Below are 72,089 nucleotides of genomic sequence, written 5' to 3'. Positions count from 1 at the left end.
TCATGTTATCAAATTCACTACTGTTAAAATTATTTTTGCTTTAGTTGCTCACTTTTATTGGTAATTGAAACAAATAGATGTTACCAATGCTTTCTTACATGGTGAACTTGATAACAATATTTATATGCATCAACTTGAGGGGTTTGTTGACCCCAAGTTGCCTAATGGTGTTTGTTTGTTAAAAAAAGCATTGTATGGTTTAAAACAATCTCCTAGGTAATGAAATATCAAGTTCGATAAGTGCATGCAATCTTTGATGTTTAAAAGAAGTTCTTCTTATCATTGCCTTTTACTTCAAGAATATAGACTTTGTGCATGTATTTCTTTTATTGTATGTGGATGACATGTTGATTGTTAGCCCATGTCTGAAGTCTGTTATGCATGTGCAAAAATCTCTTTGTGAAAATTTTGACATGAAAGATTTAGGTGATGCTAAGAAGATTTTGGGCATGAATATTATTAGAGATGGAACAAAATTTTCTTTTCTGTTGAATCAAAGTGCATATGTTGCTAAAATTTTTAGTAAATTTTCTATGTCTGATGCTAAATCTGTGAATGTGCCTCTTGCTTCCCACTTTGTATTAAGTAAGGATCAGTCTCCTAAGATTGAAACTGAAATAACTAAAATGAAGAATGTGCCTTATTTTAATGTTATAGGGTTTGTTATGTATCTCATGATTATTACTAGGCTTGATATTGCATATATAGTTAATTGCTTGAATAGATTTATGTTTAACCTTGGTGTGCCTCATTGGAATGCTTGAAATGAATTTTGAGATATCTAAAAACCATTGTTGATGTTGGTTTGACTTTCTCTAAGTGTTCTGTAGGTACTAAGTTGGTTGGTTATGTGAATTCCAATTATGCTAATGATAGGGATAATAGAAAGTCTACTACTTCCTATGTGTTTACTTTGTGTGGCTCTTGCATAAGTTGGAAGTCTCAACTTCAACCCATTGTTGCTTTATCTACTACAAAATCTGAGTATGTAGCTGCCACTAAAGCTTTTAAAGAAGCAATTTGCTTAGGGCTGTTTTGTCTGAAATTGGATTTTTTGACAAAAATGTGGTTGTGTTTTCTGATAGTCAATCTGCTATTCAATTGTGTAAAAATCATGTTTTTCATGATAGAACTAAACACATTGATGTTAGGTTTCATTACATTCGAGATATTGTTGAAAAGGGCATTGTGAAGTTAGAGAAAATTCCTTCAGAATTTAATTCTGCTAATATGGGTACTAAGTGTTTACCTGCTGAAAATTTTATTTCATGTCAACGAATTTTAAACTTTGACTTAGGGAAAACTCTTTGAGGTTCGTCCTTTGTGGACATGGCATGCTTTGTGATTTTGCCTTCAATCATTGTGATTTTCCCATACTTTGTGCTATTGCATTTGATCTTTGTAATTTTCGCATGCTTTATGCTCTTGCATTTGATCTTTGTAATTTTCGCATGCTTTGTGTTCTTGCGTTAGATCTTTGTGATTTTCGCATGCTGGTGCTATTGCGGTTGATCTTTATGATATTCGCATGCTTGTGCTCTTGCGTTTGATCTTTGTGATTTTCGCATGCTTTGTGCTCTTGCGTTTGATCTTTGTGATTTTCTCATGCTTTGTGCTCTTGCCTCTGGTCTTTATGACACGAGTTTACCTTGGGTATTCTTTTTGTTGCCTTGGTGGTAATAAATTGGCGATGATGTGTCTTGTGATTCCGTGATTGTGTTTTGCACTATTTTGGGCCAAAAGTGGAGATTGTTGGGTATTGGTTGGCCCAACATTGTGGCACAATATCTAGTAACCCACTTATTGGACTTGACCTAATAATATAAATAGATACTACTCTCTTGGTGGGAATAAAATGTCAAACTCTTTTGTGGTGTTTGGACACTAGAGAAAGGGTTGCCGCCTTTGGTGAGATAGTGGTGCAACGGAATCGATAAACAAGAGAAACTGAGTCAAACTTCAATCGCATTCACACCCAACACTTTCTTTCTGAGTTTCTTGTTTATCATGATAGTTTAGAAAATTTCATGACTAACATTTTCTGCGGATTTTGAGAACGATTTTGATTTGAGAGCAACGCTGGGGCAACGACTCCACAACGACCCCCACCTGGCATCTACATAGAAAAAATAAGTTGCGGTGAGAAAAAAATAATTATAATGTAAAAAGTTATAGAGATAAAATTATGTTTGGGAGCATTCTGTCCCGAACATAACTCCTCCCCGAACATAATTTTATCTTTTTAACTTTTTACATGATAATTAATTTTGTTTCCACAGTGATTTATTTTTTATATGTGATGATGGGGTCACTGCTCTCAACGTCTTCGCTTTCCCATCTTTATTCCTTGTATCTGTTTACTTGCTAAAAGTTGGTAAATTTATTCATTGTCATGTTATGTTTACTAATAGTTCACATTTCATTCCATTCTCTTTTTTATTTCTCTTTATTATAATTTGGTTTTCTTCTTATATATCTTAAATTTATTTTGGTGTAATAGTTTCTTTTATTGTTCCAAGTAAAAATTAAACATTTCTTCTTACATGGGTAGAAATGTAAATTTGAGATAGTTTGTGCATATAATGACTTATTTTTTTTATTTTTATCAATATAATTAGAAATTTTTTAGGGCAAAACTTGTTCGAATTTGGGATGATATTAAAAAAAAACATTTTCAACTGTTAAAATATTTGAAGCAAAAATATATAGAGAAAATGAGTCATAAAACATTGAGTATCATGCTAAAACTAAGAATCAAAATTTGTATCTGATTATCCTACATCCATATTAGAGTAAAATATGTCATCAACCATAACGGCAATAGTTATCCTTCGATGTTCAAGGGATGAAATCGACATATTCAGTTGAAATTTTAAAGAATCTTTGCACAAATCAATTTTTATTTATTTGTTTGATTTTTTGCAATATTATTATGATTTTATCGTTTTGTTTAAATAATTATTAATTTCATAACTATACTACATGTAATATTTTTTTAAGAGGTGATACTATTTTATTTAGTTACTAAGTTGCAAAAACACAACTTAGTGATGAAACTAAAAAAAAGAGGGAGGTTGTTGAAGATGGAGAAAACAAGCAAATAAAAAGAAAAGAAACGAGCCGACACAAAGACCAAACAAATTTTCTAGATCAACAAAAATTTACAGCCACACAAGTTTTCTCGGACTGTTTCTCTTTCCTTGACCGAAATCAAAGCTGATATGTTAAGCCTTCATTAAAAATGTATTTGTTCCGCTCATTCTAAATGATTATTTAATTTATTATTAATTTTTTTTTTTTTTTTGTAAAATGTTAAATAATATGTCAGTTTCCATTTTATAGAGCGATGTGAGTTTTCTTAAGACACTTGAAAAATAAAAATAAAATAAATATAATATTAGACCTAGCTTCTTCAATATATTTGTGTCTAAATTAAACATTCCATTGAATTTGAATTTTATTTTTGGTTTCGAATAAAGTTTAAATCAATTTGAATTCAAATACGATTTTCGATTTTATTTACGAGTGTTATTTTAACTCAAAAATAAAACCGAAAATCGAATTATTTTTATTATTTATTTTAATTATATATTATATAATTTATTATATATAATTAAATAACTACATATAAATTAATATATAATATATTAAAACAAACCAAAAAATAAATTCGAATTTGTTCGATTTTATTATAATTTATTCAAATTGCTTTAATTTTTAAATTGACTACAGAAATTAAAATTTAAAGAACTCAGAACGAAAAATTTTGAATAACGAAAACCGAACAGGTGAGCCCTGTGTCACGTCCTATTTTAGTCATGGCCCAATCCAAGTGTCAAAGTGTCAATCCTCTTAACCCAGGGGATGTTTACTTGTATAAAGGAGACTCAATCACCCAAGTAAGCCCACTACAATGAATATTTTAAAAGCATTGAAGTCCTAGAGTAATAAAAGTAGTAGTTGGGAGAATATCATTAATGAGAGTAATTGGGTAATATCTTATTAATGGATAGTTGAAAAGTATCTCATTAATATGGTAATTAGATAGTATCATTAATGTAGTTTGTAATTAGCCCTATAAATATCTCAAAGGTATTTCTTTGTAAACACCAAGTATTCAATATATAATTCTTCTTACATTGTGTTCTCTTGCGTTGTCTAAAAAGATTTTATAGTTAGAATTTGAATCGATTTAACTTTGTGGCACACGGATCGAATTTTAATCCGTGACATCTGACTACCCACGTTAACCTCTTAAAGTTCTTCACATTCATTTTCAATATTTCTTTTAGAATATCTTATTGTATTATTATGTATTTTATTTCATTCTTTAATCTATTCAACTCCCACTGAACCAACGGTCAATTTTGACAAATTTTCTATGTAGTTAAATTACAGCCCCATATATTTTGCAGTTTATTTGTTATTTATTTTATATTAGTTTTCTATTCAGCTCAGACCAGACTTTATTATATTTAATGGTCGGTGCTCAAATTCTAATATCTTAATTAAGTCTACTTTAAAACATAAGATTAAGAGTTAAGACTTGATAATATTTTGTATTTATAATTCATTATTTGAAACTTATAAATTACATTATTATAAATTATAAATGGTGATAATATCATTAGTATATTATATTATATCAATATTATATTATTAGTTTTCTTATAAGTTCAATATAATGTCTATATAATAAACTTAATCTATGAAACCGAAATATATTATTATAATACAGTCTCCTTCTCTTTATTCTAACATGATATGAGTCAAACTTTTGTTCTTGAGCTACAAATTTAGTCTTTTGATGAAGGGCTTTAATTATTATTATTATTATTATTATTATTATTATTATATTTTTTTAATAATATATTTTTTTTCTTTCAAAGAATTCTCTTGATGTTCTTATTATCTTCGGAATCATATTCTCTGAGTTTTGTTTTTAGTTGTTGTTTTATCCCAGTATTAATGCTCATATTTTTACTGATTATTTAGTAAACACACTGCTATTCTCTCGTTAGAATGGGTTTTACAGGTGTTGTTTCACCTCAGCATTCTATTCCCATGGGATTCTACATTCATTCTTCGCTGGTTTTATTTAATGCAACACATTGTCATCCCGTCGTTGGATAGATTTCGATACTCGCGAGTAACTTCGGAGTTCATTCTGTTGTTGTTTCACCCCAGCATTCTATTTCTATGGGATTTTATCTTTTCGCTGGTTTATCCGTCAACACACTGCCATCCTTTAACTAGATGGAGCTCACAACTTTTTGAAGCTTGAAAAATACAACATCAATATTTCATCATCTCATCTTCAACCTCAAGTTGTTCAATCGTTTTTCATCTTGAGTTTGAAGAGGGATGTTAGAATATAAAATAATATATATGTAAGATATTATCACAATATTATAAATTGTGATAATATTATTAGTATATTATATTATATCAATATTATATTATATTATATTATTAATTTTCTTATAAACTCAATGTAATGTCTATATAATAGACATAACTTATATAATTCAATATATAACCATTCAATACAATCTTTCTTCTAATTATAACATAATAAAATATATATATTAAATCATACCCAAGAACTTTCATGTTGAAGTTTTTTTTAATATAGGATGTTACCCGACCCAAGGTCATGATCCTCACTTCAATTTAAGCATTTTAAATGAGAATCAAATTGATAATGTTTAATCTTTTAGTAGTCAACTTTTATCACTTGAAGTACTATAATTGATTAGTTTATATGTTGAGTTAATTATTTATTTTAAGTAATAATAATTGTGCATGATCTATTTTTATTAGGGAACAATGTCAATTTTATTTATAAAGTTGGAACGAGGTGTCAAATTTATTTACAAAGTTGTAAAATTCTATTTATGTATATAAACTTGTCAAAATGTGTCAAAATTATTTAACATAACGGAATGTCTCAAACGGCGTTAAGTTTTTATCCACGTGAGTATTTATTTTTCATATTTGTTTAACCTATTTTTTACATTTCAAATAGACTTTCTTTTTCTATTTAATATATAAAATTAAATAAATAAAATTTTCCTTCTTCTACCCACCATCATCTTCATCCCCTTTCTTCACCAGCAGGCAGCCCACCATCATCTTCATCCCCTCTCTTTCACAGCCGCCGCAACCAATCTATTCACATTCAAGAACTCAACAAATCGAATCTCAATCTCCAGAGAATGTCTATTCCTTTTTTTAACTAGATCATTCATAGACTTTGATATTACTGTTAGGCCTGATAATATAGACTTGTTTCGTGATCTGATCATCGGATGAACCAGTTTCGATCAAACAATATAATATCTGTAATAAACCTCGTTTATCTGCGATTGAACTCTATGATTGAGGATTTAACTAATTGAGTTTCAAAACCCTATCTGAAGCGATCTTGGAACTAGTTTTTCCTTCACGAAGAACAATCTCAGAAATAATGACAAACAAGTGACATATCACATTTAACTTATCAACTCCAACTTAAAATCTCAATAACCGTTTCTAGAATCTCAAATTTATTTTTCAAAATTCTAACCATCACAGTTGACCGCTAAAAACTTATTGTTCTAATCCCCTAGAGAAATCGGAAATTGCAGGCAAATTATTCAAATGAAATCCAGAATTTCTAGTTCAATGTTTCGCATTGAATATATAACCTATTACTTTGACATCAATTGAGAAGAACATAGGGTGAAATTCGGAGAGAGAAGATAAAGTGGGTATGAGAAATGATGGATGAAATTTTGGAGATTAAGATTTAAATGAGAAGAATATGAATCGGTGAAGGAGGAGAGAGAATGAAATTATTTTATTTATTTATTAAATGTAAAGAAAAAGTCTGTTTGAAATGAAAAAAATAAGTTAAAACAAAATATAAAATAAATATCCACGTGGATAAAAAATTAACTCCGTTTAAAACATTCCGTTATGTTAAATAATTTTGACACATTTTGACAAGTTTGTATACATAAATAGAATTTTACAACTTTATAAATAAATTTGACACCTCCTTCCAACTTTATAAATAAAATTGACATTCTTCCCATTTTTATTATGTTATTCGAGTAATAGATACAATAACTTGTAATAATGTTTTATCTTAACTTAGACTTTATTTATTGTTTTAATGGTTTGCATTGTATCTTTATAAATATACGGATTAATGAAATCTAGGAAGATTACCTTGGGTAAAAAACGAATAAAAATATAATAAATAAATAAATAATAATATGTATTTAATGTTTAAAGTTCTTAATAAATCACGAATCATATATTAAAATAAAAAATAAAACATTCTCATTCCACATTTTATTAACTTCGGTAAAACAACTTACATTCTCATATATTTTTTCGAATGAACCTCTCACCTCGTAAACTTACACTTTCACTTTCACTTTAGTTAATCAAATATTTAATTCATATTTTTTAACCGCTTTTAATTGATACCGGCATATTATCTAACAACAAACCAAATCTCAATCACACTTGGTTAAAGGGTTGCACTTATTTTGTTAGGTTGCAAGTTTAAAACATATTTGATTCATATTTTTAACCACTTTCAATTAATACCGACTTATTATTCATTGACAAACCACATCCCAATCACACTTTGTTAGAAGGTTGTATTTGTTTTGTTAGGTTGCAAGTTTGAAACATATATATAATATTTTTAATTTTATTTTTAACCGTTTTAAGTTTATGGGTGAGTAAACTCACAATCCGACCCAAATATCCATTTACTCTCACATATATATCCAAATTAACCACAGTTTTCGACCCGACAATCCGGAAACTTTGAAATTAAGCATTATTATATATATATATATATTAATTAGTTACAAAATTGAACTTATATTGTAAAAATGTCTCGCGTTTATCAAATTTGATGTTGAATTTAAAATATAAAGTATTATTATCATAGTTGGTTGAAAGATTGTACTTGTTTTGTTAGGTTGCAAGTTCAAAATATACACATAATATTTTAAATTTTATTTTTAAGCGTTTTAAGTTTATGGGCGGGTCAATCCACAGTCCGACCCAAGTATTCATGTGGGAACAAATCAAAGTCGACAACAAATCAGCAATTGAGTTGGCAAGGAATCTGGTGCACCATGAGAGGAGCAAGCATATCGATGTTCGTTTCCATTTTATACGGGAACATGTGAAGGAAGGTAATGTGCGATTAAGTCATGTTGCGAGTCGTGATCAAGTGGCGGATATTTTTACAAAGGCGCTACCAACTGTGTTGTTCGAAAATTTCAAGAGGATGATCGGAATGAAAGATGGAAAAGATTTGAGTTTAAGGGAGGAATTTGTTACACAATAAACTCAAATAACGGTCAGCCATATTTTAAATAATAAATTGAATGTCTTTTAAGTTTAGTCTTTAATGGTGGAGATCTCAAACGTTTCAAACGTTTTAGCAGTTTTAGTAATCAGGGGTCAGTCTTAAATGTTGCTGTTACAGTTTTTGTCTTTAATATTTGTTTTTATTTCTTGTACGTTTTGTTTTATGTTAAGAGACTATAAATAAAGGTTTGTGTGCTGAATATGAGGTAAGAGAGAAAAGAATAATAAAAAAGTTTGTTTCAGTCAAGAAATCCTCAAGAGTCTTTCTATCTCCTCTTCCTCCAAAAGTTTATTTTTCTCACCCACATGATGATTCAGCACACGATAGTCCATTTTAGCCCAACAAATATCACCTTACACCATCTGATAAAAAATTAAGATAAACCCAGAATAGATGATAGAATTAGCTATCTAATCTATACCAAATATATTCAACCAATTGAAGGAGGTGTCAAACTGCCAATTCCAAGTTTTCATAGAAACATTTTTCAATGAAAATTATTATTTTCTTCTACTCAAAATACATGAATCAATTGCTTCAATCCAACCAGTAATGAGTGTATATATATATATACAATTCCCAAATTTCCAGAAAAAAATAGTGTATGTAAATGATGTACAAAAAAAAAAAAGAGAAAACTTTATGATCAAGGGTACGAAGAGAATAGAGCCAAGGGTAAGCACTTTGTATTCTTCCATGTGATTGCGTGCATCTTAAGGATCTCTCTCGCCCTCTCCTTTGTCCTCGCTCCGCTGTCAACTTGTAAAACCAAACACAACTTCGCCACCACCCCCGCCTCCATCATCTCATGCAAAACCACCGGACTGCCCGAATACTTCGCTAGCGAATGCAAAACCCTACTCGCCCTCTCGCTACCCACCTTTGAAACCCTTAGTATCTTCTTCGAAACGATAGCCATCCCCGCCCCGTGGCACAAAACCTCCGCCCGCCCCTCCGCGCACTGGCAGAGCTGGTCTAAAACCGTCAACGCCATCTCGCATACCCTCTTTTCGGACGAGTCAAGTAACATGTCAATTAAAACATGAACCGACCCGGCTTCCACAGCCTTCAACCGACTCCGCCCCACCGGGCTCACGTTGATCAGCACGTGAAGCCCGGCCCTGGTGGCTTTAGGGGTAACCTCGTCTTTCAATAGTTGAACTATCTCGGTGAATAATTCTGGTTTCAATCCTGTCATCTGAGTTGTGTTGGCTACTTCCGTGATGGATTTTAGTATCATGACCGCGTAAACCCGGGAATCGTAACAACCGTCTCTCATTACCCGAGTTAACGCGGTTATGAACTCGTCCGTGGCTAATGACTTTAGGAAGGGATCCGACAGCTCGAGTAAGTGTAACATGCTAAGTGCCTCGTCGCTAGCTCTAATGTACTCGTCTTCTACAACTAACTCCGACGAATCCTCCAATGTGATCAACGAAGCGGCGAACTCTGCCCCTCCGGCCGTCTCGATGCATCTTTTATTGGCGTCGCTGACGGCGGCGATTGACTTCAATTTCTTGAGACACTTGATTTGTTCGTCTGCGGATTTTGAATTATGATCGTGTATAAGTTTCGAGATCTGGGATTTGCTCGCTAACGGTTTAGGCGTCGGGAACCGTTCGACTCCCCGAGAAACGTTGATGGCGCACCACGATTGGATGAGACGACGCAGCGTGTGGTTAGGGGTGAGATCGACGTTTACGGAGAGTGGGAGTTTGGTTACCGGACATGTTTGGTTCTTTTGGGCGAATACCCATTTCTCTATGAATTCTCGTTCGTAGGTTATTCCAGTGGGGACGGTGACCGGGTCTTTCATCATGTCGAGGGAGATTGGACATACGAAGAAAGGTGGGATTTCTAGTTCTTGATCATCTGTGGCCATTGAATCAAGAAGTGGGTTTTGAATCTTTTTGATCGATCGATGACGAATGTGTTGTTATAGATAGGATAGAAATTAATTAAGGAATGGGGTTTTATTTATTTATTTATAAAGGATTGAGATTGGTGGGGAAAGTCAAATTGTTTGAAGGTCAGACACGGAAAAGATAGTATTCATTAATTAATAATAATGAACATGTAAAGATAATGAATAGAGACGACTTTTTGAAGGCGGTGATGAATCAATCAGTAGGATGGGCCAAGCCAACAATATTGCTTGCTCGGTCGTGATCATAAATAAGGTTGGTAATGGATCAGGATCCTTAAACTGCACACAGTTTTGACTTTCTTTTTCTCTCTCTAAAAGTATAGTAAGGTGCAGGTGCCGCCGACACAGCTCATATGTCCAATATAATGCATGTTTTAATTAATTGGCTGTTTCTACGTACCCTCCTTAAAGTTTGCCAACCAAAATTTACTAAAAGAAAAAATAAAGAAGAAGATTAAAACTCGTGCATGATTACAATTAATATTATTATCCATACGGTTAATATATATATGGTACGTAACACATGCGCTAATTAATTACGTACTATGTCAATTTAAGATCAATAGATATATAGTTAGGTGCATTAGTAGGAGTAATCTATTGATCTTAAACACGATTCTTGTCACATTAGTATATATCTTAACGTATCATGCCACTTCTCTCTATTTAAACCAGTTAGTTCTAGCAACAAGGTTCTTAACGATTCTTCTCTCTATTAACGATTCATCTAATTAATTGAATGAATTCGGAGTCATCAATATTTTGTGAAAAGAGTTTGGAGAGGAAATTCCATTATCAAAATAAATCAAGAGAATCTCGATATGTCTAGTAACCCTAAAGGGTCGTCTCAAGATCGAAAATGTGAAGTTAACTTGAAGCCTAATCATGTTCTTACTATCTTTATTATTTTGCATGGATTAAATTTTGTCCATCATAATTTACTTTACTATTATGCATTCTGTGTATATCTCTCATAGACTTGTTCTCTTTTAATTTGTTGCATAAAGAGATGTCATTCCCAATATATAATAATAAATAGAATCATTCAAATTAAATCTCCGGCCAAATATATACATCTATATATAATTATATATATATAATGAACATTTCTTAATTGTGTACAAAAGTATACTATTTCTAAGCTACGTACGTACTGATTCACCTGCATTATAACCACACAAACAATGGGCTGTATATTTTGATTTATTTAAAAAAGAAAAAGAATAAAATAGTAGCCGTATAATTATTTATAATAGTTAAAAAAACAAATGGGCTTTGATATGCTTGTTTTGAACGGATAGAAGTTGACCTTTTACAAGTTTAACTGTTGTTTTGTTCCATTAACAGTCGTTATCTTTGTTTTGAAGGAGCTAAAAATGACAATATTACCCTAATCATAGTTTGAAAAACTGCTTGGAAGTTGACATTTTACTATTCTAACAGTAGAGTAGTTCAAGGTTTTCGAAATAGTCTTATATATATCCAAAAATAGATAGAATAATATGACTAAATTCATGTAATGCTACTCACAAATAAATACGAATCCTTCAATCTAGCTATTTGACTTTTTTTACAAATTGTATTAAAAGTAACACAAATAGTAAGAGCTTGTTAATGTTTGATTATTTGTAATCATTATCTTATAAGTTATTACTTCTTTTAATTGCACAATTCAAATTATCAACTATTAAAAACTTATATCATTCCCACATAAATCTCAAATTTGACTAACAATTTGCAACATTTATTTATAAACAATATGATCGATTAAAGATTTTCATCATAAACAATTACATGTAGAATGCATTGCTTTAATATATTAGAATTAAAAATATAGTAAGTAAAATAAAATATAATATGAATATTAAATACAAATTTTGAAAAAAAGACGGAGACTCAAATCAATATAGCGGATATGATGTGTATTACCATTGGGTCGGTCTTTAATAATATAGTTGTTGAAGTTGGAAGTCTATGTGTAGATGGACGAACGAGCATAGTGGGAGATTTAGAGACGATGACAAAACAACCTTATTTGATAGTGATTCAGCATTTAGAATACCTCATTATGGAGGACTCTAAAGACGATGCATAATGAAGTAGAGACGATATAAGTGATAGAACATAAAAAAAAATGAGGAAGAAATGCTCACTTGATCTGTAAATAAAAAAAATGAATTTATAGCACAGATAATGGCAATGACAAACTTGATTCGATATTGAAGAACTTTTTCACGATGCGTAATTCAAATGTGTCAACAAAATTCATTGATGAGCTTGTGAAATGCATTAAAACGGAAAAGGTCAACAAATAGGATAACTAAATTGCATGCAGACAAGAAAGTGTACAAACATCATTCGGATATTAACCACGATAAAAAAGAACCGGACAAACAAACCAATAAGGAAGTCGGATTAGAGTCTACAGGCTCAATTTTTTTTGAGCCGTTCATATGGAAATTAGTGTTTACATATTTTTGAGTTGCTACTTTATTGTTTGTATCACATATGTTTGGTGATTTTTAATAAGTTATGACATCAACTTGAATTGTATTAATTTTTGATGAATTTTTCATCATTTAGTTATGACCTTCATGATTAATTGGATTAAATAATTAAAATTTTATACTTAAAAAATTAAAAACTTTTAAAATAAAAGAAATTAATGAAATTATTGGGGGCGAGATCTGCTTTTACAGATTTTGTATTCCACCCTATAACACCCCGTACAAAAATGGATCATTTTAAAGATAGGTCAAAAGAGAGTGATGAAAATGTTATAGGATGTAAACAAAATCACATTAAAGATATAGAAGCTATTAAATATACGGAGGCTATTAAAGATAAGAATGTCTTTTTACATTCTAAGGAGACTATAAAATATAAAGTCTCATTCATTCCCAAGTAAAAACGTCAACACCTACCAAGAGCCTGCCAATTAATAAATGATGTTATTTCCCAACACATTGAATCTTGTATATCATTAGTGTTGTCATTTATTCTTTTAATCTTTCAACGAATATAATTTATATAAAGGAAAAAAGCTCACTTAGACGTATGTACTTGTACAACTAGCTCACTTAAACGTATGTACTAATAAAAGGTCATTTAAACGTACGTATTATCAAAAATTGGCTCATTTAGCATCTTTTAGTAACTATGGTTAACTTTTATTTTTAAATTTATATATTTATTAATTAAATATTAATATATTTTCTCTCTCCCTCTTTTCTTTTCATTTATTATTTTATTTTTTTATTATTTCTATATGAGTATTTATATATATATATATATATATATATAGAGGAGGATTCATCATTAATTATTTTAATATGATGATTCATCCTTAATTATTTTAACTCTATATTTCTTCTTCTTTTTTATATATTTTTTATATTTACATTAATTATTAATTATTTTAAAATTGTTTATCCCAATAATTAAATATAACAATGAAAATTCTTTCAGAAATAAAAATCCTTCGACACAAAAATAAATTAATTAAGAATTAAGAATTGAAAATAATAAAAACACATTCATCAAATACTAAAAGAGTAATAATCAAATATTAGACCAAACAATTCCTTTATTACTAACATAAGTCGTGAATAAAAATTAAATAAAAAATTATTAATTTCATTTTTATTTATATTAAACTAAATAAGAAAAAACCCCTTTTCATTTTTATTATATTAAATTAAATAAGAAAAACCTTTCAAAAAAATATTACAGTAAAACATAAAATTCATAAATAAGTTGTTAATTTTTTTTAAAAAATGAGAATTTAAGAAATATGAAATATAAAAACTAATAAAAAAATGAAATATAAAGAGATTAATATTAAAATAATAAAAAATATTAATGAAAAAATTAATATTAAAATAATAAAAAATTTAAGAATAAAAATAAGTTACCTAGTTTAATTAATGAAAAAGAAGGAAAGAGAAAATATATTAATATTTAATTAATAAATATATAAATTTAAAAATAAAAATTAACCATGGTTATTAAAAAAAAGTTAAATAAGCCAATTTTTAATAGTACATATGTTTAAATGACCTTTTATTAGTACATACGTCTAAATAAGCTAGTTGTATAAGTACATACGTCTAAGTGAACTTTTTTCCTTATATAAATAGTGTTGATATAATATCAAATATATACATATAAAATATAATCTCACTTCTATCATTATTCATATTATCTCTTTCTCTCTCATTCAACTCATCTTTATTTATCATTTATTCTATCTTTGTTATCTTGGTATCAGAGCAATCAACAGGGAAACCCCTCTTACATCGATCCCCTTCTCAAATGGCTCTAAATAATGCATACTCTCTTCAACATACATCTATTATTAAGCTCGACCAAAAGAACTTTGTTCTCTAACGTTCTCAAGTTGTACCTGCTCTCAAAGGGTACGAATTCTTTGGATTTGTCAATGGAGATCTCCCAGCTCCTATTAAAACCGAAGAAGCATCGACTTCCACTAAGCTTCAGGCCTGGGAACAACAAGATCAACGTTTGTTAAGCTGGCTCCTCGGAACACTATCTGAATCAGTGTTTGCACAGGTGGCAGGTAAAAACTGTATTTCATCTCAATACCTCTAGGAAACATTTGAGCGACGTTTCGCTTCTCAATTCAAAGCTAGACTAATGCAGCTCCACCCTCAACTTCAAACTATCAAAAAATGAGAATCATCCATAGAGTCTTATCTCCAAGATATCAAGGTCATAACGGATAACCTTGCGGCTGCCGGGCAGAAAGTTGCAGACGAAGATCTTTTTCTCTACGTTCTTGGCGGCCTTGGACCCGAGTATGAATCCCTTCTAGTCGCAGTTACTACACATCCAAATTCTATTAATGTCGACGATCTTTCTAGATTACTTTTCACACATGAAATCAGACTTGAGTCTCTCTATGCCAATTCGCCAACTGTTAATGTTGTATATAGCCGTTGTGGAACTTCACCGACTACGAATCATACGGATAAAGGTGTATTTTCTCCCACTTTTGGATCTGCTACTCGTCCATCGACACTAGGTGACTCTTTTCACTCACAACAGAGTGCCTCTACTACATCTTCTATTTTAGGCCAGCCATAAAATTTTTTTAATTCAAGGACTAGCTCATCTCGCCCTCATCGTCCCTATCGTGGTCCTCAAAATCAAAATCGGCCTAAATGTCAAACATGTGGTCGTTTTGGACATCTCTCTAATATGTGTCGTTCTGATTTAATTTGTCAACTTTGTAATATTCCAGGACATTTTGTAAGAACTTGTCGACGCAGATTCGACCAGAATTTTTGTTCATCTTCCTCATCGGCAGCTATGATGGCAACTCCATCTATTGTATCTGACTCAGCTTGGTACCCTGATTCTGGAGCAACTGATCATTTGACCGCTAACTTGGATAATCTCTTCATTCATTCTCCTTACAATGGTGAGCAACAAATTATAGTTGAGAATGGAAATGGGCTAAATATTTCTAATATTAGACATTCGTCATTTACTTTTACGCACAGATCTATGCATCTTAAAAATATTTTGCATGTTCCCAAGATTACGAAGAACTTGCTTAGTGTGGCTCGATTTACAGCCGACAATAATGTATTCATTGAATTTTATCCAACCTTTTGTGTTGTGAAGGATTAGGTCACGAAGAAGGAAATTCTTCGAGGAACCTTGCATAATGGATTATATCGACTACTTAGTCCAAAGAGTGCACCCAAACAAGCATTTATTAGTTCTCACTTAAAGACCTTGGACAACTCCATTATTTTCTCGGTGTTGAAGCTTCTCGCTCATCTGATGAGCACTTTCTGAGTCAGTCACAATATATTCAGGACCTTCTTATTAGGGCTGACATGCAATACTCCAAACCACTTAATTCTCCCGTCTCTACTGGTTCTTCACTTTCTAGATATGATGGTGATTCCCTTTCTGATCCCTTCTTATATAGAAGTATTGTGGGAGCTCTACAATATTTAACTCTCATTCGTCCTGAATTAGCCTTTACAGTCAATCGTGATTGTCAATTCATGCACGCTCCAACATCAACCCATTGGGTTGCGGTCAAACGTATATTACGATATCTTCCTCATACTCCCCACCATGGGCTTGTCTTTCGTCCATCGGCATCCCTCACCCTTGAGGCTTATTTTGATGCTGATTGGGCAGGTTGTCCTGATGATCGTCGATCCACTACAGGATATTGTATCTTTCTTGGTAATAACTTCATCTTGTGGAACTAAAAAAAGCAACATGTTGTTGCTCGATCAAGTAATGAATCTGAATTTCGAGCCTTAGCTCATGACACTGCCGAACTTTGTTGGCTTCAATCTCTTTTGAGTGAATTACGAATTTCATAGGTGCGCTTCGCTCGGCCACATGCTGAACATGTTTTAAGCTAAATGTCGAGCGTCGGAGGGTCACTCGTTCCTCGCTTGTCCATCCACCGACTTTGTGGTGTGATAATATCGCCGCAACATTTCTCTATGCAAATTCAGTGTTTCACGCTCGTAGAAAATATATTGAGATTGATTTCCACTTTGTTAGGGAGAAAGTGACTCAAAAATCTTTACTTATTCAGTATGTCCCGACTCATGATCAAATTGCTGACATATTTACAAAAGTATTGTCATCACCTCGGTTTATTTTTCTCCGTGACAAGCTCATGGTGTGTGCCTCCCCGTTTCCCTTGCATGAGGGTATATAAGATACGGAGGATATTAAAGATAATGATGCCCTTTTACATTCCAATGAGACTAGAAAACATAAAGTCTCATTCATTCCCAAGGAAACGTCAACACCTACCAAGGGTCTGTCAATTAATAAATGATGTTGTTTCCCAACACATTGAATCTTGTATATCATTAGTGTTGTCATTTATTCTTTTAATCTTTCAACGAATGTAATTTATATAAATAGTGTTGATGTAATATCAAATATATACATAGAAAATATAATCTCCCTTCTATCATTATTCATATTATCTCTTTCTCTCTCATTCAACTCATCTCTATTTATCATTTATTCTATCTTTGTTATCTATTAATAATTGTTTGAGAGAGAAAACTTTCAATAAAGATCATCCTAAGATTGAATACAAAAAAATCACAAAAAAAAAAAAATCAGTTTAGTGATAAAAACAAGATGAAACATTCTAATTCCACATGAAACTTAGATTAATTACATGTAAATTGAGAATAACTAAATCTCTAAAACTATACAAACTATTGTGCACGGAAATTATAAGCAATTATATAATTTAACATATCTAGAAATTTGTGCTAACTAATTACTTGTTGTGAGTGTAGTAAATAGTTCATAAATAGATGTCATGGGTAAGAAATTGCTTCTTCAAGTTTCATTACCTTATGTGCAACTTTACAAAATGCTCAAAATTAAGGCTTTTAGTAGTAACTCAATTAAGTGAGTTAATTTATAGTAACAATCAAATTATAAATCAACAACTTTTAGTAGTAACTCAATTTATGTTCTTAAAGCTTACCATAATTTAAAATATAAATATAACAGTTAAGAATGATTAATACTTTATAAAAGTATTTAGGGATGTTAGTAAGTTTTTATAGTTGAAAGATTATTTACATCTACATTAGAAAATGTGGTATTAATGTTGAGGTGGACTTCAACCCCAAAACAAAAAGGACAGGGTCACTTAAATACCATATGTTTAGAAAATAGACACTTTGTCCCTGTGTTTAAAAAATTCAAAAAATAGTAATGATGTTTACCTCTGACGTTAGCAGGACAAATTTAAGTTGAGTGACCCGGTGAGTCTATAAATCCTAGTTTAGAGAATTTTAATATTCTTTTGAAATTTCAGTAGTCAGAGAGACGTTACTCATAAGTTCGTGTTATATTTAATTGATAATTTTAATGACTTTTTTAATGTTTTCACTGGTGATGACTAAAATTCTAATTTTTTTTCTTAAATGTCGGTATAATTTATATCATCTAGAAATTATTACAATTGGAATTATATATACGATTAAATATGAAATTATATTAACTTAGACCTTTGATAAATTCTGAATCTAGCTTTTTCTTTTTTATGAATAGTTTTGTTGATTTTTAATAAGTTGGTTTCTTTAATAGACAATAATGAATTTTTCTTGAAATTTGAAAAGTAACTGACGAAATTAGATCACTCATTGTACTTGACAATCTTATTTTTTTCTAGTCACTGAAGAAGGTGAAATTTGCATCGCTTAGCGCTCTTAACAACGTTACTTTTTATGTTCGATCTCATTTCCGGCCAGCCACATTCTTTTCCTTTTTCTCTGAAACTACAATATTTTTTACGACATTGGAGAATTTCTCATTTATGAATTCTCCACAGGAATCAATAGATCAAACTTCATATTATCATGTCATGTCCACGTTAATGTCGGTCAAGATTCTCTTGAGGTAAACACAAGAACATTTTTATGTATTTTTTAAACATAGGGTAAAAAATATATTTTCTAACACACATATACTAAATTGACTTTATCGTAAAAAAAATTGCAATAGGTAAGTGACAATGACCCACTAGTTTCTTATTTTTTATTTAATTCACTATTTGTTTCTTTAATTTAAAAAAAATCAAAATATTTACCCACTCGTTTCATCGATAATTTTTCCTTTATTATATTCAAGCTCATCATAAATATTTTTATGCTAATTCTAAATATTTTTCAAGCCACCCCACTGTAATATTTGGATTTGTCCATGCAATTAGTTGTTATCGCGAGAAATTTTTGGATAAATTTATGTTCGGTCACACTATATCAATTATATTTATTATATTTTATCGAGACATTTCATCCGCCCTTGATATGGTGGATTAGATGTATCCAATAACTGAAATATTAATAAACGAATATTAATCTACTTTTTATTAATCAAATAAAATTAATTACAAATACATTAACATAATAAATTATTATTTTTAAAGAAGAAAGAAATATCAAGTTAGTAAGACAGATCATGTAAATAAAGCATTCATTTCACATGCTTTAACAATTATCTTCTTGTTGGTAAAAATCTAGAAGTTTGTTGTCATGTATTGATTTATATTATTTAAATTAAGGATGATAACGGGTACCCTACCCGACCCCAAAGAATGTCTCTCTTCATATCTTCATCCCCGATTCATCGGGTACCATATCCTCGACGAGTATTCCATTATGTTATTAAATATTTATACGTTTATATAATTTGAAAAATAAGAATCATAATTTTATTAAATAATAAATAATTTTAAAATTAGTATATCGAAATGTTGAAAACAAATAAAAAATTACTTACTTTACCTACATATTTTTGTTGTAAATGTTGATGAAGATAATAACTTTATTATAGAGTAGAAGAAATATGTTAGAAAGAAGTTTGAAAAAAAGTAAAAAAAAAATGAAGAGGAAGAAGATAAAGAGGCATATAAAAAAGTGTGGGTCACAAGATAATGATCAATTAAGGAGTTAGTGGTTGGTTTGATGAGGTATAAGAGGCGTGATGATCAATTAAGGAATTAGTTGTTGATTTGTTGAAGTGAAGGTAAACGAGTTGTCTAAGATTTGTGGGTTCTTTATCGAGAAGCTAAAGAAGCATATGAAAATTTGTGAATCACGAGATAAAGGTCAATTGGGGGGATTAATGGTTGGTTTGACGAGGGACAAGAGGTGTGTGATCGATTGGAATTGGTTGTTGATTTGTTGAAGTGTGGGTAAAAGAGTTTGATTAAAATTGGTAGGTGATTTGTCGAGGGGATAAAGAGGAATATAAAAAAATGTAAGTCACAAGAGGTCAACTAAGATTTGATGGGTGGTTTGCCGAATGGATAAAAAGTCATAAGAAAGAGTGTGAGTTACAAGAGGTCGACTAAGATTGGTGGGTGGTTTGCCGAAGGGATAAGAGGTGTGTGAGATCACGAGATGAAATGTCGATTATGATTTTGTGGTTTGTTTTCCTAAGTGAAGGTAAATATAAGAGGTCTTCTTAAAAAAGTAGATATTAGTGGTTAAAAATATATGAATGAGATGTTGATTGACCGAAGTGGTCGATTGAAGGATTAGTTGTTGATTTGATTAAGTGGGGTGTTAAAGAAGTCTCTATAAGAATAAATATGGTGAGATGCGAGGTGGGGATTTGTGCTTGATTTGTTGGGATAAGATGCCGATAATAAATGAGATATCAATAGATAAAAATATATAAATGAGATGTTGATTGATTGAAGTATAAACGTGTGTGTGAGTCAAAAGATAAGATGTCGATTGGGGATATTGATGTTTAGTTTGACGGGATATAAGAGGTACTATAGACTCTTGATAAAATAATATTCGATAAAATTATAACCTCAATAAAGTAATAAATTCTTACAGTCCCGACTCAGGCCGAATAGCTAAAATAATAATTTTGATAAATTTATTAGGTAATATAATTTTTGGCGCATATAGGTCTCAACCAATATATAAAGTAATAATATACTATTTTTTTTTAATAATTCAGAGTGCCTTAGTGAAATATGAGTCCCCCGTTGTCTGGTTTGTATGAAAATTTATATCCATTTGAATCTCATTCCTCACTTTTTGTAAAGCTTTATGAGGTTGTGTAGAGCTTCTATCATATTGTAGGAAAAAATCATTAAGTTTTATTGTTGCTCTAATTACTTCTTTGCGAGAAACAGGCTCAAAAACACGATTATCATCCTCATTGTCTTCATCTTGATTATTTTCTCTAAGACCTTCAATGATTTATTCATTAGTTAAAATCAGAGTCAGCCCCGAGTTTTGGGTTGCCCTATTCCCCGGTAGAAAAAAGCTCGATATTTTTTATTGCCCTAGATCGAGTTAAAAAAGTTAATAAAAAAATGATTTTTTTGTGAGATTTTAACCCATAACCAAATAAAGGTTATAAGTTCTTATCTTGAACTACTATACTACAATATATTATGTTCAAAATTCCAATATATTTAATTAAATACCTTACTATTTTTAATAAATGAGCTTCCCTGGGAGTGGACTGTCTAAGCCCGAGGGCTTGTCGGGCTTACCCTAAGGCTAACCCTAGTTAAAATCTCGATCGTTTCGTTTTCACCCGGATAATCCAAGAGTTGATCCACATTCATTGCGTTATAATAATGTAACTCCTATATTGTTGACCCTAATTCCCTAATGTCTTCTTCTTCTAAAGGCTGTGAAATCACATTTTCTACCGAACGAAGATTGCAATGTTGAAAGTAATTTACAATTGTGCTATTTTTAACATCGTTCATCCAAGATGAGATAGAAATGTTGATTGCATCTAGAACATTAATCATCTCTGGATTTGTTTCTCTAGTCTCAAAACCTACTAAAATAGAACGACAAAATTTGCAACGATAATGCATCTTAAATGCTCTTATAATTTCTGCATCACATGGCCGAATTTTTGAAGTTGTATTGGGTGGTAAGAAAAACAATTCAACATTTTGTAACCCTTGAATTACCTTTGGATGGGCAGGACAATTATCAATAACCATTAAAATCTTTCGTCCATCCATCTTTTTGTCGAACCATCGAACATAAGCTTCAAACAATACTCCAGTCATCCCTGCTCGTTTATTGGCACGATATTGACAATTTAAACTTTGTAAATTAACATTTTTGAAGCAACGTGATTTCACACACTTACCGATGATCCATAATGGCATTTTCTCTAACCCATCTTCATTGCAACAAATGGCTACTTCATTCTTTCTTTGTCCTTTTTTCTTCCCTCAAGTTGTTTTGTAACAATGAATGATCAGCTTGTAATCTATAAAATAACTCAGTTTCATTCATGTTGAGCACATCTTTCATGGCAAACAACACTAGTTTCTCTCTTATTGTTGACAAGTTGTTATCCACATCTCCCATATTGACAGACCTGCTTTCGCCAAAACGCCTAAAGGACTTGATACCATGTCGTGATATAAACCTCTCCATCCAACCAAGAGAGTAATCAAACTCTAGACCATTATCACCATACAATATTTTCATAATATTTTTTGCCTTCTCTTGAATTAACTCTCCCGATATATTTACCCACTTTTGATGTTGAATAATCCATTTATCCAAAGTCTTTTCTAGATTTGGAAACTTTGCGGATTTGTGTCATTTGGCATCAGGTTTCGTCAAATTAGCTGAGAGATATTCTGATGACCGCTTAATTATATTCGATATTGTCACTTGACTAATTTGGATGTTAAATTTATCAGAAACTCATTTTTGTAGCTTTTTTTTAGACGAATCTGGATTCTTGCTTTTATATTCGCACAATGCTTTACGCATTTCACATGTCATGGTCGTATGCTTCACCCCTTTGATATGGGAAGACATTATAGCTTAATACAACAAGAAAGAAGAGTGTAGTATAAGATTGATTAGAGAAGAAGAGAAGAGAAGAATGAAGATAGAAGAGTAGTAAAAGATTGTGTATTGTATGTATGTTCTTGAAGATGAATATTTTGAGATGAAAATCATCTTACAACATAGGGTATTATACCATTTACAGTACATATTAAATGATTTTGAAAATAGAAAATATTTTACAATTGATTATACTTTAACAACTTATACAATAAATGAACTCCACTATATAGAATTTAAATTTTGAAATTCAACAACATTCAATAAAATTATATTTTATTATTATACATGTAAAATAATAAATTATTACTTTATCAATTAAATAATATTTTGATAATATAATATTTTTTAGATGACCCAACGTTATTACTTTATAGAGAGTAAATTGCATGTGAAAGTGTGTGTAAGGTCATGAGATGAGATGTCGATTGAGAATTGGTGGTTGGTTTGCTAGAAGTGAGAAATAATTTAAGAGGTTGGTAACAAATGAGATATTAGTGGTTAAAATATTATATGAATGAGATGTTGATATACTGAAATGTAAAAGTATGTGAGGTCACGAGGTTAGAGGCTGATTGTGATTGGTGAGTTACTTATCGAGTGAACAAAAAGGCATACGAAAACGTGTGAGTCACAAATTGAGTGGTAAATTGAGGGATTGATGTTTGTTTGACGAGTATAAGAGGTGCGTGAAAGTATGTGAGGTCACGAGATGAGATGTCAATTGAGATTTGGTGGTTAGTTTACCAAAGTGGGGGTAAAAAAAGAGATCGCGGTAATATAAAAGATGATGGGTAATAAATGAGATATTAGAGGTTAAAATTTATGAATGGGATGTTGACTAATAAAATGTATAAGTGTGTGAGGTCACTAGATTAAAAGTTGATTGAGATTTGTGGGTGATTTTCTGAGTGGATAAAGAGGAATATGAAAAAGTATGAGTCACATGATAAGAGGTTGATTGGTGGTAAACGAGGTTGCAATAGGGGTAATATTAATGAGATGAGATGTGAGATTTGTGGGGATAAAATGTCGATAACAAAGGAGATATCGATGGTTAAAAATAATATGAATAAAATTTTAATTGATCAAAATGTTGAAAAAACAAATGAATACATTACTTACCTTACCTAGATATTTTTGTTGTAGATGTTGATGAAAACAATTGAAAAAACATGTTAGAATGAAGTTTGAAAAATTAATTAAAAAATGAAGAGAAAATAAATAACAAACTGTTATTTAAAGAAAAGTTGAAGATGAAGAAATGAAGATTAATAAAAATTTTTTTATAAATATTAAAGAATAAATTTGGAGTGAAGTGTGGATAATAACAAAATAAATGATGTATTTAAGATAATATTTGTAACGTTGTTGAGATATTTGAAAGGTTAAATTAATTCTTAATAAAAAATATTTTATTTTATTAGTAATATAAACGGGTATCGGGTTTAAGTTTCGCACGTTCCTTATACCCGACCTCGAAATCGATCTAATACTTTTTGTTCTTTCTCATGTTCTTTCTCATGCATGACCTCAACCAAGATTTAAAATACTTGAAACCCGAGTATACCCTATAGTCTAAATTTATAAATCAACTGATAAAAAAAATGAAAAACAAAATTCTTATCAACAAAACTGGCTAGGATAAATATCCTATCACATTCTATCGTACTATTGTACTTCTTGTTTTGGCCCCGCCTACCTATGCAAATTTAGATACTATAAACTAAAAATAAATAAATTTACCCTTACTTTTTAATTTACCAACATATATTATATTCCATTAAATTAATATAAAAGTTTATATTATTTTTAATAAAAGTAACCTAATTGGTTAACTACTATATTAACAGTTTAACACATATGGTGACTTAGTCAATTTGTTGGTGCTTTATTTGTTTTAGTGTTCATCAGGGTAGACCCTATTATAAGTTTAGTAAGCTCACCGAATAGGACAACTCCTTTAATAAAAAAATAGTTAAATTTATTAATTTTGACATAAGAAGGTGTATTATAATAAATTAGGATGAAAAAAAAATTATTTAGTTATAGGTTTAAATCTCACCAAAACCAATTGCTTAACTAAAATTATAGCAGCCAATTATTTTTTTCACATTTTTTCTACATGGGACTGGGGTAGTCCAATCCCGAGACTAGCTCGTGTGGGAGAGGGTTTTAGTTGGGTGGCCTTGGTGCTCGTGTGGGAGATAAATCTTTACTTAAATGTTTATTAAAATATTAAAAGTTTGATGACTATTATAAAAGTAAGAAATTTCATTTCCATCAAAGAAAGTCGTTTCAAGGAAAAAAAATGACAAAAAAATACATAATACCACAAACAAGCCATCACCGACCCAACAAGCCCACGTATTAGGGAAGCCCACCTTTATCCTACAGAGTAGCCCATTTAATTAAAAAAAATAAGAGTTTTAGGCTAAATTTACTAATATTTTTGACATAAAAGTGTACATTAATGGTTCAAGATGAAAAATGAGAATTTTATTTGGTTATAGTTACAAATCTCATAAAAACTTTTTTTAACATTTCTTGAAACTAAAATTAGTTGGTCAAATTTTTTTCATGTTTTCTTACATGAGGATGGGCAGACCAATTCTCAGAACCGACACTAAACCGGACAACAAAGAAGAAACTTGAAAAAACATGATAACAACACTAGGCTAAAATTAAGAAGATAAAAAATTCTATATAAATTTTTGGTTAAATAGAGGAAGACTTTCGAGTACTTTGTTTGTCTACATGTTAAGATGGTTTCAGGACCTACCAAACTAGGGCTTGGGTAGACTTAAACCCACTCCTTGATTTTTTTATTTTATTTTTTTTTTATTTGAGATATTTGCTTCTCATTCTTCACAAAATATATATATATATATATATATATATATATATATATATATATATATATATATATATATATATATATAACCTAATTTTATTTGATCATTAATTATCTTTTTATTTTTTATATATTTATTTAGACTTAAATTTTATTTTACTAATTTTATATATTACTAATTTTATATTATCTAATTGTTTTCATTTAAATTTTTTATATTTACTTTTTTTAATTCGAAAATATATAATTTCATTATTATTTTTTTTAATTCTCGTTTCCTTACTATTTATCTTCTTAATTTATATATTGGTTAACTTTATCATGTTTATAATTATTTGATTTTATTACGTTGGATTCATATTACAATTTAACATCATTTAATTTTTTTCAATTATTTTTATAATTTTATTATAACTGTTTAATAAAATATTTATTTAGTTATAACTTACAACTTTTACACTATAAATTAAACATTTTCAACAATAAAAATGATCTTCACAATAAAATAGAGTATAATATTTTTACAAATTCTTTGACACTCTATATTGAATGAGATTTATCTAAGGATATAAATATATATTTTATTATAGATGAATTTAATGTTTTTAAATTCAGTAGTGTTTAACCTATTTAATTATTATAATATAACATCTTCTTTTTCTTTTTGATATATTATTTATTACACAAAATTTAAGTTCACCCCCAATGTGAATTCTTGGATTCGTTCCTGGACGGTTTATACACTTGCTTAAAATTAGTGCATCTATTTATTCTAAAATATTGTCACTTGCTATTGTGTATTTTTTTAAAGATATTAAATGTGCCTTAGACCTCTAATATTGTTAGTTGTCTTCTTCGATTTCGGAATCAAGAGATCGTAGATGGTAGAGTGATTAACCCACTTTTGTAAGTGTTTATTTAGATTACATAAATGAATCAATGTTTTTGTTAATTTTTATATTTTAAACTTTGATAGGCACAAATAATCAAAGAGATAATGGACTTGGAGCACAATGTTATGATTAAAGGTATATATTTCTTTTTAAAATAAGAAATTTTAATTTAAAACTTATTAAAATTTTTAATATTTAGATATAATTTGAAGTATTTTAATAAATTATATTAAAATAATAAGAAGAAAACAAATAAAAATTCAAAATAACTTAATATTAATTTTTTTTGCAATAGACTTTTGCACAATAAGCTGATGGGTCGTGAAAAAAAATGTAAACGTGAATAGTTTGTGCGACACAAATAACCTGTGGTGTCGTGCCTAGACACAAAAGATTTGACATCAGTGGGTCATGTCGAGCTAAATGCTCAACTATAAAATTATCTTAAAAAATTATCACAAAAATGTTTTGTTCATATTTTACGAAGATACATGTATTAAGTGTGAGAATTCATAGTGATGATTGTTATTCTGATGGGTAACTTATTTGCTCTAAAAATAATGTTTACATATATTAGATATATAATAAGGTTGATTGTTGACTTATTGGGTGGTCCGTAGTAGATCAGCTGATTAATTAACACAATTTTAAATATTTTATTAAATGTATTAAATGAATTAAGAAAAATAACTTTGAGTTTTGATAGGTCTCAAATATCTTGAGAATTTAACGTGTAAACACAATGTTTATAGTAAAAAAGTAAATTTCTTTTTAATAAGAAATTTTAATTTAGAATGAATTAAACTTCTTAATACTTAGATATAATTTTAAATATTTTAAGAAATTATATTAAAAGAAAAAGAAAAAAAACAAATAAAAATTTCAGAAAACTAAAATATGAATTTTTTCAGAATCACAATAAACCGATGGATCATGAAAAAATTGTAAACATGAATAGTATGTGCGGCAGAAATAATGTATGTGGTTTCGTGTCTAGAAATGAAAGGTCCGACATGTGTGCGCCATATCGAACGAAATGCAACTATAAAATTATCATTTCTAATTAATGGGTCAACTTTTATGCGGTAAGAAACAGTTTTTACATCATGCATAAATTTATTATCACTTTTTTTAAAAAATATATTATTAAGTATTGTTAAAATAAATTAACATTACAAAAGAGTTCATTAAAAAGTGAAAATGTATTCTTTTATTATCTCAAGATATTCAAACTCTATTAGAGCCAGTTTGATTGTAGCTTTCTGCAGAGTGCAATTGAAACGGTACTATATATTGGTTGTCACAAGCTAAATCATACTAGCCTAAAGTAATCTTAAATAATCCCAAAATAAACTTAGGAACTTAAAGGTGTGTGTTTTTCTTTTGCAGATGCTTTTGGTTATCAATTTTTAGTTAAATAACTTAAAAGTTAGGAGTAATTTAGACACTTAGTGAAAGTTCTAGAAAAATCATAGAAGGAGTTCATTTTTTATTATCTGATTTAAAGGGGAGTCTTAGTTTTATTGTTTTAATTTAAATTAAGCAAAATGTTTAATTGAAAATTAATGTATAAACCATATAAATGGGTTAAGTGATTAGTTACAAATAGACAATATTTAATCATTTCATTTGTCCTTTCTAAAATGATCTGTACATTACAATATTACGATTAAAATATAATCTTTGGTACACCTTAATCATCCCAACACAAAGTAGGACAATGTCCCAAATTTAGTCAAATTTTGAACATTGTTGGCCAAAAAAAAATAACTAAAAGAAAATAGATTTGGAATAAATTCATTAAATTGTCTCAAGTTCTATTTGAAATCAACTTAATTTAAGTGGATCCAATAACTGTCATAATATATATATATATATATGAGAGAAAGGATAAACCCAACGAAACTTCAACAAAGTAAGGCCACGAATCTTACGTGGCCTTCCACGTGGCCACGTGGGTAGAAGAGAGAAAAATATATATATATAAAAATATTAAAAAACGTTTCAGTTCTCAATTCCCCCTCTTTCTTCTTTTTATTTCTCATTTCCGGCTATCATTCTCTCTCTTCTCTGGCGATTTGGCTCTCCGCTCCGGCATCCCAATTTTTTCTCTTTTCTTCATCTACTTCCGATCGAAAATGGTAAGTTTTGAAGCTCTCCTTCGTGTATCTTCACTTCCTTCATTTAGGTTTAGGGTAGGTCTAGGTTCATACTACTCTTCTTTTCAGGCTGGTGTTGGTCGTCCATGTATATCGTCCAACAAGACTCCAAGATCTCCAAGGACTCCAAGGTAAATAATAATTCTTATCTTTTATTAAACGTAGATGATTTTGATATTGGTTAGGGTTTAGCGATTATGGTTTCACGATAGAAAAGTATATAGCGTAAAAACGTTTTTGATATATTATGTCCCGAAAGGTTTATTAGCTGCATATTGTGTCCCGGAAGTATAGTTTCGGGACCTGAAAGTATGGTTTCGGGTCCTAAAATGGTGGTTTCTTATCCCGAAAGTGTGGTTTCGAGACCCAAAAGTGTGGTTTCGAGACCCGAAAGTATGGTTTAGGGTTATATTTATTTGATATCCATAGAGTGTCCCTGAAATTGATTGCATATTGTGTCCTGAAAGGCTTGTTTCGGGTCCCGAAACCACACTTTTAGGACACAATATAATGGTTTCTTGTCCCGAAACCGTAGTTTTAGGACTCGAATTGGTTCATTTATTTGATTATCTATCTGCTTCGTGGTTTTTAAATGCTTATCTTTTATTTTTTTTAGAGCAAATAAACGTAAAAGGAATGCCCAAGAAACCAAAACAGCCCCCAAAGCACCCCCACAACTTATTTTTAACTAGGACCTCATCTTTTGGCCTTTTCAATCTTCTTCAACTACTGTATAATGGACAAAATTAGGTTGTGAAGTCAATAGGCTTTGGCTCTCTCCTATCATTAGCGCTTTCAAAATACCCCGGGGAGATCCCTCGATATCTAGTTAGACAGTTTGACTGTACTAAATTGCATTCAACCTAGAGAGTGGCGAGGAAGTGAAGATCGAAGAAGAGGATGTTCAAATCATATTGGGTCTCCCTAGAGGGGAGCTGGACATTGTAGAATACGAGCATAATGAGACTGATGACAAGTTGAAGGCATTTAGGACTCGATGGGGTAATCCTATTAATGGCTCCCTATAGTGACTGATATGCCAATGAAAATCATAGAGAACAAAGCAACTGACAACAATTTCAAGATAGACTTCGTATTATTTGTTGTCAGTTACTTTCTCTGGTGTGATCACCTGGGTCAACTAACCAAGTATATCTCATTTATGGTTTTTTCACTTGCAGCTGACAACATACATGTATGGTATATGCATTGTTAAATAATCCTTAAATCTGTTTTTTTCACTTGCAAGTTTAGAATTCTGAAATCTATTTCAGATGTTGATAATATCAAAAAGTTCATTTGGTGCAAATTTGTACTTGAATGATTAGTTAAATCATGTGAAAAATGGAAGGAGAATGAAAAACGACATTTCCAAGGACCACATACGTTCCTTATCGTAAGTTATCAATAATTTATTTCCTTGGTTGCAAAAATAAATGGTTTTAACATATATATGTTTTCAGTTGTGCTACGTGTATAGGGTGAGCAACCCTGAACTGTGAGGAGTTGATAATTGTCGATTTCCTATACTATCATGTTGGAATGACACGAAGTTGAAGTTTAGGCTGGATACGGAGTGGGCAAATGGAGGATTCGGATGTGGAAGCAATGTTGGACGCATTCCACTACCACCTCTTCAGAATGAGGAGACAGATGGGGATGAGGGAGAGTACGAAGAGACATATCAGGATAGGGGGCGAACGAGGATGCATATGAGGGGGTGCTTGAGCCTCAAAAGGAAACACCTAAGAAGGCAACATTTATGAATTCACCGCCTATGAATTCACCACATATGAATTCACCACATCTAAGATAACACATCTGAACACAGCAGCACCTCAGTGTGCGAATTTTATAGAGAGTTTGATTTTCATTTCTAAAGTCACCCTAATGATTGACAAAGCCACCAGAAATTTGGAAAATTTAAGTTCCGGCTGGGATACAACGTCATTGTATGACAACGGCATGCACATCTTATACAAAGTCATGGACAATAATAAACGTTTTAAGGATGCCATGCACAAATATTTCAAAAATCGAACATCCACTACAAAAAATGAAGAGGGTTTACATGAAGATGGGGTACACGAAAAGGATGTACACGAAAATGATGTACATGAAGAGAGAGTACCAAAAGAGGGAGTAACCGAAGTGGGGGTACCAAAAGAGGGAGTACCCGAACTGGGGGTACCAAAAGAGGGAGTACCCGAAGTAGGGGTACCAAAAGAGAGAGTACTTGAAGTGGTGGTTAGTCAGAAAAGAACAGAATTGATGGCTAAAAAAAGTCAGAAAAAATCCCCTATAGAATGCGAAAATTCCGGCACGCCTTCAATCTCCATATATGATGAAGAATAGGGAAATAAATCAATCTTACTTTGAGTCTGCCCAAATAGATTACCGAGATGAAATCATTATGGGGTTTATTTTTGCAAAAGAAGATGATAAAAATGCGAGGTAATTAACAATGTTTATATTTCTTAGTTTAATGGTGTTTTTGGGTCCCGAAACCAGCCTTTTAGTTCCGAAACCACCTTTTTGGGTCCTGAAATGGTAGTTTGAGGACCCGAAAGGATTGTTTTGGGATTTGAAAAGTTGGTTTCGAGACCTGAAAATATTGTTTCAATACCCGAAAATGTGGGTTCAGGACCCGAAAATGTGGTTTCGGGACCTGAAATGGGTGTTCATCGTCCCTAAATGGTGGTTCTAATTTGGTTTTCTTCATTATGTGGTTTCAGGAAGGAATTGTTGTATGTAACCGAGCATACCAAGATCAACATAAGGCAATTTCAATAAATAAAAAATGTATGCCATGTTGAAAGTGGTATTATTGATGCGTGGGCACACATTACGTGTAATAATAGTCAAAAATGTTCCGAGGGAAAAATTATTTTTTCGACAATCGTTTCTATAAGTCACTATATCTTTCATTGTTGTTTAAACCAATGGTCTTATTTTGATGTTGATTTCATTTGCAGAACTTTTGGAGAGATTCAGAAGCTTGTTTTGATCAAATAATTGAAGAAATGAGACAATTTCTAATAACACCCGAAGACATGAAAATGGTAATCTTGTAAGTCCAATATTTTTATATCATCTGATTCTTGCTCATATATATCATCTGAATCTTGGTCATATTTTTTCAGATATTTTTCTAATTTTATACGAAAGTCACTATTATATTGTTTGCATCAATATGCAAAAGAGAGTAATCGAAATCATCGACAACCTCCCACTGCCCCAAAAAATGCTATGGGAAGATAAATATGTCACAACTCGGACACTGGTAATGTTGAAGTGTTTGTATGAACGTGTTTGTATGTTAAAGTGTTTATTAACTTCTTTGGTAAAATAGATAGAAAACTTTGTGAAGTTCTTCAAAACTATCGACCTGAACATCGCAACCAAAATTGCTAAATTCTCGTTCAAAGTTTTGAAATTAGCTTGGGATGACAGTTCAAATACAACAGATTGCGCAATATACTGTATGAAACATATTCAAACTTATTTGGGCAATGTAAAATGGGATTGTGGTATAACCAAAACAAATATAAGTTACCTATTTCAAATTTTAATTGTTTTATAAATTTTTAATAACTGCTGAATTATCATTTTTTGTAGAGAAAGAGAATGCTTGAAACTTTACGAGTCAAATTCTGTACATTTATCGTTCGTTCAAATTTAAACAAAAATTTGAACAATATCTTTCAGAAACTTTTAGACATTTTAAAGGAAGATTTTCCTGAAACGTATAATTTGTATTTAAATAAGTAGTATATTGTAGTATTTTCTAGTCTTCAATTATATTCAATTATATTCGATTATATTCAATTATAATTATATTCAATTACAAACAAACATTTCTTGTTCTGAATCACTCTTTCGGGTCGCGAAATCAAGATTTCGGGACAAGAAACCAATCTTTCGGGTCCTGAAACTATGATTTCGAGACTAGAAACCAACATTTATTATCCCAAAACCATGATTTTGGGACAAGAAACCAACATTTCTTGTCCCGGAAACCTTAATTTTGAGACCCGAAACCAATCTTTCAGGTCTCGAAACTACCCTTTCGGGCCCCGAAACCACCCTTTCGGATCCTGAAATAACGGTTTCGGGATGATAAATCAACATTTCTTGTCCCAAAACCACACTTTCAGGATCTGAAACCACCAACATAAATATGACAAAAACATAAAAATATTCAAAGTGAGAACATGATCATATAAATACTATCTTCGTTAAAAATATTACAAAACATAAAAATATTCTAAGTGACAACATGATCATATAAATACTATCTTCGTTAAAAATATGACAAAACGTAAAAATATTCCAAGTTACTATCTTCGTTGAATGTTATCCCCACACGCATTATCTTTGACATATATTTGAGAGGACAAAAGTGATGTGAAGGATAATTGAGTCGAAAGTGGATCATTTCATTGTTGTTGTTGTGTTGAATCCAAAATTATAGATGTTGTGGCCGTATTTCCCTTCTTTTTTAATCTCGGCGTCTTGGGGATTTTCTCAATTAAAGATTGTTTCCTCTTTGTTGGTGGTCGTCCTCGACTTTTAATTTTGTTAGGAGAGTGTATCAAAATGGATGTTGAGGGAGATGGGGATGGAGATGCTTCTGTGCTTTTGTCTTTAGATACTTCTGTGCTTCCATGATTAAGTGACATAAACTGTTCCATCAAGCCTTTTATTCTGTTCATCCAAAAAGAACAATTGACTTCAGATTTTACTTCAACTTGTTGAACCTCTTGCATCAATCGAGTTAGAATATTGTGACGTTTTTTTTCTTCCACAGACATATCTGAATCATAAATGTTGGTGATATTTTGATACCCACGCTTAATATCTTTACGTCACCGATCCATTATATAATACATTGGTACCTCATTCACCCTCATTTTTTTCAACACATCCATGATATGCCTACACAAAATGCTTTTGAACTCAAACAATCGACATTGACATTTCACATTGCAATCAATTTCGGTATAATGCACTTTGTAAGAAACATTTCTTACATGTTCTCCATTAACCCCCAAAATGATTTCCTCAACTCTAAATATACAAGTTGTCCATTCCTCTTCAATGACTGAGATGTCGCACAACATCAACCCTCTAACTTCTTCTTGAACCAATATAAATATATCTGGAGTGTAGAAGGTTTGGTATTGCCTTTCAAAGGCAAAATCCACTACAGTTGGTATCAAAGAATTAAATGATTGGAAATATAATTTCTTTATCATATTGCTCGACGAATTGTTTGAGGGATGTTTTGGACTGCACGTAGTCATCAAAGAAGGCGTTCATACTTTCAATCCGTTGAGATGTTGACATCTCGGCCCAAAATTGTCCTTTCACATAAACAAGTATCCATTTAGATCTTTCCAAAAACAAAGATTTCAACCAAACATTATCTTCCAGATGATAATCTTCCATTAGTCTATTCCAATCCTATTCGCATTGTTGAATATTTATGGAGTTATATACTATGTTTTTCAGCCTTTTCTTTATTAGATGATATTCAGTATGGCTTCCAAGTTTTATAGGAAGTTTCTTCATTATATTCCACAAACAAAATCGATAATGAGTTTTAGGAAATACCTTCTCAATTGCAATCGCCATGGATCGACATTGATCTGTGATTATGGCATTTGGAGGTCTATAATCCATACATTCCAACCAAGTGAAAGAATTTGAATCTTCACTTGACAATAAGTCACATCCAAGTAAAATGGATTGACCATGATGATTAACTCCAACAAACGGAGCGAACGACATGTCAAAGCGATTTGTCAAATAGGTTGTATTGAAAGAGATAACATAATGAAAATCTTCAAAGGCAGCCATGCACCTACCATCTACCCAAAACACGTTTTTAATTCGGAATTCTTCCTCCAAATCAATAAGGTAGAAGAAGTTGGAGTTCCTGGTTTGCATTCTTAAGAAATAATTAGTGAGTGCTTCAGTATCCTCACTCCCTAACCACAACCTTCGTGCTTCTATAACGTAATTTCAACATGTTCTCTCATCGAAAAACATGTTTTCATACCCTTTAGCTTCCACTACAAGGGATTGAAATGTTTTTTCCATAGTTATTTCAGCTTCATCATTTGTATCCAATATTCTCTTTACATTTATGTCTATTACTTTGTAGAATCTAACATGACGTATCCTCTTATGGCTTAATGTATGGTTGTGCTCAAGACAAATACGTGTTATCACATATTCCTCTTCATTCCGAATAACAACATTAATCTTTGCTTTACAATTTGTCTTCGTTATTGGTCTAGGCTGATGAAATTTATTTTTGGCCTTCGATTTTTTCATAAAACTCTTGGCACAACCAATGCTGAAGTATTTCCTTTTACCACCTACATTTTTCCTCCTTAACTTGGTAATGTCGAATCCAGTTAAGTGGAAATATAATGTGTAGAATTCAAAAAGTTGTTCTTTAGAGGAAAATGTCATTCCAACACTAGGAATGTGACCGCAAAATATAAGTGTAACCGTAAGAAATACGTCCAAAAACACCCTTTTGGGTCTTGAAGCCACTCTTGAAACCACTCATGAAACCACCCTTTTGGGTCCCGAAACTACCCTTTTGGGTCCCGAAACAACCCACTAGGGTCTTGAAACCTGCATTTCTTGATCCAGAAACCATACTTTCGAGTCCCGAAACCATATTTTCGGGTTCCGAAACCACCCTTTCAGGTCCTGAAACGACCCATGGGTCCCGAAACCATCATTTTTTGTCTAGAAACCATACTTTTGGGTCCCGAAACCACCCTTTTGGTTCCCGAAATGACCCTCTTGGGTCCCGAAATCTACATTTTTTATACCAACAACCGGGTACCTTTCAGGTTCAACAATAGGGGTGAATTTGTTCAGGTTCAGTGTTTCATCTACTGTGTTATTCAAGTTTGGTGCTTCAGCAGTGCTGGTTTCCTAAAAGTTCAAACAGTTCATCATCATACAAAAACGAAGCACTAATGCAGTTGAATAACAAACTGAAATAAATCCCTAAACCCTAAATAACTAGATCTGTAAAAACAAAAAACTAAATAACTAGATCGGTAAAAACAGTATCATGGGGTTTCGCTGGAGAGGTTTCATGGAGAGAAATAAATAACGCCGGAGAGGTTTCAGGGAAAAAATAAATGACGTCGGAGAAGTTTCAGAGAGAGAAATAAATGAAGTGAGAAATAAATGAAGTCGAATTAGTGATTTTTTTTTTCTCTCTCCTACCTACGTGGCAGACCATGTAGGATTCGTGGTCTTGCTTTCGCTGAAATTTCGTTGGGTTTATCATTTATATATATATATATATATAGATAGGGACGGACCCAGGATTTAAAGTTGGGGTGGGCTAAAATTTAATGTAATAAATTATATATATATATATATATATATATATATATATATATATATATATATATATATATATATATATAAAATGTTTAAATAAGTTGAGCTCTACAAAATTTTACAACATAAAACTTATCAATATCTATATCACATCTTTAGCTAAATCTCGTTCAATATATAGTGTTAAACAGTCGGTAAAAAAATCATCATTCATTTTATTACGAAGTTTCGTTTTCACCTCCTTCATTGTTGAAAATGTTCGCTCAGTAGTAGCGGTAAAAACATATAATGTTAAAACAAAATAAATCAATCAAGTCAACCTAATATAAATTTTTGATCGCCTACTCTGTTAATTGTTGACACAACTCAACAAGTGTAAAAATCTTCAAATTTTACATCACATCAAAATATAATGTGCTGATTCATATTTCAATACAATAATGTCTTGACATGTAAAATATTCAGAGTAAAATTTTGTTGCAAATTTACAAATATTGTCACTATTAAATGAGTCTAATGTTTTTTTTTTCTAAAGATGTACTAAAAGATGGTTTTTGATCGTAGAGACCATAGGTAGGTGGAGAATTTTTATTAGTTTGGTGATCTTTTTAAAAAAAAATTAAGATATAATCATTTTATTTTTTTAGCAGATTGATATTTTATTTTTTATATACATATACATAATTTTCAAAATTAAATATTTTATCGAACAATTGAATTTAAAATTAAGTAAATATTTAATTAAAAAAATTATATTACAATAATAAAAAAGTAGATGAAAAAAATTTAATAATTTAACATGATAAATTTTAAAAATTCTACTTTATCAAATTTATATGTTATAAATATTATATAAAATTAAACTAACGATAATAAATAAAACATGAGAATTAAAAAAAAAAAAAAAAAGTGATTCTATTCTTCGGGAATTAAAAATATAAACACGAGTGTTTTTATGAAATAATTAAAAAATAGAAAATTAGTAAATTAAACAACTTATGAAAAAATCAATAGAAAACTAAAAAAAGAATTAAGGCATATATACCTATATATTCGGAAAAGTTATATATTTTAAATTTAATTAAATTTAATTTTATATATAATATATTATATATTTTTTTCAATGTTAAGATAAAATTATAAATTGAGGAGATTAAAATATAAGGTATACAAGGTTAAGGTTAATTTTTTTTTTTTTCATTTCAGGGGTGGGCACCTCAGCCCTACCCTGAATTCGTCTCTATATATATATTCACATAAACCAAATAAAATTTACAACATGGGCATAGGATGATAAATTTTTGAATCCAAAATGCTCAAAAGTTCCATTATCCATGATTACCAAAAATTGATTAAGTAACCGAGTTTAAAAGTAGGACAGTTTAACCCAAAATATAGAAAAAAAATTGTCAACCTACACCAAAATCAAAATTAACATCATAAATTATGGATGACGGTTTCATCATAGAGAACCATTGTTTAATCAAAGCAAGATGATGCAAGTTCTAAAAAGAATGAGCTCAAATTTGTTTTATAAGACTTTTTTGAGTGCTATGGAAAATGAGAATGTTTGATTTATCTAGTATCTAGAAGACATATTTTAAATTGGATTGAAATTTTAATCTTGGGTTAGTTTTGGAATGTCCATTAAGTGGATTTGTTCAGGAGTTTGTACTTACCCTAGGGCTGGTCATGAGCATGTGTCGACACACGAACATTGGTCAATTTGAATTGATAATTTCTTGATCTTCCATTATAACCATTTCAACCATATTGGAATCCACTAGTTGAAATCTTCAATATAAAACAAAACATATTTTAAATAAGTCATTTTTAAACATATTTTAAATAAGTCAAAAAAATGGTACTTTGTAAATTAAGCTATTTCTGACCTTACTCTCTCAATGGTTTGGAACTCCAATTTATTTGAAAAATGAGTTATGGAGGATCATGATCCCACTTTCTTTTAAAAAGAAAAACATATATTTTATTTTGGGTTAAATCGTGCAAGTTGGATTATTTTGAAAATAATGAAAGAAAAAAAGCTGGCACTTATGAATGAACACTCTGGTCTCATAGATCATAGGTAATAATATGTACCATTTCGCCAGTAGGTCACCTTTGAATTTGATGTAGGTTTATTATGAATTTCATTAAATTGTGTGGATTCTTTTTCTTTTTTTTTCATTAACTAACATAATTTTATAATTATATACATTTATTACTTTTATAAAAAATGTGAAATTTTAATTTTTAGTTTATTATTTGTTAATTTGAATAAGAGAAATGATTTTTGGTGTAATGTTTGATTAAACAAAGAATTGATGGGTTGGTGTAATGTTGGAATATTCATATAATTGATGGTCTGTCGTGAATCGTGATGTTAAATTATTAGAATAATTAATTGATTTAATCTAAATGCACATATATAAACAAACCTTATTAACATGAATAGAAAACATTTTTAATAATATATTCCTTTGTTAAGTTAATGTATTTTAATTAAATTATTCTTTGACTAAGTACAATTGGCAATACTTTAATGTAAAATTAATTTATTAAAAAACAATTATAATGATATAATTAGTACTAAGTGGACAACTTCAGATGTTGACCCATAAGTATAGCCAGGGAATGTGTATTTATATAGCTTAGTTTGATTTCATCTTAAATTCTAATTTGATAAATTCAAATTCTTTTTATACATTCAAATAAAAATATAACTTAAATTTTAGTTTTGTAATCTAGCTATTTGTTTTCTAATTTAGAAATTCAGAACTCAGAGAATTGTGCTCTTACTTTAATTTAAAGTATTCTTAATAGATATCGGAAATTTCTAGTCTCGTAATCATAATATTTTTGTTCTTGTAATCTATATTAAAACTCAATTACATATATACAGTTAACATATTATTTTCTAAAACTTTTGAAATCACCTTAAAATTGGTCATGAAGTGAAACTATATTCAATTTTAAAAGTATTTCATTCATAATTGATATGAATTTTTGTTTAAAAACACCTAGATTTGTAGTAATGGAGTTAAGTAAAAAAAAGGGTTATATATATAAAGAAGATATATTTCATAATATAATTGTTTAAATTAATATTAAAAAAAATCTTAGAATGAAAAAAGAATAAATTTTTTTATAAAAAACAAAATTGTTCATACCCAAATCAAGCTGTGAATACAAATGCTTTTAGTATCTCGATAAAAATAAATAGTTTACAAAACCCACAATCTATTCAATGTCATTCAAACCAAATCCAAAAGATTTATTAAAGTATGAACTAATAATAAATGCCCAATATGGTAACCTCTCTCGCTGATCTACATATAGGTACATCAATATTTTACAAAAACAAACAATAATGAATTGATGATAAATAATAAAAATGTCTTCCTTCCAAGGCAATGCTGGCTTCCACCCTACTGACCGGTCGGAGAAGGGGGAGGTGGTGGCGGAGGAGAAGGGTTTGCAACGGGCGTGTTGTTGCCCCCGCCTCCTCCTCCACCTCCGTTATTCTGCCACGGTTTGACAGTTAATAAGACCACGAGAATAATAATAACAAGAAGAATAATGATTGCGTAGCATGTCCATTTTCGAGAGTTCTTTTGATGTTTACGTGCCACTTGAAGCTCTTCGGTTCCACCTCTAACAAAGGAGCTGGCACGGTTAACTTGGTTCTCGATGTCATCGATTTGTTCTCCTTGGTGGTGCACAAGAACCGCCATGTCTTGAAAAACCTGATGTAGTTCCTTTAGATTCCTCTCTAACTCTTTTGTACCCTCGTGCCTTTCTTGTATCTCCGCGATTGTGTCCAATATTCTTCCTCTACCTTGTTCTTGTATCGCTTTTTGTAGAAAATTCTCGCTTTCTCCTGTCGCTATTAGTTTCTCCACAGTTGCCTCGTCGGCGTTCTCTCCCGTTACAGTGTAGTATCTGAAGTCGAAGGGTTAGAATTAAACTAATTAGATGGTTTAATTCTAAAACGTTAAAAATAAATTTATTTGTGTTTATCACCTGAACAAAATCAAAATAATAAATTTGTAATAAAAAAATAAAATTAATATAAGAAAGTTTGTTTCCAATATGGAAATCAAAATAATGAATTTGTAATATAAAAATAAATAATAAAAGAAAGTGTGTTTTTCTAATAACTAATGAAAAAAATAATTATGGGCTACCAATTCTAACTATATATTCTTGTGCGATTTTTTTTTTTTTTAATATGTTCTTAACAAGATCAATTTGGCAGATAGCTAGTAGCTACTAGTGCAAGTTTTGTTTTAAAGAAATTTTTTTTTTTTTTTTTGTAGATATAAAGTTGTGAGTTGTTATTATATTAGATAAGGAATATGCCATTGTGTATTCACGTCACTTTTGTGTTTGTAGGTAATCTTAGAAGAAAAATATTAGAAGTTTATTATTACAACTATAAAATTAGCTGGTTCTATTGTCAAACTAGAGCTACTCATAGGAATCATTTTGGATTTTGATTTTTTTTATTTAAATTTTAAAATTTAGAACTTTATAGTTAAAGTTATACAAAATAATATTTTGTCTTTTAACCGTTTTAAACAACATTAATTTATTATAAATAAATAAAATATTTATTTCACTTATTTAAGTATTGAATTTCAGCAAATTAAAGATTTCAAACCACATTGACTTATTATTTTGAAAAAATCGGGATTGTTTATGAAAAATTGTAAATTTTCAATTAAACAGATATGCAAAAGAGTCAAGATGCTCTTGAAACGCTTGAAAGTCGCTCGGTCAAAGCTTGATTTTAGTTTGACTTTGACCAAGTTCGAGTCGAGCTCGAGTCAACTCGTTTAATATTCGAGTCGAGCTCATATAATATTTGATCGATGATTTGTCGTACTTTTACAAGCATGTTAATAAATAATATATTTTTATTGATTTTAATATTAAATTTTAAAAAATATTTTTTTATAAATATTTAAAATTTTAATTTAAGGTTTTTCGAATTTAGCCGAGATTGTAGATAATAATCGAGCTCAAATTTATTAGTTCGACCTCAACCCAAGTTCAAGATTACAAACTAGTTTAAGACTTGACTCATTTGTTAAACATATTCTTACTTGATGGGCCGCAGAAAGTTAGAAACTATAAAACTATAAAACTATTTAAAATAAAGTGTGTTTTCTAACAAATATTTATAAAATCAAACTTAGAAAAATATAAAGTAAGAATTTTGATTAAACATACCTTCGTTGAACCGTCTCACGATATTCCTCAGCAATCTGTTGTCGAAGACCATTAAAAGAGTTCATAGAATCCTGCAATTTCTTACGAAGACCATTAACAACAGAGGATCGAGTTCGATCAGAAGAACTCCCCGGCCCACAACCCGGTTGGCTTCGATTAGCAGCATTGGCTCGATCCAAAGCCTCAAGACGTACTTTTATCACCTTTGCTTTCTTCAAAGCGGTGCTAACATCAGCATCCATTCTAGCTCGAAGGTCTTTAATGGCCTTAGCATTATGAAGTGTCTTACTCTGTTCATGTGAGCTCTGAAGACTACCATGTAGAGATTCAAGCTCTTGAAGATCATCTTTAACGGATTCTACATCTTCAAAGAACTTATCTAGATTTACACCGCCGGTGCTTCCACCGGATATTTGTACGTTTCCGGCGGATTCGTTCCGGAAATGGGAGAAAGAGCTGGAGAAAAGATTGTTCATTTTTTTAAATTGATTGGGGAGAGAGAATGAGAGAGATGGGTTATGGGGAAAGAAGAGGTGGGGGAGGATTAAAGAGAGAAATAGAGACGGTTTGTTTGACAGGCTGCCGGACCGGGACCGGGACCGTGTTTGAATCGTCAAATATGGTATTTTTCTCTCTCTTTAGGAAGGGTCGTGGAAAGGAAGACGAAGATACAGTCAATGGTTTAAATATTCAAAATTATTCTTAAAGTTGTTTTATGGTTTTATAAATACCCTTAAACTTAGTGAAAATAATTTAATTGTTATAATTTACTTATATTTATGTCCTCACACGTCTATCATCATGGATTGCTGCGTCAAACTTTGATATTCCGTTTTTTTAATGACAATTGTATATATAGTCAAACTTTTATCATTTTACCTATATGATCACTTTTGTCTACTAAACACTTTTTTGTTTTATTTAAACATATGCAAATGTTATTAATTAAGAAAGACAAAAAGAAGTGAATAGGCATTCGATTCAAAGGAGGAGTGGAGAACAAAAAGATGAGCAGTCTAACAAAATTTATTGAGACAAAAGTTGCTCTGAAATCCGCCTTAATTTGATAAATGTTTTTTTGGGTTTGCTTCAAGGTTGTGAATGATTTAAGGGTGGAGAGCTTGTTTATGTAATTGATGAAGCTTAATGAGTCTAAAATAATGAAGGTGTGCTAGCTTTGGCTTTGGTTGTACTTCATTGAAGAAATTCGAATGGGTTTGTGTGATCATGGGCGGAGCTAGCTAGGATTTGAAATATGCTTGTGTTAAATCTTTTCACAAAATCTATCCGGACTACACTGATAGGCTAAACTATATGCTCGAGCTCTTAAATTTTACCTTGTAATGGATTTAGATATATTTGGTGCTTATTAGGGTTTCAATGGCGCTTTCATATCATGGATTCTTTTGGATCAATTTGTTTTGGTCAAATTTCTCATATGGATCCAAATGCCTATTATGAGATCACATTTGGACACTGAAGCTTATTTGATCCAGATACAGAGAAAGAGATTAATTTGCATTTTCTTAAGTGAGTGCCCATCATTAAGTTTCACTTCTTCCTATTATGAACCATGGGCTCTAACTAAATAATCTAAATGTGAGCCGGTGTAAACTCAAAAGGGCAACAAAACTATTTGCTGTCATACAATATAACTTTATTTGGAAATACTTTTTCTGTCTATTTCTCCTAATTCATATCTATTTGAAAAAAATTTGCACTTGAATATTTCGATACAAATCCAAATATGTTTAGTATGAAAGACAAGAACGACCCAGAAAATATGATTAGGTGAGCTTAAAAAAAATTTATGACAGACTTAAAAAAAATATAAAAATAATTCTGAATAAAACTAATAGATAAAGATAAGTTTTATCATTTTTTAATAATTAGATAAATAAACATTGAAGTATACTTAAATTTGTTAAAAACTCCTGATTATGAAAGGTATGATAGGTTAAACCATCTCCAACCGAATCCAAAACGCATACCCAAAGCTTTTTTTTTCCTCCAGCTGATAGCCAAACCCATATGCAAAATGGATATTTCTTCTTTCTCTATCTGAACACAACGCATATATGTGTTTGTACAGTTGTTATCCCAAAATTTTTATTAAATTTTAAAACAGTCCTTAAAGTTTATAAATAATTTAATTTGAATATTTAACTTTTATATATCATTTATTTCAAATATTTAATTTAGTCTTTTAACCTTTAATTTAAGTAAATATTATATTAATTTAACTTTTTTATATAATTTATTTATATATTTAATTTTTTGGTTTTTATCCTATATATTTTTATTAATATTTTTTAAATATAATAAATTTATAATAATAAATAATATTGATAAAAAAAACTAAAAATTATCGATGTTTGTTTTTAATGATGTTTAATTTATTTTTTTATTAATGTTTGTTTAAATGTAATTTTTTTGTCGTGTAATGAATTTTTTTTATTTGTACGAATAATTTTTTATTTCAATCTCAGATGTATATATTTTAGTTTGTGTATCGTAATTTTTTGAATTTTTAATAAATTTTTTTATTAATTTATAATCAAATTTAAAATACTAGGTTGATATTAAAATATTGTGGTGTAATTTATAACATTATAAAATATATTGGTGATATTAAAAAATTATAAAAATTGATGTAAAGAAGAATATTCTAATAATATATTTTTAGGTTTGAGAATGAATTTTCGGTTGGAGAATAATTATTGTTTAAAATGAGTTTGAAAATGATTTTTTCAGTTGGTGTTAGATAAATTTCAGACAGTTTGTAAATATGTTCGGAAGACCTCTTTTAGATATATAGATGTAATTCAAGTTTCTCTAAAACTTGAAGAATGTATCTAAGTTTTCGATTATATTTTTTTCCTTAAGCAAAACCAGTGAGGATGGTTGGGTCAGTTATGTTGGCTTTGACTATTAGATCTTTTAAGAACAACTATGAAGATATGAAACTCTGGAAAATAGATATTTGCTAAAAAGGAAAAAGTCTTGAAAATCTTAAGTGTTGTATTATCAACCTTTACAAACAACTCTTATAAAAAAGTAATTAGCCTAGAAACCTTAAATTACTTATACATACAGACCAAGCCTATTAATAATTAAATAAGTCCTAATTGTATAAAAGACAATAAAGGCCTACAACTTTCAATTTTCTAACAATCAATGCTTAAACTCACAATCTCCCCCGTAAGCTTGATTTGGTTTGAGATTCTTCACACTGAGCAGCTTTCGCATCTCTGCAAATTTGACTCTTGTTAGTGCCTTAGTGAGAATGTTTGCACACTGCTCTCTAGTTCCTACGAACTCTACAACGATCTGTCGGTTCTCGACGCATTCACGGATGAAGTAGAACTGAGTGTCGATGTGTTTTATACGTCCATGAACCATATGATTCTTCATTAATGTTATTGCGGACTTGTTGTCGACATAAAGGGTTATCGGCCTCGGCTCGCATCCTAGCACCTCTCTCAACAAGTTTCTTAGCCAAAGTCCTTGACATGATGTTGCAGTAGTTGCCATAAACTCCGTCTCACATGAAGATAAAACAATAGTTCGTTGCTTTTGAGATTGTTAGGTGATCAAATTCCCGTTGAGATAAAACACCATCCCTCTAGTGCTTTTTCTATCGGCTGTGTCACCGGTTATGTCGTTGTTAGTAAAACCAACGAATTATTAAACTTCTCGTCCTCTTCTTAACTGAATCACATAGCTCGTTGTTCCCTTCACGTAACGAAGAATGTGTTTTACTGCCTTTTGGTGTAGAGTGGTAGGTTTCTCCATGTATCGACTCACTATGACAATTGCATAATACATATTGGGTCGAGTGTGCGTCAAGTACCTGAGACACCCTATGAAACGTCTATACTCCTTCGGATCCACTAAGCTTCCTTCCACATTCTATCTAAGCTGCAAATTTGTTTCCATAGGATACTTGCTCGAGTTGCAATCCTTCATTGCAAATTGTTTCAACACCTTCTCTACATAAGTTTCCTGTTTCACATCGATGTTATCTTTCTTCTGGTCCACCTCTATACCAAAATAGTACGAGAGTATCCCGAGATCACTCATCTCGAACTCCTTCATCATCTATTTTTTGAACTCATCAACACTCTTGACGCTTGATCTTGTCACGATGCAAGTCATCGGCGTATACACCAACAATAAGTACTTCTTCTCCATGGTTTCTCGTTTACACATCCTTCTCTTAAGAACACTTCATGAAACCGAGACTCATCATTCTATTGTTGAGGCAAGTGCTCCACGCACTTGGTGATTGACGTAGTCCGTAGAGAGCCTTGTATAACTTTTACACCTTGTGCTCTTTATTCTTGGCGATGAAGCCTTCAAGTTGAGTGACATAGACTTCTTCTTCAATGTCACCATTGAAAAATGCTGATATAACATTAAAGTGGTGAATCTCCCATCCACGGTGAGCTGCAATGGAAAAAATTAGCTTGACTGTGTCAAGTTTCGCCACCAGTGCAAAGTTCTAATCAAAATCATCATCTTGCTTCTGCACATAGTCTTTTGCTACCAATCTCTCTTTGTGCATGATGATTTTTCTTTCGCTGTCTCTTTTTAACTTGAAAACCCACTTTAACCCGATGGTCTTGTGATCGGATGGTAAGTCGGTGAGATCTCATGTCTTATTCTTCCTGATAGACTCGAGCTCTTTGTTCATGACCTCATTCCACGACTCTTCGACTATCACCTCGTGATATGTTGGCTCGTCGGTGGTGAGAAACAGCAATTCATCAAGATCCATCTCTATTAGTGGTGCCTCAACATAGACATCTCGTAGGATTCTGAACTCCACAAAATTTTGTACGAGCTTGTTGTTGTCGTTGCACCACTCCCATTTCTTTTCCTTCTCGAAAATGGCATCTTTGTTCACACGGATTTTCCAACAAGCTGAATCAAGAAACATGTGCATCTTGCTTCCGTCTTCAACACTAAGGTACACCATGGCTTCACTTCGATCATCAAGCTTCTTGAGATGTGGTCCCACTGTCTTAACATGTTCGGTACACCCAAATACTCTCAAGTGCTCTAGATGAGGTCGTTTACCGGTCCATGCCTAGTAAGGAGTGAGAGTTCGTAGCACCTTTGTCGGCAAGCGGTTTAAGAGATAAACTACATGTTGTATTGCCTCTCCTTAGAGGTTTATCGATACCTACATGCTCTTGAGTAAGCTTCTCGCAGCACTCATCACGGTACGATTTCTTCTCTCCACCACGTCATTTTGTTGTGGAATGTATGGTGCCGTGAGGTGACATTCGACTCCTTCCTCTTTGTAGAACTCCGCAAATTTCTGTGATGTTAACTCTCCACCTTGATTAGTATGCAAAGTTTTTAGTTTGTGCTTGGACTTGTTCTCAATGAGCCTCTTAAACTTCTTGAATGCTTAAAAAGCTTTTCCTTTTTCTCTAAGCATGTACACCCACATCCAACGATTATAATCATCAACAAGTAGAAGAAAATACTTGTTACCGGCGAGTGATATAGGGGTGATCAGACCACACAAATCCGCGTGCACAAGTTGTAGGGGATGCTCAACACGAAAGTTTGCTTGGGCAGGAAATGGTAGCCTTGTTTACTTTGCAATCATGCAACTCTCACACACTTGGTCGGGGTGTGTGATCTTGGGCAGCCCTATAACCATCTCCTTCTCCCCCATCATCTTAAGCGAAAAAAAAAAGTTTACGTGCCCAAGTCTCGCATGCCATAACCAAGATGGGTCTACTAGCGATGTTAATAGAGAAACAGATTGCCTCATTTCAAGAGAAATCTTGTATAACCGATTTTTCGATTTCTCCACCTTCATCAATAGAACACCATTTTGGTCTAACATCTTTAGGAGCGAGCTAACTAAGATGATCGTGTTGCCCTTTTATGTCATCTGACCGAGACTTATAATATTACTTTTCAATTTTGGAATGTAATATACCTCATTCATTATACGTTGATCTCTATTCTTGCATTCGAACAATATGGATCATCGACCCTTAATCTCGACGAGTGAGCCGTCTCCAAACTTCATAATTCCGGTGATTTTCTCGTCGAGCTCATTGAACTTCTCTCGATGACCCGTCGTATGATTGCTTGATCCATTGTCAATGTACCACACGTCGGTGTGATTATACTCATCGCCACTTGCGAGGAGGTTCTCCATGACTTTCTCTTCATTAAGCACCACCACATCTGGTTCCTCTTTGCACGAATCTTGCTTAAGCTCTTCAAGGTTTGTCTCCTCGTCTTCGGGAAAAGTGTTCGTCACTTCCTTGACAAACATTAATGTTGGCTCCTTGTCATGGGAGCTTGTGAGGTTTGCTTCATCGTTGGGCACTTGGGCCTTTGGTTATGGAAATCAGATGCGTAGTGCCCGTACTTTTAACTAGCTTAACACTTCACTATACTCTTGTCTTTGCGGGGCTTGGTGTCTTCACGTCAAGATGAGCTTTCTCCATGACCTCGACCTCCACCTCGCCCTTTGCCACGACCTCGCTTATCTGCACCGTTGCCGCTACGACTCGACGATCCAAAAGAAAAATATGCTTCTCCGTTTTTCTTCATTAGTGACATCCATTCATCATGCGTGAGCAATATGTGTTCCTCCTCTTGGTCTCTGTAGCCGCGAAGTCTATCCTCGTGGACTTTGAGACGTCCGATGATCTCCTTGACGGTCATATTCTTGAGGTCAGCAAATTCTCGATCACTGTAACGATCTGCATATATGTTTGTGGTAAGGCTCTAAGGAACTTCTTGACGATGGAGATCTCCTCCACCTTCTCTTCCAACGAGCGGATACCAATCATGATGGATGTCAATTTCATGGTGAAATCATCCACCGATTCCCCATTCTGCATGCAAATTGCCTCGAATTGTGTCTTCAAGATTTGCACTTATGCCTCCTTGACACTCTCCACTCCAACATGCATTGTCTTTAGCGTCTCCCACGCTAGCTTGGCAGAATTCTTCTCATCCACCATTAGAAGGACGTCCTCGGGGAGTGCTTGATAGATGGAGGCGAGAGCCATTCTATCCATACGTTCGTCGACATCATCGAGCATCACGACTTCCCACACTCCTTGTTCTTGTAAGTTTACCTGCATCTTCAACGCCCACATTAAGTAGTTACTCTTCGTGAGTAACAGATAGAAGAGCGTCACGTTCTCTTCTCTTCCAATCTTCATTGCCGCCACATCTCTTGATCTTGTCGACGGAATGTTCTTTAACCTAGCTCTGATACCAAATATTGGCTTTGACTATTGGATCTTTTAAGAACATCTATGAAGATATGAAACTCTGAAAAATAGATATTTGCTAAAAAGAAAAAAATCTTGAAATCTTGAGAATCTTAAGTATTGTATTATCAACATTTACCAACAACCTTATAAAGAAGTAATTAGATTAGAAACTCTAAATTACTTATACATATTTAGGATCAAAGTCAGTTAATAAAGGTGGTCCTGCGACAATAGACAAAGAGAAACCGCGATTGTATGGCATGTCGGTTTCGAAAGCAATTTTATAGACAGGAATGCAAATGAATAAGGATCGATTCTACAAGAGGTAAAGAAAAAGTAACATTGAAATATTTGTTTTTTTGTACATACTTTAATATATATAATTATTTTTGTTATATTTAGGGGTATAATAAAACTACTCTTTTTATTGATTATGGTATTTATATTTGATAAAATGTAAAGTTTGTTAGAGATATATTTGGGCAAACTTTTATTTAGGGGTATATTTTAAATTTTTTTTAATTAAAATATATTTTACTATTTTATTTTTCAACCTTTTAATTTATTTTTATTGAATTTTTCTTTTATTTTAAATTTTATTTCAGCATTTTTATTTAATAATATTTTAGATAAATGTTAATTACTTTTTATAAATCAATGGTGAGATCGATAAATTTTGACCGAATCATAGTTATATTAATGGAGGAGATTGGTAACAATTAAATAAGAATAAAAAATATTATTTTTTTTAATAAAATTATTCAACAAATCCTAAAATTCAGTACATGTCTAAAAGATAATAATAGAAATTTTCAGTATATATAAAATTAAGATGTATGATAGACTATTAAAATTATTCTTTATATATTGTATTTAAAAATAAATAAAATTCTTAATATTCAAAAAACTTAGTTCAAATTTATATTCAATTTCAATTTATAAGAATTTCAAATTTTAAAATTAATTAAAATTTTGTATTGTAAATTTATTTTCAATAAGAATATGATTAAATATATTATATTTTCTATTTCTAATCTTGTTCCTACATATTTGGTTTGTTGAGCTCTATATAAATTTATACATCACTCAAATTTAATCATATTCAATTTTTGTTCTCTAAAAAAATCCCCAACTTATTCCAAAATGGCAATGTTACCGCTTGCATCTTTAGATAATTATCACAATGTTCGTATCATCGTCAAACTCGACAACAACACTTTCAAAATCGACCAATTACCCACATTTACCATCGATATTACTATGGTAAACGTGAAGGGAGAATGGAATCTGAACACAAGAGATGACTTCATTATTGATGCTGAGATTGGTCCAAGAATTTCAACCCGATTTAAACACCTTCACAAACATGAGATGATATATCGTGTTCGAGAATGGCTCCGTCGATCTGATGTGCAATTGGATGCAAGAACACAAGTACAAGATTCCATCGAAAGCATGCTAGTGAAAAGTAAAACTGTGTGTCGTTTCTTAATGCATTGTTTTTTAAAATACAACATATACGATATCATGGATGAGAATAAGTCCAAAGCTTCGGAAAAGGAAGAAAAAGAAACTTGCACAATTTGTCTAGAGAATTACAATATAGGAGAGGATCTTAATAAGATGCAACATTGCAATCATCACTTTCACAATTGTTGCATTACCAATTGGATGAAGAAGAGCAATTTATGTCCTTTGTGTCGGGAACCAATAATTTCTTATATGTATTAGACATTTATTTTTGCTATTAAGTTAATGAGATATATGTTTATTATTATTTATAATATAAAATAATAACGTATTTAGATTTTTATTGTCCTTTTTTAGAATGTTTTGAAAATAAATAAAAGTAATTATATTATTTATCTAATTTTTTTTATCTCTTAATAATTTGAAAAAACAGCATAGTAATTAAAAAATATACATGTAACACCTTTATTATATATTTTTAGTTATTAAGTAAATTTGTGATATTTCCAATTAAATATAACTAAATTAATTATTCACTCAGCAGTATATTTATTCAGTTTTCTAATAACATAAAATAAAATAGTTATGTAACAGATAATACTAAGTCTCCAAACGGGCCTATATAATAATATAATAGGCTTCCTCAACTTCAATGTTTTTGAAGTTATTTAGAAAAAACATGTTTCAAAATAATCTAAATTATTCAAGAAATCATTATTCATTTTTTTTTTAATTTAACGTGATTTTGTAAATATAACAAATGAGTAATATTATTTTATAAAAAAATTCAACTTTAATATTTAAATCTTAATCAATACTATTTTCACTTATATCACAATATATATAACAAAATTTAAGAGTGTTTATCGGGATTTTTTTCAACAAAACAAGGTATAATTTCTCTTACTTTCATTATAATTAGCTTTTATTATAAATTAAAAAATATATTTTATAATTATTTATTTAAAATATATTTTGCAATTACAAAATTATAAATTAAAATTACAATTATTTATTTTGAATTATACATATTTAAATCTCATATATAATTTAAACATAATTTATATAATTTAAAATCACTTATTCAAATTAATATATCTTCTTCAATGTCATCATTGAAAAATGCTGATATAACATCAAAGTTGTGAATCTCCCATCCACGGTGAGCTGCGATGGAAAAAATTAGCTTGACTATGTCAAGTTTCGCCACCGGTGCAAAGTTATACTCAAAATCATCCTCTCGCTTTTGCACATAGTCTTTTGTTACCAATCTCTCTTTATGCTTGATGATTTTTCTTTCGCTGTCTCTTTTCAACTTGAAAACACTCTTTAACCCGATAGTCTTGTGAGAGGATGGTAAGTCGGTGAGCTCTCATGTCTTATTCTTCCAGATAGACTCGAGCTCTTTGTTCATGACCTCATTCCACGACTCTTCGACTATCGCCTCGTGATATGTTGACTCGTCGGTGGTGAGAAACATCAATTCATCAAGATCCATCTCTATTAGTGGTGCCTCCGCATAGACATCTCGTAGCATTCCGAACTCTACAGAATTTTGTACGAGTTTGTTGTTGTCGTTGCACCACTCTCATTTCTTCTCCTTCTCGAAAATGGCATCTCTGTTCACACGGATTTTCCTACAAGCTGAATCAAGAAACATGTGCACCTTGCTTCCGTCTTCAACACCAAGGTACACCATGGCTTGACTTCGATCATCAAGCTTCTTGAGATGTGGTCCCATTCTCTTAACATGTTCGGTACACTCAAATACTCTCAAGTGCTCTAGATGAGGTCGCTTACCGGTCCATGCCTAGTAAGGAGTGCAAATTCCTAGCACCTTTGTCGGCAAGCGGTTCAAGAGATAAACTGCATGTCGTACTGCCTCTCCCCAGAGGTTTATCGGTACCTACATGCTCTTGAGTAAGCTCCTCGCAGCACCCATCACGGTACGATTTCTTCTCTCCACCACGTCGTTTTGTTATGGAGTGTATGGTGTCGTGAGGTGACATTCAACTCTTTCCTCTTTGTAAAACTCCGCAAATTTCTGTGATGTTAACTCTCCACCTCAATAAGTATGCAAAGTTTTTAGTTTATGCTTGGACTTATTCTCAACGAGCCTCTTAAACTTCTTGAATGCTTCAAAAGCTTCTCCTTTTTCTCTAAGCATGTACACCCACATCCAACGACTATAATCATCAACAAGTAGAAGAAAATACTTGTTACTGGCGAGTGATGGAGGGGTGATCGGACCACACAAATCCGTGTGCACAAGTTGTAGGGTATGTTCAACACGAAAGTTTGCTTGGGCAGGAAATGGTAGCCTTGTTTACTTTGCAATCATGCAACTCTCACACACTTGGTCGGGGTGTGTGATCTTGGGCAACCCTATAACCATTTCCTTCTCCCCCATCATCTTAAGCGCATAAAAGTTTACGTGCCCAAGTCTCGCATGCCATAACCAAGATGGGTCTACTAACGATGTTAATAGAGAAACGGATTGCCTCATTTTAAGAGAAATATTGTATAATCGATTTTTCGATTTCTCCACCTTCATCAATAGAACACCATTTTGGTATAACATCTTTAGGAGTGAGCTAACTAAGATGATCGTGTTGCCCTTTTCTGTCATCTGACCGAGACTTATAATATTACATTTCAATTTTGGAATGTAATATACCTCAGTCATTATACGTTGATCTCTATTCTTGCATTCGAACAATATGGATCATCGACCCTTGATCTCAACGAGTGAGCCGTCTCTAAACTTCATAATTCTGGTGATTTTCTCATCTAGCTCATTGAACTTCTCTCGATGACTCGTCATATGATTGCTTGATCCATTGTCAATGTACCACACGTCGGTGTGATTATACTCATCGCCACTTACGAGGAGATTCTCCGTGACTTTCTCTTCATTGAGCACCACCACATCTGGTTCCTCGTTGGACGATTCTTGCTCAAGCTCTTCAAGGTTTGTCTCCTCGTCTTCGGGAAAAGTGTTCGTCACTTCCTTGACAAACATTAATGTTGGCTCTTTGTCATGGGAGCTTGTGAGGTTTGCTTCATCGTTGGGCACTTGGGCCTTTGGTTATGGAAATCAGACGCGTAGTGCCCGTACTTTTAACAAGCTTAACACTTCATTATGCTCTTGTCTTTGCGGGGCTTAGTGTCTTCATGTCGAGATGAGCTTTCTCCATGACCTCGACCTCCACCTCGCCCTTTGCCACGACCTCGCTTATCTGCACCGTTGCCGCTACGACTCGACGATCCAGAAGAAAAATATGCTTCTCTGTTTTTCTTCATTCGTGACATCCATTCATCATGCGTGAGCAATATGTGTTCCTCCTCTTGGTCTCTGTAGCCGCGAAGTCTATCCTCGTGGACTTTGAGACGATCGATAATCTCCTCGACGGTCATATTCTTGAGGTCAACAAATTCTCGATCACTGTAACGATATGCATATATGTTTGTGGTAAGGCTCTAAGGAACTTCTTGACGATGGAGATCTCCTCCACCTTCTCTTCCATCGAGCGGATACCAATCATGATGGATGTCAATTTTATGGCGAAATCATCCACCGATTCCCCATTCTTCATGCAAATTGCCTCGAATTGTGTCTTCAATGTTTACACTTATGCCTCCTTGACTCTCTCCACTCCAAAATGCATTGTCTTTAGCGTCTTTCACGCTAGCTTGGCGGAATTCTTCTCATCCACCATGAGAAGGACGTCCTCGGGGAGTGTTTGATAGATGGACGCGAGAGCCATTCTATCCATACGTTCGTCGACATTGTCGAACATCACGACTTCCCACACTCCGTGTTCTTGTAAGTTTACATGCATCTTCAACGCCCACACTGAGTAGTTACTCTTCGTGAGTAACGGATAGGAGAGCGTCACGTTATCTTCTCTTCCAATCTTCATTGCCGCCACATCTCTTGATCTTGCCGACGACATGTTCTTCAACCTAGCTCTGATACAAAATGTTGGCTTTGACTATTGGATCTTTTAATAATTAAATAAGCTCTAATTGTATAAAGATAATAAAGGGTTACAACTTTCAATTTTATGACAATTAATATTTAAGCTCACAAGTTATACCATAAAAAAAAGTTAAAAAAACGCGAACATTGACATGAACCTATTATCAGCAACAATTATTAATCAGGTAAAAGCTGTTTAGGATCAAAGTCTTAATAAGGGTGTCCTGCGACAACAGGCAAAGAGAAACCGCGATTGTATGGCATGTTGGTTTCGAAAGCAATTTTTTTTTACAGACAGGAATGCAAATGAATAAGGATCGATTCTAAAAGAGATAAAGAAAAAGTAACATTGTTAACCGAATTGGGAAATATTTGTTTTATACATACTCTAATATATTTAATTATTTTTTTTTATATATTTACAGATATAATAAAACTACTCTTTTTATTGATTATGGAATTTATATTTGATAAAATATAAAGTTTGTTAGAGATATATTTGGGCAATTTTGTAGCATTTTAAACTTATTTTTAATTAAAATATATTTTACTATTTTATTTTTATTGAATTTTTCTTTTCTTTTAAATTTTATTTCAGCATTTTTATTTAATAATATTTTAGATAAATGTTAATTACTTTTTATAAATCAATGGTGAGATCGATAAATTTTGACCGAATCATAATTATATTAATGGAGGAGATTGGTAACAATTAAATTAGAATAAAAAATATTATTTTTCTAATAAAAATATTCAACAAATTCTAAAATTCAGTACAAAATTTCAGTATATATAAAATTAAGATGTATGTTAGACTATTAAAATTATTCTTTATTTATTGTATTTAAAAATAAATAAGATTCTTAATATTCAAAAAACTTAGTTCAAATATATATTCAATTTCAATTTATAAGAATTTCAAATTTTAAAATTAATTAAAATTTTGTATTGTAAATTTATTTTCAATAAGAATATAATTAAATATATTATATTTTCTATTTCTAATCTTGTTCCTACATATTTGGTTTGTTGAGCTCTATATAAATTTATACATCACTCAAATTTAATCATATTCAATTTTTCTTCTCTAAAAAATCCCCTACTTATTCCAAAATGGCAATGTTACCGGTTGCATCTTTAGATAATTATCACAATGTTCGTATCATCGTCAAGCTCGACAACAACACTTTCAAAATCGACCAATTACCCACATTTACCATCGATATTACTATGGTAAACGTGAAGGGAGAATGGAATCTAAACACAAGAGATGACTTCATTATTGATGCTGAGATTGGTCCAAGAATTTCAACCCGATTCAAACACCTTCACAAACATGAGATGATATATCGTGTTCGAGAATGGCTCCGTCGATCTGATGTGCAATTGGATGCAAGGACACAAGTACAAGATTCCATCGAAAGCATGCTAGTGAAAAGTAAAATTGTTTGTCGTTTCTTAATGCATTGTTTTTTAAAATACGACATATACGATATCATGGATGAGAATAAGTCCAAAGCTTCGGAAAAGGAAGAAAAAGAAACTTGCACAATTTGTCTCGAGAATTACAATATAGGAGAGGATCTTAATAAGATGCAACATTGCAATCATCATTTTCACAATTGTTGCATTACCAATTGGATGAAGAAGAGCAATTTATGTCCTTTGTGTCGGGAACCAATAATTTCTTACATGTATTAGACATTTATTATTGCTATTAAGTTAATGAGATATATGTTTATTATTATTTATAATATAAAATAATAACATGCATATGCATGTATTTAGATTTTTATTGTCCTTTTTTTAGAATGTTTTGAAAATAAATAAAAGTAATTATATTATTTATCTAATTTTTTTTATCTCTTAATTATTTGAAAAAACAGCGTAGTAATTAAAAAATATACATGTAACACCTTTATTATATATTTTTAGTTATTAAGTCAATTTGTGATATTTCCAATTAAATATAACTAAATTAATTATTCACTCAGCAGTATATTTATTCAGTTTTCTAATAACATAAAATAAAATAGTTATGTAACAGATAATACTAAGTCTCCAAACGGGCCTATATGATAGGCTTCCTCAACTTCAATGTTTTCTGAAGTTATTTAGAAAAAACATGATTCAAAATAATCTAAATTATTCAAGAAATCATTATTCATTTTTTTTAAAAATTTAATGTGATTTTGTAAATATATTATTTTATAGAAAAAATTCAACTTTAATATTTAAATCTTAATCAATATTATTTTTACTTATATCACAATATATATAACAAAATTTAAGAGTGTTTATCGTAATTGTTTTCAAAAAAACAAGGTATAATATTTCTTACTTTCATTATAATTAGCTTTTATTATAAATTAAAAAATATATTTTATAATTATTTATTTAAAATATATTTTTTAATTACAAAATTATAAATTAAAATTACAATTATTTATTTTGAATTATACATATTTAAATCCCATATATAATTTAAACATAATTTATTTAATTTAAAATCACTTATTCAAATTAATATATCTACAAATAAAAAGATTCAAAAATTAAAACATATTTTCAATATTAAAAAATATTCTTGTTTTTGTTTTTATTATTATTAGATTGGTTTTAAGAAAGTTAAATAATTAAAGTTTGTTTTATTATTATTATTAAGTTAATTAGTTAATTTTATGTAGAAAGTTATGAATTTGGAACTATTAATAAAAAATATTTTTTTTCCAATTTTCTCTTTTAAGGAAATTAAATTATCATATCTACTATATTTATTCTTATTTTAGTTTCAAATGAGACCGGTCCATATATTCTTAGTTTTATAAATATTTCAAAATTAAAATTAAGTTTTAATTAAAATTTTAAAAGTAATTATCATTTGACAAAACAAAATAGGAGAAATATGATCAATTTCATATATTTATTTAAAATATTTTATTATTAAAATTAGTTTTTCTCTAAAATAACAAAAATAAAAATATATCTTTTTATATAATTTATCAAACAATAAAATAAATCACATTACAAGATCAATTTATTTTTCTCTATGTATAAATCAGTTTGAACTTTACCCTACAAGAGCTTGTTTGACATATATATTTTGGTAGGGTTTTTACTTAAAATCCAATATTTTACTTCTTTTCAATTCAGAAATCTATTTAGAGATACAAAAAATATTTTTTATTTAATATTTTTTCTCTATCTATTTTGAGGATATTTATAAGGATAGGATCATTTGCTCCGAATTTTTTTCTGTTTCCCTTCACATGAAAAAAAACAGTAATTTAAAAAAAAGAATAATTATAATTACTGCTTTGCCCCTCCTCTATATGAGAAGAAACATATAAAATTTGGGAGCAGACAAGTGATTTAGCCCTTGGGGTTGCCCTTTCACATTCACTCTTACGGAAATGGAGAGGGACAAAAATGTAATTATTATTATTATTTTTTTAAATGATTGAATTTTCTTTTTCTATGAGGAGATAGAGGATCCAACCAGCTATTTATTTAGATGATAGAATAGTTATTAAGCTCTTAATTTTTTTTTTTTAAAGTCAAACAATAATTTAATCCAAACTAGATAAAATTAAAAAAACCCCAAGATCAAACAAACAAGCTCCAATGTGCTAAGATCGGAATATCACATAACAAACAAGCTCTAAATAATAGCTAGATTCAACCAGTTAGATCCTTTAGAACTGCTAAAAGAGTTCCATTTGTTAAGCTATATCCTCCATCAATTACTAGGTTTAATCCACTTACATACTTCGATTCATCGCTTCCTAGGTAAAGTGCCGCGTTTGCCACGTCATCAACCTCAACCGATTGTCCTCTCAAGTTTGCAATCTTTTTGACAAACTCTTCGACCTTCTCCTTATCCATTTCGAGAGTGCTTTGGAGCATCGGGCTGGCCACGCCAAAAGGAGAAATGCAATTAACCCTAATACCATCTTTTCCCAATTCAATACACAAGTTTTTTGTCAATCCCACTATGCCTAGTTTGGATACGGAATAAGCATGGTTAACAACTCCAAAAGTCACCGAACAAACGCTCGAAGTGAATAGAATAACCCCGCTCTTGGTCGGGATCATGACCCTAGATGCATGTTTGGCAGTCCAAATGGAACCAATTAGGTTAACATCTACAACCCGTCTCAATTCTTCGTTCTCGTGCGAACTAATTTGAGAATCCATGTTCCCTGTGATGCCCGCATTGCTAAACATTATGTCAAGTTTTCCAAATTTTGAAACGGTTGTATCAACCGCCATTTCCACGTCAGCCTCGATGCTGACGTCGCAGTGGACGAAAGAGATCGTATCCTCGTCTCCGATTTCGTCGCAAAGGGATCGGCCGAGCTCATCTTGAATATCTGCGACAATGACCTTGGCACCATGCTTGACGAACAATCGGGATGTGCATGCCCCTATACCGCTAGCTCCACCGGTTATTAGGGCAACTTTCCCTTCTAGCCTAAGTTGTGGTCAATTAGAAGAATCAAAAATCAAGTTTGAGGATAAAAAAAAAATAGAAGAAAATTAATAATATGGTCTTAAAGGGGTACCTTCTTGGGAGAGGATTAACCAATGAGGAGCCTTCCATTATTTCAGCCTCTTGGTATGGTTGCTAGAAATGATGAAGGGGAGGAGACATAAATAATGGTATAAATTCAATTATTAGAGAGAAGGAAAATAAAAATAAAAAATATGGAAAGTGGTGAGAAATTATAGATTAATGGGTTATTGTTAAATAATATTTAATATCACTAATAAATAATTCTGACAAAAACTTAAGACAAAATTTAACAATTGGTTAGTGTATTTTTCTGAGATGTAACATTTATAATGTATAATAAATTTTAGTAAGCATATTCACATGAATTAATAAAAAAAAGTGTCTCTCAACATTTTTTCCTTTAAAAGAAATGGTATGAAAATTTTGTAAGTCATTTCTTTTATTAGGCATGCTTCGATTTGAGTTATTTAAATAATTTAACCACCTAAACATTTTTTCATTTTTCTCTCATTAATCACATCACTCAATTCATTACTCAAAATACAAAAATATTATTTATTTTAAATTATTATTTTATTATTATATTAAGTAATTTTACCAAAAATATTTTTAAATCCTTAAAATTATCACTAATAATTATTTTAAAAAAATAATAATAATAATTGTATTACCAAGATTTGAACTTTGACTCGTCAAACTAAAATATGTCTAATCACACTAAGAACGAACGTATTTATTTCAAAAATGGACAAATTACTATAGATTTGAACTAATTCTGTACCATAAACAACAAAGATCAAATACCTTGTTTTTTTCTCAAATTTAGACCTGGTTCGATTGGAGAAATGGGATGGATCCCCCTTTCACTTGGGGTTTTCTTGTATAGGCGAAAAATAGGGTTTTACATGCTTTATCTTCGACCAATTATGGCGTGATAATTTGTTTGGTTATAAGACTTAAATGATTTATCATTAATATATAATAATAATAATAATAATAATAAAATAAAAAATAATAATTTAAAATAAAATGCATTTTAGTATTTTAATAAATTAATTGAATGACATAATGGTTGAAAAGAGTAAAATGATGTTTTTTAGTTAGATTTTAATTATTGAAATAATCACAAACCAAAAAAAATAGAAAAAAACAGATTCCCCTATTAGAAATGAAGCATGTTTCAAAGCAGGTGTCTACAGCTGTTATTAATAGTGTTTTCAAATTACAAATGTTTTGTACATTTTGTACTCGTTCTCTAAATATCTGAATTTTAAATTTATATGTTGGAAAAATTACATTATATATAGTGTGACAGGTTGTGATGCACTGGAAATAGGCTAACTTCACATGCATTACATAAAAAACTTACTACCAAAGAATTTGGACTATTTTGTGAACTTAAATAAGAGAGTTAATTGTATATGAATGATTCATATGGCAATACTATAAATTTATTATGTAACGTTTTCAAATTGAAAAAATGAAAAAAAAAAATAAATAATTATCATAACCATTTCAACCTTATGTGATAGTTATGCTTTTAAGTATAAAAAAAACTTACAATTACGTGATCATATAGATATATTTCTATTTTGATATATCTTGATATATTAGTACGATTTCTATATTAATATTTTTTTTTTTTAGATCAGTAGGACTTCTTTTTAGAACAACTACTTTATTAATATAAATTTTTAATATTTTTTTTTTTTGTAGAAGGATATGTTTCGCTTCTACTCCCTTATGAATAATTTTAATGGGTTAAATATATAGTTCACAAATACACTTAACAGATAAATCAAGTTTAAAAAACTTTATATGTGTCCTCTCGTAAAGAGGTGTAAAAATGTTATATATATATATATATATATATTAATCATTACACCTTCTCTGTGATAAAGTACAGAGAATTTAGTAATAAGGTATCAAAACTAAAGATGTCAATTGTAATCGAATCGAATTATCCTGTTTGGAATGGGTTTTTCCCCAATTTGATTGGTAGTTGACCGGGATGGAGCGGTGATGATATTTATGTTCCCCGCTTCGAACCGTTCCGATTTCACCCAAATTATGCTCGAACACTAAAAACACATTAAATTTATAAAATTACCAACATATTTATTTATTCATTATATTTTATAAGAGTTTTAAATTTATTTCTTTGTAATAATATTTTATATATATATATTAAAATATATTATATTAAAAATTTCGTTTATATAATTTAATTCTATAAAAAAATTATTTATTTTTGAGAATATGGTATAAATTGTATTCCGCGAGAATTTTTCAAAACCGAATGGGATAGGGATGGTAATAAAAAAATCTTTGAATTAAAAATGGGACGAGGATGGTAAATGTATTCCTCGCCCCGAACCGCCCATTGCCATCCCTAAATTCCCAACTGCTCCAAAGAGGCCGAGAGATTAAATTCAATATTTAACCTAATTCGCAATTTAATTCATATATATATATATATATATATATATATATATATATATTATTATGATGCTTAATATTCAAAGTGTCCAAATCGAGATGCGTAGTTAATTTGGATATATATGTGAGAGTAAATGGATATTTGAGTTTCGAACTTGCGTAGTTAATTAGAGAAGTTGAAAAGACATTTATTCTTGGTCACCGATAATTTTTCTAACATTGAGGGTGCCATGCTTTTTTTTTTCATCACTCAAATTTGAGTTGGTGTTGTATTTTGTTCGATAATGCATCTTATTTAGTCGGATCAAAATTTTTATCCCGAATTTTTATGATCCAAATAATTCCCTCAATCTTTGATGGATTGTTTGCTACTCACATCCTCCGATTGTGTTGGTGGTGCTTTTCTCGAGTCCGTGTATAACAGCAAAAGAGATAAAATTACCAATTTGAAGTTGTTTTTCATATATCCAATGAAGAGTCAATAAATAAGAATTTTCAATCGGATGTACTTTTATATGTATCCTTCCATTATTTTTACGGATTTCTCACTTTTTTTTATAATATATATATATAAATATATATATATAAATGGTCAATTACATTATATATATATTAATAAGCCTAGATTAATGACAAAATTCATAATGCCGGTTAGAATATTTTATAAGATTCTCCTGACACCGTTTAATTGATTTGTTCGACTCTTAAAAAAAAAAAAAAAAAAAAAAATTACAATACTATTCTATCCCTTCATTATAATTTTTGCAAATATTATTTTTATAATTCTCCAAAGTAGTATATCCCATTAATTCTAGCTTTCTTCAACCTCACATCCGATTATCATGTTCCTCCTCCGACGAATTGCAGCGACCACACATACTTTTCCCTCTCAGGCCACTTCAAATGCTCCGACCACTATCCATCTTTCCTTCTTCCTCGTCTCTCTCATTACCTCCCTCGACTACATCTTTCTCTCTATCTCTCCCCCTTAACAATTCTCCTTCCTTTCCACCCATCTCCCCACTCTCCGAACAATGCGCGCCGGACGATTTTCCCGACTCCCCAACTCAACCAAAGACCATCAGGTATCGTCTCAGTCACCTCTGCAAAAATGGCCAACTTGACGTTGCCTACCAACTGTTCGATTCAATTCCCCGCCCCACCACCGTTGTTTGGAACACAATCATTATTGGTTTAGTCTGCAACGGCAAGCCAGATGAAGCTATTTCGCTCTACTCTCGCATGAAATCGACTTCTAATACAGAATCCGACTTCTACACTTACTCCGCCGTTCTCAAAGCCTGTGCAGAAACTCGTCGGCTTAAGATAGGTAAAGCCGTTCATGGACATGTTCTCCGTTCTCATTTTAATCCTAGTAGAATCGTATCGAATTCTCTGTTGAACATGTATTCTACTTGTCTAAGTTCAATCGATGATGATGATGATGATGATTTTGTGAAATATGATGTTGTTTGTAAAGTGTTCGATACAATGCGTAAGAGAGATGTCATTGCTTGGAATACATTGATTTCATGGTATGTGAAAACGAATCGATTCGTTTACGCTCTTGAAGCTTTCATGAAGATGATGAATGTTGGTATAAAACCAACGTATGTGACATTCGTTAATGCTTTCCCTGCTGTTTCTAGAATTGGAGACTGCAAAAGTGCTGATGTTATGTATGGATTGCTTGTGAAATCTGGTAAGGAATCTGTCAATGATCCGTTTTCTGTCAGCTCAGCAATTCAAATGTATGTGGATCTTGGTCACATTGAAGATGCACGTAAGGTGTTTGATAATATGCCTGACAGAAATACAGAGGTTTGGAACACAATGATAAGTGGGTATTTAAGAACCAATCATCCAATTCAAGCTATCGAGCTTTTTCTCGATACTTCGATTTCAGATAATGTCACTTTCCTATTAGCTCTAACTGCAGCTTCGCAGTTACTCCGTTTGGATTTTGCCCAACAGCTGCATTCTTGTATTATTAAAAAGTCATTAATTTCGTCGATTATCATCGTCAATGCCTTAATCGTCATGTACTCTAGGTGCAATTCAATAGAAACGTCGTTCCATATCTTCAATCAAATGCGTAAAAGGGACGTTGTTTCATGGAATACAATCATATCGGGTTTTGTTCAGAATGGTTACGACGAAGAAGGGTTGATTCTCGTATACGAGATGCAAAAGGAAGGATTCTTAGTGGATGGAGTAACTGTAACTGCCTTACTATCGGCTGCGTCGAATTTAAGGAATCAAACAATTGGGAAACAAACGCATTCGTATGTTGTTAGGAATGGAATTCGATTCGAAGGGATGGAAAGTTATTTGATCGATATGTACACTAAATGTGGGTTAAACGATTCCGCCAAGAAAATATTCTCTTCTTCTGATAAAGATCAAGCGACGTGGAATTCTATGGTCGCAGGTAATGCACAAAACGGGCTAACCGAGGAAGCGTTTGCGGTTTTCAGACAAATGCTCGAGGAAAAAATAGAACCAAACGCGATAACCTTATCGTCGATTCTCCCCGCCTGCCATTTGGGATTCGGGAAACAACTACATAGCTTCGCGATTCGTCGTTTTCTCGACCAAAACGTGTTTGTCGGTTCGTCTCTACTCGACATGTATTCGAAATCAGGTTCGATCGGTTATTCTGAAAACGTATTCAATATGTTGATTGAAAAGAATTCGGTCACGTACACGAATATGATATTGGCTTACGGTCAACATGGGAATGGCGAGAAAGCTCTATCGGTTTTTAATTCGATGAAACGATTGGGAATCCAACCCGATGAAATTACAATAGTTGCGATCTTGACCGCTTGTAGTTACTCGGGTTTAGTAGAGGAAGGGATTCGAATATTCGAGTCGATCGAGAGAGAGTGCGAGGTTAAGCCTTCATATGAACATTATTGTTGTGTGGTCGATATGTTAGGCCGAGTAGGACGAGTTGAGGAAGCATACGATTTTATTTTAAATTTGGGGGAAAAGGGAGAATGCGTGGGAATATGGGGATCGTTATTAGCTGCTTGTAGAGTTCATAGGCGATTTAAATTGGGAAAAATTGTCGCGAATAAGTTGCTCGAGATGGGAGAAGGAAAAACGACAGGTTATAGGGTTTTGCTTTCGAATATCTATGCGGAGGAAGGGAATTGGAAGGCGGTTAAGAAAATGAGGAATGAAATGAGGGAAAAGGGTTTGGAGAAGGATGTTGGTTGCAGTTGGATTGATGTTTCAGGTTCTGTTAACTGTTTTGTTTCTAAAGATATGAAACATCCTCAGAGTGATGAAATATTTGATGTTTTGTCGGATTTGTCAGTTAAGTTAAAAGATGGTGTTGAGGAAATGCTGTATTTGAATTAGTTAAACTTCGAAAATATTGGTTGATCGCGATTCGTGGCTACTATGTAAATGAAGGTGTTTTTGTCCTCCGAAGATCGAACGAACCTAAGAGATAAAATGACGGATTTTATGAGGTTAGATGCACATGTCCTTGTGCTTCCATCAATCAATAACAGGTGTTTTAGTCCATACAAATAAGATAGTAAGGTGGTCAATCCATCATCTTGATTATATACAAAATGAAATGTATGCATGAAAGTCTTTACTTCTTCATTATTTGCATGCTTGGTTTTGATCTTTGGGAAGATATTACAAACACACTAAGACTTCATGCATCACAAATAAAGCTAAAGTTATTTGCGATCTTTATTAAAAACTCCTCTTATCGAAGAAGGTCGAAAAGTGAGTGTCGGGTGCCTTCATTGGAGGGTGTTACTTAATTTGCCCATCGAGGGCTATAGACAGAGTTTCATTGCTCAATTCTCTTTTTACCTTTAAAAAGAAGGGTAGGTCCAAATGTTTCCCAATTCCTTTGGAGAATATAATGATAGATGCTCTTATTTCAATTGATGAGAGTTTGACCCAAAATCTAACCAAATTCCTCATCCAAAAATAGACTCACCAGACATGTAAATATTTTTATCTTAAATCCTTGTTTGGATTTTGGATTATTTTAATAATTTTTTTTTGTTTATTATGGATTTTGAAAAGTTAAAATATTTAAATGGTATTAAAATTTATTTGTTTAAAAAATAAATTAATGATATTTTAATATTTTATGTTATAAATGGATTGAATTTAGATGTATTTAATAATAAGTCTAATATTTAATACACTTATTTGGTGGACTATATCATATTATATAAAATAAAATTTTAATTTATTTAATAAAAAGTATAATGTTTGTAAAAAAATAATTGAGTTTGAAGAGGGAACAATATAACTACAGTAATTCGGAAAAGAGGAAACAAAATAGATTAATTTCAAAAGATAAAATAAGTCTACTTTTGAGTGTTCCAACTCTATTGTGAGATGTACAAATACTAAATGACCTGTTAAAGTCTCTTTAAAAAAATATTTATTATATTAAACGAAACTTAATTAAAAATATATTTAAAAAATATTTCAATTCTTACATCGTTCTAAATTAATTATTTTATTTATTCAAACGCTCAAATATGTTTGTTTTTATTTATGTACAGTAAATTTTATTAATTATTTTTATTTGGAAAATTAACACGAGCCTTATCATTATTGACTTAATTAGATGACTTTTAGTTTTTGATCTTTTAAACCAGCACTCTTTTTACTTTAATTATTTATCTACTAAAGCTATTGTAACAACTTATTATTGTAACAACTTATTATGCAATCCGACACTTATTATATTATAAGTGTGAATACTATTTGTTTAATTATGTTTTTGTTATTTATTATGACTTATTTTTGTAAATTATATCTTATTATATAAAAATACTAATTTACTTTGTAAAGAGTAATGATAAAAAGCGAGAATTTAGTGTCATTAATGGTGTTGAAAATTATGTAACAATACGTGATTGAACTTAAATCTAATAAGATAAGATAAATTTTTATAATGTTATCAAGAATTATGTGACAGCGCAGAATTAGACATATACATATAAAAATGTTATTATTTTTATAATTTTATTTAAATTTTGTTTCAAATTCAATTTTTGTACTAAAATATTTTTGTTCAAATTTATTTCAAAAGTAACTTAATTTTCTTTTCAATTATTCCTATTTTTTTATATTTTAACATTTTTTTATTAATATCATTCTAAATTTATTTATTTATACTATATATAATACATTGCAGTTAATTGCTCTAGCTTGTTTTTCTTATTTGTTCATGATTATTCCATTTATTTATTAAATGTTCAAATTTTTTATTTTATTTATTCGATAAATTATTTACTTTTTTTTAATTTAGAAAACTAGTAGGATAACACAACAATGATCTGGAATCCTATTACGTTTGACACAATACAATTACAGACAATTATTATAAGTGAAAATATTATTTGTTTTATTATGATTTGTTATTTACTTTATTTATGTTGAACAAAAGTTTAGGACTTATTTTGTATACTATATTATAATATGTAAAAAATAATTATTTAAATATATAAATACATATAAAAATATTAAAACATAAATTTAAAATGTATATTAATAAGTCTTAAAATAAATAAAAGCATCAGAAATTTTAACAGTAAACTAAGTTAGATTGCAAAAATAAATAAAATAGATTAGATCGAAACTGAAGCAGGTTACTAATTTTTTAAATAATAATAATAATAATAATTGCTTGAACTTTGTGTAATGAGAATAATGATATATAAATACATTAGTTTAATAAAATAAGAAAAAATGTTGGAAATGACATGTCTGAAGATGAAGAAAAATGAAGCATTTGAAAATTTTGTAGAGCATGCTAAAATCAGACTCAAGATTTCACATAGATGTTATTTTCTTTATAATATGTTGCTAAATGAAGATGGTAATGATTTTACAATAGAACATTTATGTTGATAAGACAAATAAAATGAATGTCAAATAGAATTTCTAGTGTTTAAATTATGATCAAGATGTTTGATATAAATTTATTTTGATTTTCTTGGCTTTTGTCAAATTTTGAACTCTATAATTTTGAATATTAATAATCCTGAAATTTTAATTTCATATTAATAGAAACTAATAGTCTAATTCTTTTTAAAATTAAATTTTTGTTTATCGGGTACATGAGTTAAAGATTTAAAATTAAATGTCTACTTAATTAGTCTATTTTACATATATCACACAATATTTTGATTTTTTTTTTTAAATTTATGCATATCGATGACAATATTTTAAGAATATATATATATATATATATATATATATATATATATATATATATATATATATATATATATATATATATATATATATATATATATATATATATATATATATATCAATTGAAATTTGAACATTTAGATATTTAATAGAGTTTGAAATTGTAACATTAATAATGGAGAGAACGGACCATCTGAAATATTATGAATTGTGGGTCTATTAATTAAAAGCATAGAATCATTCATGTATAAAAGTGTAAATAAATCACCATTTATTTCAAAGTACATTATAAATTAAAAAATTATTTACATAAATGTAATTTATTCAATTATATTGTTCATATTAAACGTAATTAAAAACATATTTAATATTTAAACTAGTTGAAGTCCCAAGCTTAAATCTTATTTTATGTGGGATTATTTTAAAATGATTTATAGAATCATTTTGGGAGTAATATAAAGTTGAATTTGATGTACATATTGGTTTTTTTGAGTTAGTTTAATCAACTGTTCATAAATAATATAATAAGTTTATATTTGATGATGTTAACCCATTAAATTTCAATTACTAAATTATTTGAAACAACTTAATTTCTGTCAGAGAACATCCTTATACATTAAAATATCTCCCGACTTATTATAGGTTTAACTACTTAATTAGACATGCTGTTTAACCCATCAAATAAATCACATACAAAATAAAATAAAAAATTGTATATAACTGACAATAAAAAATAGACAAATCATATTTTATTGTATATAATTGACAATAAAAAATAGACAAATCAACATGTAATATTCTCCTCAATCCAAAATACAAAAATATATTGGTCATACAAAAACTCTTCATTTATTTCTAACAAAACTATGGAAAAAAACTAATGATTATTAAAAAAAATGATTAGAGATACTATTATAGCAATTACACGTACAAACCAAAAATTGCAAGATGTGTAGGCTTGTTTGACTTGTATCCAAATAGGTAATGGTTAACTTTCAAGACTAAATTTGAAATACATAACACAATATGCAATATTTCATAAAATTCAAAATAAATCAATAATTTAATTTTCAATAAAAGAGCAATAGAGTAAATTTACGATAACTATAATAGATTAAACGTTTATAAGACTCGGCTTAATAGACAAAAATGTCACGGGTTCGATTCTATCCGGAAATGCTTTGAGTTTAAGCGAGGCATAATTATGGAGTGTCATGCTAGTTCTCTTTTATTCAAAAAATAGATAAATGAGTCATGACCATCAATTTTCATCCATAAAGACATTTTGTTCTCTTAGGTATACAATTTTCACCATGTCTAATGTGTTGGAATTATATAATTAACTTTAATATTAAGTTAAAATAATATTTTGTGAATCAAAATTAATTTTTGATAATATATAAACGTACAAAATATTACAATTTAATCATTTGAGATTCATGATAAGATTATAATAATGAAAAAAATGTAAATCATATATAGTTCAAACAAAAATTATTTCAAACTAACTACACTATTCTAAAAATTATGTCAAACTAATTAGACATTCTAAAAAAATTATGACAAATATTGATAATATATTATATAATCTAATTTAAATAATAAATTAAAAAAATAACATCCTTAAATAAGATAACAAAAGTAATTAAACATAAAATAAATAATTATAATTGACATTCAAATAAAATAATTTTTTTTTGTGTAAACACTTTAAAAACACATAAAATTTATAGTAAAATTACATTTAAGGGTATTTAAATTAAATATATTCTTGCACCAATAAAATATTAATTAAGTCTAATTATAAATCTTTACAAAATTCTATTCCAGGGATGGATGGATGCATGAGCTGAGGTGAGCTTAAGCCCACCCTTCATTTTTTTTTTATATATATATATATATATATATATATATATATATATATATATATATATATATATATATATATATATATATATATATATATATATATATATATATATATATATCATATAATGTATACATAATAAAAAAATAAAATAAAATAAAATAAATTTCACCTCTATAACTTCCTTTCTTTACAAGCATAACAGTGAATTCTCTCTTAATTATATTTTCTTCTGCTATTTTTATAAATAGTTATTGTATTAATTTCTTATTTTCTAATTATTTTTATCTAAATTTTATTGTATTAATTTCTTATTTTCTAATTATTTTTATTTAAATATTTTATTTTAGTTCTCAAATAATTCTGTACTGTTGATTAAATGTACAACAACACTAACCTATCATTTTAGTATCATTCAATAATTTTTTGACTAAAAAATTTATTCTACTCATTTCATAGTGATAATATTTGCAAGTTTATAATTAAGTTTATCTTGAAAATTTCATAGACGAAGACATCATTATTTTGAAGTATGAATTGATACATTAAGTTTATCCTGAAAATTTCATAGACGAAGACATCATTATTTTGAAGTATGAATTGATACATAAAGTTGATGTAATGTAAAATTTGAAAGTTATACACTTGTTTAGTTTTGTAACATTTTATTAAGGGTGCACGATCAAAAATTTATAGTACGTTGATTAGATTGATTTATCTTGTTTTAAAATTACTTATTTCTATAACTACTATTAATAGACATTTTCAACGGTGTAGAAAGTAAAGATGTAACTTCATAATAAAATAAATAATTATTTTTTTATGACTGTTTGACACTTATTGAATGAAATTTAACTAAATATATAAAAATAGATTTTATTATAGATTATTTTTACTTTTCAAATATATAACTTCAACTTATTAAACATTATAATATAAAGTCTTTAAAAATGTATATATAATTTTTTATGTGAAATTTAAGCCTACTAAATCTTAGATCCGTCCCTAATTTCAATGAATATATCTTCTCATGCACAATATTTTTTAATGTAATGATTTTTATTAACACCTTTATGCACTCACTTTAAGCATTTTATCGTAACCTAGATATCGACAAATATTTGTTTTTACACATAGTGACACAACTTTATAATCGACTAATCACAGTTATCTCATATTGGGATCTGCAAATTGTATTTGGTGGCTCCTAATCTGTATGGTGGGTTATGAAAATTGTAATCTTTATATCATTTAAAATTATTAATTTATATTTCAAATTTTATGTATAGAGTTATCTTGTTAACATATATATGGACTCAAGTCATTCTTGACTTACTAAGTTATATGATGATCTATATCAATCAAAATAATAATCAATAAATAAACATTATTATTTATACAAATACATTTAATACCATTGGATAATAAACATGATCAGAAATATATTATATATATATATATATATATATATATAATGTCAAAGTGTTAAATTCATGTATAATAAACATAACACAATCACAAATTATGGAAAATATATCAAATTTAGATTAATTTTTGAAAAGCTTGACAATAAATTACAAAAGCTGTAAAAATCAAACATGTTAGATCTAATCTATTATTGCAAACAAATATCTATATGAGATTATGAAGGGTCTACTCAAAGCCTTTATAAATATATATATATATATATTAAATAAAACATTTGAAGACCGACAATTTGTAGCATTAATGTCTTCAAGGTGTATTTATTGATTTTTTTTTATAAATAATATTTTAATAAGATGTGATATTTATAAGAAATGAAAATAAATAAATAAATAATTTGAATACACTTCTTTCTTTTAAAAAAAGTTAATAAAATTAAAATTATTATATCTCCTCATCTTATGTAAAAAAAAATATAATTTATTTATATTAAGTTAGTGTTATATAACTTGTATTGTATGAGTTTCTTGAACATATTTCATGCCAATGAATATTATGTATTTTAAACATAATTAAGGTATTAAAGACTAAATAAATAAATAAATTGTGTTAACTTTTTTATGAATTGAATTACGTGAAATTATGAAAATTTATAATAAGTGCAAAAAATAAAAATAGAAACAAACGGAGCATTGTTGAACTGTTTATTTGAATTTGATTGATACATATATCCTAACTAGTAATTACAAACGTGTGAGTAATCAATAATTAAATTATAAGCAAAGAATATAAATAAATAAATAAATAAATAAATAAGCAGCCTGCAGCCGTATAAATGAGCCGCCGGCTTAGCAAAATACGGAAATCAAGCCACCGACACTTAGCCGATACCCGCCAAGATAAACAGACAAGCCGCGCCCGATTGTGTGAGCAAATTTTTTTTTGGTCTTCATATCCAGGCTGTCCTAAACTATTAAGAGGACCCCACTGGCCCATATCATCATGACGTAAAACGACGACGTTACACCTTCAACCCTCTTCCTACGCGTCTTTTTCAGTTCATAAATGGAAACTAATTAATTAGAAGCCTTGCAAAATAAAGGAAAGCATAGTCCTTGAACTTTTTTAAATAATGCAGATTCGTTCTTATACTATTTAAGTTTGAAGATGAGCTACATACTTCCTTCAATTGGATAAAATTAGCTATATTTTTAGGTTTTGGAAATTGAATTGTCATAAACTATTGCATTTGATATGTCACACTAAGGATGTAAATGAACAAAGTTGTCCTCGAGTTATTCGAATCTCGGCTCGATAAAAAGCTCGTTTGTTAGTCTTAACGAACCGAGCTTAGGCTCGTTTAAATACTCGAAAATTTAAATGGTCGAGCTTGAACTTCTCGATATTCGGCTCGTAAACTCGCGAACATGTTCGTTTATACGCTTGTGTATAGGCTCACGAACACGTTCGTTTATAATATCGTTTAAATATAATTTGTAAATCATTTCTTGACGAGGTAAACAATCTTTCACCTGACAAGCTCTAGAAGAGTTTGAGCTTTCTTAAGGAGCTCTAAACAAACTTTCTAAACGAGCTGAGCATGAGCGGCTCGTGAGTTTAACTAAATTCATATGAATCGAGCACGAGCTTGATTGTAAAAGCTAGAAACGAGCTCGAACCCGAATATATACTAGA

The 72,089-nt window shown here is 30.3% G+C and overlaps 6 protein-coding genes and 1 pseudogene across 6 annotated transcripts; 3 read left to right on the top strand and 4 right to left on the bottom strand.

Annotated features, from left to right (window-relative positions):
- Nucleotides 1-8,927: 8,927 nt before the first annotated feature.
- Nucleotides 8,928-10,301, bottom strand: LOC124922179 (E3 ubiquitin-protein ligase PUB23-like). Its single transcript, XM_047462916.1, has one exon. It carries the CDS (start codon nucleotides 10,263-10,265, stop codon nucleotides 9,030-9,032), a length of 1,236 nt encoding a protein of 411 aa, XP_047318872.1. The 5' UTR covers nucleotides 10,266-10,301; the 3' UTR covers nucleotides 8,928-9,029.
- Nucleotides 10,302-21,462: 11,161 nt separating this feature from the next.
- On the bottom strand, nucleotides 21,463-22,672 carry LOC124935753 (annotated as a pseudogene).
- A 16,538-nt stretch (nucleotides 22,673-39,210) lies between these two features.
- On the bottom strand, nucleotides 39,211-41,833 carry LOC124922178 (syntaxin-121-like). Its single transcript, XM_047462915.1, has 2 exons — nucleotides 41,224-41,833; nucleotides 39,211-39,930 (listed from the first exon to the last, which is right to left on the bottom strand). The coding sequence occupies exons 1-2, from the start codon at nucleotides 41,697-41,699 to the stop codon at nucleotides 39,417-39,419; spliced, it is 990 nt and encodes a 329-aa protein (XP_047318871.1). The 5' UTR covers nucleotides 41,700-41,833; the 3' UTR covers nucleotides 39,211-39,416.
- Nucleotides 41,834-49,628: 7,795 nt separating this feature from the next.
- Nucleotides 49,629-50,216, top strand: LOC124935744. Its single transcript, XM_047476168.1, has one exon. The coding sequence runs from the start codon at nucleotides 49,629-49,631 to the stop codon at nucleotides 50,214-50,216; it is 588 nt and encodes a 195-aa protein (XP_047332124.1).
- A 4,834-nt stretch (nucleotides 50,217-55,050) lies between these two features.
- Nucleotides 55,051-55,638, top strand: LOC124935734. The gene has a single exon (XM_047476156.1). The coding sequence runs from the start codon at nucleotides 55,051-55,053 to the stop codon at nucleotides 55,636-55,638; it is 588 nt and encodes a 195-aa protein (XP_047332112.1).
- Nucleotides 55,639-57,542: 1,904 nt separating this feature from the next.
- On the bottom strand, nucleotides 57,543-58,605 carry LOC124922177 (short chain aldehyde dehydrogenase 1-like). The gene has a single exon (XM_047462914.1). It carries the CDS (start codon nucleotides 58,207-58,209, stop codon nucleotides 57,616-57,618), a length of 594 nt encoding a protein of 197 aa, XP_047318870.1. The 5' UTR covers nucleotides 58,210-58,605; the 3' UTR covers nucleotides 57,543-57,615.
- A 3,101-nt stretch (nucleotides 58,606-61,706) lies between these two features.
- On the top strand, nucleotides 61,707-64,509 carry LOC124919262 (pentatricopeptide repeat-containing protein At3g22150, chloroplastic). Its single transcript, XM_047459464.1, has one exon. It carries the CDS (start codon nucleotides 61,796-61,798, stop codon nucleotides 64,259-64,261), a length of 2,466 nt encoding a protein of 821 aa, XP_047315420.1. The 5' UTR covers nucleotides 61,707-61,795; the 3' UTR covers nucleotides 64,262-64,509.
- Nucleotides 64,510-72,089: the final 7,580 nt, after the last annotated feature.

This window comes from Impatiens glandulifera, chromosome 1 (genome assembly GCF_907164915.1).
Source record: "Impatiens glandulifera chromosome 1, dImpGla2.1, whole genome shotgun sequence".
NCBI classification, from domain to species: Eukaryota; Viridiplantae; Streptophyta; class Magnoliopsida; order Ericales; family Balsaminaceae; genus Impatiens; species Impatiens glandulifera.
This window is presented reverse-complemented; position numbering and strand designations above follow the sequence as displayed.

What these genes read in the sequence shown, in the direction of transcription:
- LOC124922179 (XM_047462916.1), bottom strand. Translation starts at nt 10,265, where the DNA reads ATGGCCACAGATGATCAAGAACTAGAAATCCCACCTTTCTTCGTATGT.
- LOC124922178 (XM_047462915.1), bottom strand. Translation starts at nt 41,699, where the DNA reads ATGAACAATCTTTTCTCCAGCTCTTTCTCCCATTTCCGGAACGAATCC. An exon ending in CGTGAGACGGTTCAACGAAG is followed by an intron (nt 39,931 to 41,223) that starts GTATGTTTAATC and finishes CTTCGACTTCAG; the next exon opens with ATACTACACTGTAACGGGAG.
- LOC124935744 (XM_047476168.1), top strand. Translation starts at nt 49,629, where the DNA reads ATGGCAATGTTACCGCTTGCATCTTTAGATAATTATCACAATGTTCGT.
- LOC124935734 (XM_047476156.1), top strand. Translation starts at nt 55,051, where the DNA reads ATGGCAATGTTACCGGTTGCATCTTTAGATAATTATCACAATGTTCGT.
- LOC124922177 (XM_047462914.1), bottom strand. Translation starts at nt 58,209, where the DNA reads ATGGCGGTTGATACAACCGTTTCAAAATTTGGAAAACTTGACATAATG.
- LOC124919262 (XM_047459464.1), top strand. Translation starts at nt 61,796, where the DNA reads ATGCTCCGACCACTATCCATCTTTCCTTCTTCCTCGTCTCTCTCATTA.